The 72,089-nt window shown below is 38.7% G+C and overlaps 1 protein-coding gene and 1 pseudogene across 2 annotated transcripts; both read left to right on the forward strand.

Annotated features, from left to right (window-relative positions):
• Positions 1 to 1,210: 1,210 nt before the first annotated feature.
• On the forward strand, positions 1,211 to 1,657 carry LOC116560977 (annotated as a pseudogene). Its single transcript, XR_004273244.1, has one exon. The product of XR_004273244.1 is annotated as a 40S ribosomal protein S12 pseudogene (transcript).
• Positions 1,658 to 11,963: 10,306 nt separating this feature from the next.
• FRZB (frizzled related protein) lies at positions 11,964 to 46,844 on the forward strand. Its single transcript, XM_032292747.1, has 7 exons — positions 11,964 to 12,083; positions 12,816 to 13,571; positions 20,683 to 20,730; positions 37,339 to 37,404; positions 41,360 to 41,564; positions 41,956 to 42,019; positions 45,571 to 46,844. The coding sequence occupies exons 2-7, from the start codon at positions 13,094 to 13,096 to the stop codon at positions 45,685 to 45,687; spliced, it is 978 nt and encodes a 325-aa protein (XP_032148638.1). The 5' UTR covers positions 11,964 to 12,083; positions 12,816 to 13,093; the 3' UTR covers positions 45,688 to 46,844.
• Positions 46,845 to 72,089: the final 25,245 nt, after the last annotated feature.

Below are 72,089 nucleotides of genomic sequence, written 5' to 3' on the forward strand. Positions count from 1 at the left end.
CCAGCACTTTGGGAGGCAGAGGGGGTGGAATACTTGAGGTCACGAGGTTGAGACCAGCCCAGACAACATGGTGAGACTCCATCTCTCCTAAAAATACAAAATTAGCTGAGCGTGGTGGCCCATGCCTGTAATCCCAGTTACTCAGGAGGTTGAGGCAGGAGAATCACTTGAACTCAGGAGGCAGAAGTTGAAGTGAGCTGAGATTATGCCACTGCACTCTAGCCTAGGCAACAAAGTGAGACTCCATATCAAAAAAAAAAAAGAAAAAAGAAAAGAAATTGTATATGGCCTTTAAAGTACAAAAGAAACTGCAAATCAAAAGCACAATGAAATGTCACTTTACACCCACTAGGATGGCTATAATAAAAAAGACTGTATAAATGTTTTATCTGTAAGTGTTGACAAGGATGTAGAGAAGTTGAAACTTTTATATGTTGCTAGTAGGACTACAAAATAGTAGAGTCACTCTGAAAACAGTTTGAGAGTTACTAAAAACGTTAAGACAGAGTACCACATGATCCAGCAATTTTACTCCTGTGTATGCCCAAGAGAAATGAAAGTATGTATTAATGCAAAAACTTGTACACAAATGTTCATGCCAGCATTATTCATAATAGCAATAAAAGTAGAAACAATCCAAATGTCTATCAATTAATACATGGATAAGCAAAATGAGAAATATCCATTCAGTAGAATGTATTTAGCAATAAAAAGAAATTAAGACTGACACATGCTACAACACAGATGAACTTAAAAGTACTCTGTAAAGTGAAAGAAGCTGGTTACAAAGACCACAAATTATATGAGTCTGTTTATATAAGTAGGCATATGTGTGTCCAGAAGAGGCAAATCCATAGAGATAGATTAATGGCGATCTAGGGCTGGAGGAACTGGGGAGAAATCGGAGTGACTGTTAATGAGTATGAGGTTTCATTTTGGGGATGATAAAAATGTTCTAAAATTGTTTGTGGTGATGGGTGCACAAGTACGTGAATAAACTAAGAACCACTGAATCATATACTTTAAAAGATTAAACTTTATGGAAATCAAATTGTGTCTCAATACAGCTGTTATTAAAAAAGATATCTGAGGGATTGGAAGCAATTTAGTAGGTGAGGTATTTATATTAAAACATGCCAGACGCTCTTTCCCTGCCGCCGCCGAGTCCTGTGGAGGCAGAGGCTTGGGTGCGTTCAAGATGCCGCTTCACCCGTAGCCCACCGCCATGGCCGAGGTAGGCATTGCTGTGTAATGGACGTTAATACTGCTTTACAAGAGGTGCTGAAGACCGCCCTCATCCACGATGGCCTAGCACGTGGAATTCGCGAAGCTGCCAAAGCCTTAGACAAGGGCCAAGCCCATCTTTGCATGCTTGCATCCAACTGTGATGAGCCTATGTATGTCAAGTTGGTGGAGGCCCTTTGTGCTGAACACCGGATCAACCTAATTAAGGTTGATGACAAGAAGAAACTAGGGGAATGGGTAGGCCTCTGTAAAATTGACAGAGAGGGGAAGCACCATAAAGTGATTGGTTGCAGTTGTGTAGTAGTTAAGGACTATGGCAAGGAGTCTCAGGCCAAGGATGTCATGGAAGAGTATTTCAAATGGAAGAAATGAAGAAATAAATTATTTGGCTCACAAAAAAAAAAAAAAAAAAGCCAGTTTTTTTTTTTTTCCTTCCTTTTTTTTTTTTTTTTTTTAGTAGAGATGGGATTTCATCGTGTTAGCCAGGATGGTCTCGATCCCCTGACCTCATGATCCGCCTGCCTTGGCCTCCCAAAGTGCTGGGATTACAGGCATGAGCCACCGCGCCCAGCCAAAATATGCCAGACTTTTTCTAGTGGGCCCTGGGTCAAGACTGGAGGAGTAAATTTCCATGCAGAGGCAATGCAGTGCTGTGATGGAGAGCACAGAATTTGCAGAGAGATTGTATGAATTTTAATCCTGACATGACCTCTTATTAAGTCAGGGATTGTGGGAAAATTATTCTGTGGCCTACTGTCCTCATTCACCAAATGGGAATAATGATAATGGTACTATGTTTTAGAGTTGTGGTGATTAAATATAAGCTTTAACAGGGCCTGGTACATAATAAATTATAGTAAATGCTATTAAATTGGTGCAAAAATAATTGCGGGTTTTTTCCATTACTTTTACTGCAATTACTTTTGCACCAACCTAAATATATAAGTATTTTCTATTATTATAGGCTACCAAATTTAAAGCATAACCCTCTGGAGCTGACTGAATTTCAACTCTTTCTGTTTCCAAATGAGTGAGTAATTACATGAAAAAAGGAGCCAAAATATTAGTAAGAAAAAAAAATGGATATCTAAGGAGTAGATTACAGAGAGACAATAAAATACAGAGGAATAAAATATTTGTATTTGCCTTCTCATGCAGCTACATTTTAAGAATTAGTATCTTGTATCTGTGAAATGTGATTCAATATACCCCAAGAAAAAGGCAAGACGTCAGCACTCACCTTTTGAGACTTATAATTAGGAAACTCTCTAGCTACTAAATTAACTACTGAGTTACTAAGGTTGTTAGCATTGAGTGTATCCCACCCTTCTGGCCTGACTTATGTTACAATAAGTCAGTTCTCTGTGATGGAAGAATGGACAGAAAGATTGAAAGAGCATTCGCCAGAGGTGGAGTTACTAGCTAGTGATGGGAAGAGTGAGATAGCTGAGAGCCACCTTGAGGGTCAGGGTCTTAGTCTGGAAAATATCTTGGAGGAAAAATTGCACAGGATGGTTAATGTTCTTGGGTTAGCAAAAGGAGGAGCAGGTGGGGATTCCCAGGTGAGGCCAATTACTGATTGGTGATTTACTGGTACTAAACCTATTCCCAGGGAAGGTTTGTGAGCACCGGGAGGATCCATCTTAAGATGTAGGTCTTTTACTTTAGCTGATTTATTTTGAAATGCCTCACTTTGCCCCTAAAAATCTTTCAATAGGCATTTATGACATTGTGATTAGCATTTATTCTTCAAAACCAAGGACAAAATTTTAGACTTAAAAGAATGCATTGGATTTAGTACTTTACGTGGTTGTCAAGCTGGCAGCTTAGTTTTCTCATTATTTTTATATCAATAAAAAAGACTGATTCTCCTTCCAGGTTAAACATAAGGTGTATGACTCACATTTAACAAATCATAGATGTATGAGGATTAACCTGGTTATTGCTTCTTTTTGTTTTGTTTTTGGGTTTTTTTTTTTTGAGATGGAGGCTTGCTCTGTCACCCAGGCTGGAGTGCAGTGGCGTAGTCTTGGCTCACTGCAACATCTGCCTCCTGGGTTCAAGTGATTCTCCTGCCTCAATTTCCCAGGCAGCTGGGATTACATGTGCACGCCACCATGCCCGGCTAACTTTTGTATTTTTATAGAGACGGGCTTCACCATGTTGGCCCGGCTGGTCTCCAACTCCTGACCTCAAGCAGTCCGCCTGCCTTGGTCTCCCAAATTGCTGGGATTACAGGCGTGAGCCACCATGCCCAGCCTTCTGTTTTGTTGAGTTTATAGTCTTGTGAGGGATCATTTTAAGACCAGTTTCTAATTTGGCCTTGGTCACAATTAGTTGTTTATGTGTCTACATTATAACTGAGGCATAAAACTCATTTGGAATGACCTGAAAGCTACTTGGTCGCTCCTCTGTTACCATAAGAAGAAATTAGCAATAACGTAAGTCTTTAAAAATTATGACAATACAAAAGATGTGGCAAAACATACAGGTCTATTCTAGAGTAAGATGGTAGCAAGAGTGTTTTAGAAATTATCTGTAATTATGTCTTGTCAAAGGGAGATTAGAAACAAATTCAGAATCATCTGGGTTTCAACTGATATGGGGAGAGCCTACAGTGTGGGGTTCTTTTGGATGTGCCCCCACTTCCCCTTCCAGACCCTGAAAACCTTTTGGATTGCCTGAAGTGTCTAGATGATTGTAAGGCATTACATAAACTGAATGCCATTATGTTAATTATCATATATATTTATAAAGGCATTTTGTTTCCAGGTATATAAGAAAAGCATATACAAACATGTGAAAAAACATATTTTGTTCTGCTTTTTCACTATTGAGCTAATGATATGTGGAAAGGAATATAGATGGTATTTAATTGTAAACAGGAAAAGATGTTCAATATTGTTAGTCATTAGAAATTTGCAAATTAAGACCACAATGACTTATCAATACATGTATTAATGCATATATATGTATTAATACATATATATCAGAATGGCTAAAATAAAAATAATAAAATATCAAAAAAAAAAAAAAGAAAAGGAAAACACACACTACCAACAGAGGAGAATGGTGTAAATAGAACTCAAACTAGTAAGCACAGTTAACTGCTGTATTAGTCCATTCTCATACTGCTATGAAGAAATACCCAAAGCTAGGTAATTTTCATTTTTTTACTTTTTTTTGTTTCATATGAATTTTTTTAGTAAAGAAATAACTAAAATGTAAGTTTTTTTTATTATACTTTAAGTCTGGGATACATGTGTAGAATGTGCAGGTTTGTTGCACAGGTATACACGTGCCATGGTGGTTTGCTGCACCCATCAGCCCATCATCTACATTAGGTACTTCTCCAAATGCTATCCCTCCCTTTGCCCCCAACTCCCGACAGGCTCTGGTGTGTGATGTTCTCCTCATGGCTTTGGTGTTTTAGTCATGAAGTCTTTGCCCATGCCTATGTCCTGAATGGCATTGCCTAGGTTTTCTTCTAGGGTTGTTTTGGTTTTAGGTCTTACATTTAAGTCTTTAATCCATCTTGAGTTAATTTTTGTATAAGATGTTAATTTTTGTCCATGTGTTCTCATTGTTCAACTGCCACTTATGAGTGAGAACATGGGTTTTCTGTTCCTGTCTTAGTTTGCAGAGAATGATGGTTTCCAGCTTCATCCATGTCCCTGTAAAGGGCATAAACTCATTCTTTTTTATGACTGCATAGTAATCTACGGTGTTTATGTGCCACATTTTCTTTATCTTTATCTTTTCTTGATGGGCATTTGGGTTGGTCCCAAGTCTTTGCTATTGTGAATGGTGCTGCAATCAACATACGTGTGCATGTGTCTTTATAATAGAATGATTTGTAAGCCTTTGGGTATATACCTAGTAATGGGATTACTGGGTCAAATGGTATTTCTAGTTCTAGATCCTTGAGGAATTGCCACATTGTCTTCCACAATGATTGAACTAATTTACACTCCCACTGACAGTGTAAAATTGTTCCTATTTCTCTACATCTTCTCCAACATCTGTTGTTTCCTTACATTTTAATAATCACCATTCTAACTGAGGTGAGATGATATCTCATTTTGGTTTTGATTTGCATTTCTCTAATGACCAGTGGTGATGAGCTTTTTTTCATATGTTTGTTGGGCACATAAATGTCTTCTTTTGAGAAGTGTCTGTTCATATCCTTTGCCCATTTTTTGATGGGGTTGTTTTTTTCTTGTAAATTTGTTTAAGTTCCTTTTAGATTCTGGATGTTAGCCTTTTGTCAGATAAATACATTGCAAAAATGTTCTCCCATTCTATAGGTTTCCTGTTCATTCCGATGATCATTTCTTTTGCTGTACAGAAGCTCTTTAGTTTAATTAGATCCCATTTGTCTATTTTGACTTTTGTTGCCATTGCTTTTGGTGTCTTAGTCATGAAGTCTTTACCCATGCCTATGTCCTGAATGGTATTGCCTAGGTTTTCTTCTAGGGTTTTTGGTCTTACATTTAAATCTTTAATCCATCTAGAGTTAGTTTTTGTATAAGATGTAAGGAAGGGATACAGTTTCAGTTTTCTGTATATGGCCAGCCAATTTTCCCAACACCATTTATGAAATAGGGAATCCTTTCCCCATTGCTTTTGTCAGGTTTGTCAAAGATCAGTTGGTTGTAGACATGTGGCATTATTTCTGAGGCCTCTGTTCTGTTCGATTGGTCTACATCTCTGTTTTGGTACCAGTACCATGCTGTTTTGGTTACTGTATTCTTGTACAGTTCAAAGTCAAGTAGCATAATGCCTCCAGCTTTGTTCTTTTTGCTTAGTATTGTCTTGGCTGTATGGGCTTTTTGGTTCCATATGAAATTTAAAGCAGTTTTTTCTAATTCTGTGAAGAAAGTAAATGGTAGCTTGATGAGAATAGCAGTGAATCTATATTTTGGGCAATATGGCCATTTTCATATTGATTCTTTCTATCCATGAGCATGGCATTTTTTCCATTTGTTTGTGTCCTCTCTTATTTCCTTGAGCAGTGGTTTGTAGTTCTCCTTGAAGAGTTCTTCACATCCCTTGTAAGTTCTATTCCTAGGTATTTTATCCTCTTTGTAGCAATTGTGAATGGGAGGTCACTCTTGATTTGGCTCTCTGTTTGTCTGTCATTGGTGTATAGGAGTGCTTGTGATCTTTGGACATTGATTTTGTATCCTCAGACTTTGCTGAAGTTGTTTATCAGCTTAAATCTATTTGGGGCTGCATATGTTTATTGCAACACAATTCACAATTCCAAAGATATGGAACCAAACTAAGTGCCCATCAACCAAAGACGTGGAACTAAACTAAGTATTTATGTCCATCAACTGATAAGTGGATAAAGAAAATGTGATATACAGCCGAATTCTACCAGACATACAAAGAGGAGCTGGTACCATTCCTTCTGAAACTATTCCAAACAATACAAAAAGAGGGAATTCTTCCCAAATCATTTTATGAGACCAACATCATCCTGATTCCAAAACCCGGCAGAGACTCAACAAGAAAAGAAAACTTCAGGCCAATATCCATGATGAACATAGATGCAAAAATCTTCAATAAAATACTGACCAGCCGATTGCAACAGCACATCAAAAAGCTTATCCACCATGATCAAGTAGGCTTCATCCCGGGGATGCAAGGCTGGTTCAACATACGCAAGTCAATAAACATAATTCACCACATAAACAGAACCGAAGACAAAAACCACATGATTATCTCAATTGATGCAGAGAAGGCCTTTGACAAAATTCAACAGCCCTTTATGCTAAAAACCCTCAAAAACCTAGGTATTAACAGAACGTATCTCAAAATAATAAAAGCTATTTATGACAAACCAACAGCCAATATCATACTGAATGGGCAAAAACTGGAAGCATTCCCCTTGAAATCTGGCACTAGACAAGGATGCTGTCTCTCACCACTCCTATTCAATATAGTACTAGAAGTTCTAGCCAGAGCAATCAGGCAAGAAAAAGAAATAAAGGGTATTCAAATAGGAAAGGAGGAAGTCAAATTGTCTCTATTTGCAGATGACATGATTGTATATCTAGAAGACCCCATTGTCTCAGCCCAAAAGCTCCTGAAACTGATAAGCAACTTCAGCAAAGTCTCAGGATACAAAATCAATGTGCAAAAATCACATGCATTCCTATACACCAATAACAGACTTAAAGAGAGCCAAATCAAGAACGAACTTCCATTCACAATTGCCACAAAGAGAATAAAATACCTAGGAATACAACTAACAAGGAACGTAAAGGACCTCTTCAGGGAGAACTACAAGCCACTGCTCAACGAAATAAGAGAGGACACAAACAGATGGAGAAACATTCCATGTTCATGGTTAGGAAGAATCAATATTGTGAAAATGGCCATACTGCCCAAAGTAATTTACAGATTCAACGCTATCCCCATCAAGCTACCAATGACCTTTTTCACAGAACTGGAAAAAACCACCTTAAACTTCATATGGAACCAAAAGAGATCCCGCATAGCCAAGTCAATTCTAAGCAAAAAGAACAAAGCACACTACCGGACATCAAACTATACTACAAGGCTACAGTAATCAAAACAGCATGGTACTGGTACCAAAATAGAGATATAGACCAATGGAACAGAACAGAGGTCTTGGAGGCAACACAACATATCTACAACCATCTGATCTTGGCAAACCAGACAATAACAAGCAATGGGGAAAGGACTCCCTGTTTAATAAATGGTGTTGGGAAAGCTGGCTAGCCATGTGCAGAAAGCAGAAACTGGACCCCTTCCTGACACCTTACACTAAAATTAACTCCAGATGGATTAAAGACTTAAACATAAGACCTAACACCATAAAAACCCTAGAAGAAAATCTAGGCAAAACCATTCAGGACATAGGTGTAGGCAAGGACTTCGTGACCAAAACACCAAAAGCATTGACTACAAAAGCCAAAATAGACAAATGGGACCTAATCAAACTCCACAGCTTCTGCACAGCAAAAGAAACAGTCATTAGAGTGAATCGACAACCAACAGAATGGGAAAAAATTTTTGCGGTTTACCCATCTGACAAAGGGCCGATATCCAGAATTTACAAAGAACTAAAACAGATTTACAAGAAAAAAACAAACAAGCCCATTCAAAAGTGGGCAAATGATATGAAAAGATACTTTACAAAAGAAGACATACATGAGGCCAACAAACATATGAAAAAATGCTCATCATCACTAGTCTTCAGAGAAATGCAAATCAAAACAACATTGAGATACCATCTCACGCCAGTTAGAATGGCAATCATTAAAAAATCTGGAGACAACAGATGCTGGAGAGGATGTGGAGAAATAGGAACACCTTTACACTGTTGGTGGGAGTGTAAATTAGTTCAACCATTGTGGAAGACAGTGTGGCGATTCCTCAAGGACCTAGAAATAGAAATTCCATTTGACCCAGCAATCCCATTACTGTGTGTATATCCAAAGGATTACAAATTGTTCTACTATAAGGACACGTGCACATGAATGTTCATTGTGGCACTGTTTACAATAGCAAAGTCCTGGAACCAACCCAAATGCCCATCGATGATAGACTGGACAGGGAAAATGTGGCACATATACACCATGGAATATTATGCAGCCATCAAAAACGATGAGTTTGTGTCCTTTGTAGGGACGTGGATGAACCTGGAAACCATCATTCTCAGCAAACTGACAGAAGAACAGAAGATCAAACAACGCATGTTCTCACTCATAGGTGGGTGTTGAACAATGAGAACACATGGACACAGGGAGGGGAGCACTACACACTGGGGTCAGTTGGGGGGAAATAAGGGAGGGAAGGTGGGGGGTGGGGAGTTAGGGGGAGATAGCAAGGGGAGAGATGCCAGATGTAGGTGATGGGGAGGAAGGCAGCAAATCACACTGCCACGTGTGTACCTATGCAACAATCTTGCATGTTCTTCACATGTACCCCAAAACCTAAAATGCAATAAAATAAATGGGAAAAAAAAGAAAATGTGATATATATATATACACACACACACACACACACACACACACACACACACACCATGGAATACTACTCAGCCATAAACAAGAATGAAGTAATGTCTTTTGCAGCTGTTTGGATGGAGCTGGAGACCATTATATTAGATGATGTATCTCAGGAATGAAAAACAAAATACCGGGCTGGGCGCGGTGGCTCAAGCCTGTAATCCCAGCACTTTGGGAGGCCGAGGCGGGTGGATCACGAGGTCAAGAGATCGAGACCATCCTGGTCAACATGGTGAAACCCCGTCTCTACTAAAAATACAAAAAAATTAGCTGGGCATGGTGGTGCGTGCCTGTAATCCCAGCTACTCAGGAGGCTGAGGCAGGAGAATTGCCTGAACCCAGGAGGCGGAGGTTGCGGTGAGCCGAGATCGCGCCATTGCACTCCAGCCTGGGTAACAAGAGCGAAACTCGGTCTCAAAAAAAAAAAAAGAAAAACAAAATACCATATATTCTCACTTATAAATGAAAGCAAAGCAATGGGTACACAAAGGCATACCTTTGAGTGGTATAATGGACTTTGGAGACTCACAAGTGGGGACCTTGGGAAAAGGATGAAGGATAGCAAGCTACATATTGGGTACAATGTACACTACTTGGGTGACAGGTGCATTAAAATCTCAGGCTTCAACACTATACAATTTATTCATGTAACCAAAAACCACTTGTACCCCCCAAAACTATTTATATTAAAAGGAATATATATATTGCATTCCAAATTCCATCAGCTAACATTTCTCAAATCTTATTTCAAAAGAAACTAAAGATGAATTCTCTTCTTTCAAAAATCATACATGATATTTAGGAAAGCAGAGCACACTCAGACGAAAAAATAAAATTTTTTGAAGTAATTGGCAGGTGCCAAAGAATAGTTTGTAGACCAGGCATGGTGGCTCACGCTTGTAATCCCAGCACTTTGGGAGGCTAAGCCGGGTGGATCACTTAAGGTCGGGAATTCCAGACCAGCCTGGACAACATGGTGAAAACTTGTCTCTACTAAAAATACCAAAAAAAAAAAAAAAAAGAAAAAAAATTTAGCCGGGTGTGGTGGTGGGTGCTCGTAATCCCAGCTACTAGGGAGGCTGAGGCAGCAGAATCCCTTAAACTTGGGAGGCGGAGGTTGCAGTGAGCAGAGATCACACCACTGCACTGCAGCCTGGGCGACAAGAGCAAAACTCCATCTCAAAGAAAAAGAAAAAAAAAAAAAGAATAGTTTGTAAAAACAAACACTGTTCAAGGGTAACTAACCAGAAAAATGAACACAACTAGACAAGGTACTCAAAAGGGCTTCCTCAAGACAGTGACATTTATTTTCGGTTTTTATAAAAACAAATTTAAAGTTGTGAGGGGACCTATTAGACAGAGGATAGCTGACTTTTGTGCAGAGGAAGGAAAACAGAGCTTTGTTTCAGCTAGTTGTAGAACCATTAAAACTATCAGCACATTTCTTCCCACACTGTAAGACTTAAGATAAACAGAAAAATGTATTTAGCAAACAATCTATTGCATCTACTCCTGATTTTTTTAATTTATTGAAAATCTCAGCTATATTTTTCTTATACAGAATAGCCCCAAAATGTTCTAATATTGACTGTGTTTAAAGTTGTTTTTCCTCTAAATTTTATTTGATAAAGCATTTTTTAACTTCGTTTGTACAGTTTTTGACTTTGTTCTCTTACATGACACTGGGTAATTGTAGACCAGGCAAAGCTTGTATACTAACAGACTCCCTGTCTACCCTCTGGTGGTTTCCCCCTCCTAAGTGGAACAAACTTCCTTCCAAAGAAATTTACTGCAGTCACAAACTGCTCTTTATTGTCATTTTAGAGACAAAATTCCCTAACTCAAGTTAGCATTGACATTTTATCAGTGCTGTCAAGCCACTCTAGGGAATGGAAACGAGCATCTCACTGAGTGCTCTGAGTGGGGACATATTTTCTCTGCTTATTAGGGACGGTGAGAGATGGCTGAATTAAAGCAGAGAAATATTTCAGTGATGCAGAGCAAAAGTGACTTCCTGTTTGGTTTCAGGTTTTGTTTCCTTCTCCTCTCAATGAAGGCTGTGTCTTCTGACATTAGGCAATCCTTTTGCTCAGTGATTTCCCATTGAGAGGGCACAGTGCAAGGGTCTCTGCAGGTCATGCCATTTACAATATAAGCTGAAAGGGAAGGGTGGGTGGGGGTGGGGGGAAGAGGGGGCTCATTAGTGAAAGGAGCAGACCAGGAGGGGATCTGTTTTCCATTTTCTCTTCAGATTGAACTCATCTGGATGGAAAGGGTTTGATTGTTGTTATAATCACTATTACCTGCGTGATGCCGTTTTCCTACACTTTTTTTTTTCTCAAATGTTGGGCAAAATTGTTGCTGAGAAGTTATTAGCAGATAGTATCTGCTATTTTATTCGTGAGCAAAAAAAAAAAAAAAAAAAAAAAATGTCCAAGCGCATTAGAACTGTTAGTTTCCACTTAAAGCTTAAGGAGCAAAATTCAAAAGTTCTGATTCCAATGCGGAGAAAAACAGAAGGAAGAAAACCTGTTCCTTGCTTCTTCTGGTGTTGTATTTGTAATCTTGCACAGCATCTTCCTTTCCTTTTTTTTTTAATGAAAGGCAATCCTTCCTCCACCTTCTCCCCCGCAGTTACTGAAAAAGCAGACCTCTGTAGTCACTAGCTCTGGGTTGATAAGGCTCCGCCGCTGCTCGGAGGGGTCTGTGCTTTTCGACACTTGGACAAAGTGACATTGCTTAAGCCTTTCCTCCGACTAGATCTGACATCCTGCAGAGCCAGTGATCGCAGAGGTAAAGCTGGAGTTTGCTTAAACGAAATATCTCCAGGAAGGAGTGTCTCGGGTGGGTTCCCGAGTAGGGAAGTAGGGGGACGTTTCCGTAGGGAATTGGAGCGGGCTTTTTAGTGAGGGGCTAGGGGCTCTTCTCTGGGACTAAAGCTGGGTTCCCCAGTGTGAGGGCGGAGCTCGACACGGCGCTGTCTTGGGGTCTCGCACTCTCACCGCTTCGCATGGCTTCGCGCCCCCACCGCCTGCGACCCCCCAAGCCTTCTCTCCCCCGGGCGCCCGCTCCATTCTCCGGAAGAGCAGCAGGCGTGGGAGGGCAGAAACTGCCCCGGGGGCGGAGCTCCCTCTCGGGCCAGAGGTAGGAAAGTTCGGAGCCGCGGGGGCCGAGACACAGACCTCCCGGAGAGGCTCCTCCCGCGCGTCTCTCCTGCCAGCCCGGGTGGCAGCCTCAGTGGCCGCTGCAGCTCACACGGAGAATTAGATCTTCCTAGCCCACAGGACTTGCAAACTCTTACTGCACCCTTCTCTCCCGTTAGGAGCTTCTCCTCCCTCCTTCCCCTCAACCCCTCTGTCCTCCTGACTTTGAAGAATTTAGTGCTTTCTTTAGGATCTTTTTGTGTCCGTGATCTAGGGGACGTGACACCCCAGAGCTCCGACTATTTCTCAGCTGAATTCTACTTTTGTTTTTCTGTCTTCCTCGCCTCCTCTCATATCCCTCTTATCTGATTGATCTGCGAAGTCTGATGCTTCTGCCAGAGGGAGAGGAATAAATAGATGTTGCCGTCTCCGAAGGCTTAGACTTTGGGAAAGAGCAGCCTGGGCTGCAGGGGCGGCGGCTGGAGCTCGGTAAAGCTCGTGGGACCCCATTGGGGGAATTTGATCCAAGGAAGCGGTGATTGCTCGGGGAGGAGAGGCTCCCAGATCCCTGTGTCCACTTGCAGCGGGGAGGCGGAGACGGCGGAGCGGGCCTCTGGGCGTCCACTGCGCGGCTGCACCCTGCTCCATCCCGCCGGGATCATGCTCTGCGGCAGCCCGGGAAGGATGCTGCTGCTGCGGGCCGGGCTGCTCGCCCTGGCTGCGCTCTGCCTGCTTCGGGTGCCCGGGGCTCGGGCTGCAGCCTGTGAGCCCGTCCGCATCCCCCTGTGCAAGTCCCTGCCCTGGAACATGACCAAGATGCCCAACCACCTGCACCACAGCACTCAGGCCAACGCCATCCTGGCCATCGAGCAGTTCGAAGGTTTGCTGGGCACCCACTGCAGCCCCGACCTGCTGTTCTTCCTCTGTGCCATGTACGCGCCCATCTGCACCATTGACTTCCAGCACGAGCCTATCAAGCCCTGTAAGTCTGTGTGCGAGCGGGCCCGGCAGGGCTGCGAACCCATCCTCATCAAGTACCGCCACTCGTGGCCGGAGAACCTGGCCTGCGAGGAGCTGCCCGTGTACGACCGGGGCGTGTGCATCTCTCCCGAGGCCATCGTCACTGCGGACGGAGCTGGTGAGTTTTGCCACGGCCCACTCTCCCCTTACCTTCCAGCCCCCTCACTTCTTGGAGTCCTCGTTACTCGCCTTTACTCACTAATTCTCTCTTCGGATGACTTATCTTAAACTCTCCCTTAACTGCTCCTCTATCAAACACTCTTCTTCTGTCTTCTTTCTTCAAAAACAAAACAAAAGAAAACTCACCTCATCACCTTTCAAACTGATGCATTCTTGCTCTCTGTTCCAATAGATGATCTTTCTAAAGCACTCCATGCATTCCACACCAATCCCACTTAGACTCTACAGGAATCCTTCACTTCAACTCTATACGCGTGGAAGTAGCCACATTTTGCAAAGTGATGCTCTTTTCTTTTACAATTGGTTTATAGTCATTGGGTTTTCTTTCCTGATTCTCAGGCAGTCTCAGTCATCAGGCTTCTATATCTTTAGTGTTTTAGCTGCTTGTTAAGATTGTATGGAGGAAACAGAAAACTGAAGCCCCATTTTCTTCTAATTAAAAATGCCGAGATAATTTTAATAACCTTACTCCAACCCACAGATGTTAGGGGTATGTGTTTGCTCAAGATTCAATTTGAGCAATTACCTTCACCTTAAATTTCCCCTTCCTTTCAATGAGATAAATTGTTCTTCCATTCCGGAATGAAACAGCTGTGAAACATTGCTATGCACTGTTAATTAGCTCCTGTGGCTTGCTCCAGCCATAGAGCTGGCAAACTGAAATTACTGGGTTCTTTTCACATGTCTTCAAGTCATTTTGTAAGGGGCATACAGATGAAAGGAGTTATATTTAAGGCGTGTTATCATCATTCACTCACATAATGTTATTTTAAATCTCACCCCTTATTCCACTCTCATATTTTGCACACAAAAAAATTGTCTTTAATACCTTATTTCATGCTCCTTTTCCATGTGTTCACCAACCACACAGCTATTTCAGTCTTTCCCTATCATAAAACTTTATTGCAGTTCTAAATTTAATGGAATCAATCACAAGTTGTTTTCTCACTAGTGTTTAGTCTAATTATGACATTCATAACTCTAAGACCCCAAATAAACCTACTTCATTATGGTCCATTTAATTCTAACTCAGTATTGCTTCTACTAACTAACCCAAACCTCAAGTTTTACCCTTCATATATTTTACAATAAGGCAATTTTTTTCACTAGTGTTCCTCTTTCATACCCCGCCCTCCAGATCAACTCTGTTCTTAGATGTGTTGATTTGGTTGCCTTCATCTGTTTATATCTTGGGCATCAACTTTCCTTCCTCGTTCAACTTGCACAGTCTAGGCTCATGTCCCCAGTCCATTTCTAGGTAGCAATTCTTAGTTATCAGGGAACTGGTTTGAAAAAATTACTTCCTGTGCACATTGACTATTGACTCATTTAACAAAGTGAGAGAAATAGAAGTAATTGTAAAAACAGTTGAAGGAAAAAAAAAAAAGATTTCAAAAACTTTTTGATGGTGGCCTTACCTAATTTATCACTTTTTGAATATACCTATTGTCTTCTTGATTTTAATCAAGAACCAAAAGCTGGTTGTGTAGAATCATCACAGAAATGTATTCCTTATTACTGTTTGCTAAAAGAGCATGCTTGAACCTGAGTACTCACTAAAGTCACAGACTGCAGAGTCTGGAAGAGTCTGGCACAGTTGCCCCTCTGGTTTGCCAGGCACTTTGAATCAGTTAAATGCAGGTGCTTCTTCCAGGCCAAGTGCTAGGAATCGGGTAGCAGTGCTTCAGGCTAAAATGCATCCCACCCACTTAAAGGACAAAACTTGCTCTTTTTTTTTTTTTTTTTTTTTTTTTTTTTGAGACGGAGTTTCGCTCTTGTTACCCAGGCTGGAGTGCAATGGCGCGATCTCGGCTCACTGCAACCTCCGCCTCCTGGGTTCAGGCAATTCTCCTGCCTCAGCCTCCTGAGTAGCTGGGATTACAGGCACACGCCACCATGCAAAACTTGCTCTTAAACCTCCGTTAGAGGTGTACCTAGAGTGAGTGAGGTTTGGCAACGTTAATGGCTCTCAAAAAGCCATAGTCAGTAAAGATGGGAAGCAGTTTCATTAAATGTCCCTGAGTTACCAATTACTGAAACAAACATGGAACAGCTGCCTCACTGAACCACTCAAATAGGACATGCATGGAAACAGTCAATTCGTGAGACCTGATTTCTGAGCTTCTTTAAAGTGCCAGAATATTTGCTTTACTGACAGCATCCTTGCTAGAAAATAGGTGATAGTTGGAATCATATTTAGTGATGGTATCCCTGTCCCCTTCCATAAGCTTCAGTGTGAACCAGAGGCTGTGGTGGCTGGGGGAGCTGAAGGATGGGGGGAGGTGGAAATTGGGAATGAAACGGGTAGATTGTAACCTGAAGGGTCTCCTGGCTTCCAGGGCCAGCTTATCGAAAATTACATTCCCTATGCTGGGTCAAACTATCAGACACCTGGAATTATTTAGGAACTACCACATGTGGCCAGTATAATTTACTATGCAATTTCCAATATACTCTTTGGTTCAGTGGGATGTGATAGTTCACAAAGCAGCGGTGTTTCTCCTTCCTTATTTGGGTATAAAGAGAATCCCTGTGTCTTTTGACTAGTATCAGTGCAGCTAGATATAAAAATGAGTTCTCCCTGAAAATGGGACGATCTTTCACATTCTTTCAATGCCAGGAAGATTTTCAAATTCTACCATTTGTGGGGATCTGTTCTCTTATAGTGTATCGTGACTCCACGAACAAGCTTAGGACGTTTTACAAAGCAGTCTTATAGAAATGGAGTAATGCTTGAAATGACATTTTGCTTTCGAAATACTAAGGGTAAACATATTTTTATAAAGAATAGGTTGCATCCTGGCCATTATTATTATTATAATTACACATTTTATTTTTGCTATAGTGTGACTACATATTATTTGAAAACCCAGCTCAATTTAGTCATTCAGCAAGTTAGTGATGATATTCAGTCAAATCTTTAATATTGTATGGTGAGTAAAGAGGATAGGCTTGGAGTGGGCAGACAAGGTGTTGAATGACTGCCACCACATCAACTGTTGCAGGAAAATTATATGACCTCTTTAATTCAAGGTTTTCTTATCTATAAAATCAGGACAAAACTATCTACATCCCAAGGGCATGGTAAAGATGAAATTAAGGCGGGTGCAGTGGTTCACTCCTGTAATCTCAGCACGTTGGGAGGCCGAGGTGGGTGGATCACTTGAGGTCAGGAGTTGGAGACCAGCCTGGCCAACACGGTGAAACCCTGTCTCTACTAAAAATGCAAAAAATTAGCCAGGCATGGTGGCTAATTTGTAATCCCACACGATTAATCCCAGCTACTCAGGAGGCTGAGGCAGGAGAATCGCTTGAACTCGGGAGGCAGAGGTTGCCGTGACCTGAGATGGCGCCACTGCACTCCTGCCTGGGCTACAGAGCCAGACTGTCTCAAAAAAAAAAAAAGAAAAGAAAAGAAAAATTAAACTGCATATAAAGCATTGCGTTTAGTACCTAGCAAGCACTGAAAAAATTGCTGCTGCTATTTTACTGTTATCACTGTTAAAACAAATTGACTAACATTTTCTATTTTGTTTTTTGAAATGATTATGTTGGTAAATACAGATGCAGCCTAGAACTTTTATTAGTTCATCTCCTGGGGAAAAAAAAAATCAAAAAAAAAGCTTTACACTGGAACTTAACTGGAAAAACAGATCTTATTTCTTCTAAATACATAAAGTTAATATTTCATTTTACACAAATTGACCTAGACCTCAGGCTCAAGAGCAGATCCCTTGGGAGCAACAGAAAAAAGAGTAAGTCTGGTGGATAAGTTAATTACAAATAATTTATCTCAGAAACCCAGGAATCAAGCAGTTAGGAAAATTTACGGTATGATATTTCACAGCTACTTCTACAACACCTACAGTTTGCTGTGCCAAGGGCTTTATAATCACTCCTCAGTCAGTGCTGGCTTCCGTGGCACAGCTAACTTTTCTCCCCAGCTCTTGCTTGACACGTTTCTGCAGGCCTTCTCTCTCCTGGCAGAGCTGTGCCAACTTTCACATGCAGGAGCTGCCATTTAATCGTTTCTCCACTCTCAGAGAAACAGGCAGTCTTTTCTTTAGCCCTGGTCTACAAATATTTGAGAGGCCAAGTACCAAGAAGGAAGAATTATTTAGTGTGATATGAGGAGGAAAATGGAAAGGAGAAATGGAAATTTTAGATTAGGATAAAAGAGAAAACATGCTTCTGAGGATCCGTCATGGTGTAAAACATGGAAAGGCACTCTGGATGGGTTAGGGAAGAGTATCTCAGTGTTATATTAATAGTGTTTAACTTTATTTAGAGCAACCCCCATTATCAGGGGTAATGTAATCTTACGTAGTCTCCAAACCTTATTTTAATAATTTACTTTTTATTTCATACTCACTAAACCTTCATATAGTTGTTGCTACAAATTGCACAACTAGCTAGGTTATATTTGGCTCTTGTAGTTCTACTTGGTGTCTAGAATGAGCAGACCAAGACCCAACAGATGGACATAGTTTTGAATAATTAAGAATTGGCTATGTCTCCTCAATTTAAAGAAAACCACAGTTTTAGAGTTACAGGTCCTTAGTTGGAATTCCAGATTTGCCATGAATTTTGTACATTGAAGTAGTTGACTGGGGAGTGTGAAGAACAAAAGAAATACTAATATGAAGTTACTGATAAATGGGAAAGCACAATATAAATGTTTAACAACAACATCACTGGGGAGAGGACATGTCATCCTCAGGACAGGAACCATTGGCAACACAATAAAACCTACCAACCCTTCCGTTCTAGGTGTTGTCCTGAGTGCATTATGCACGTTCACTTAATCCTCATGAGTGCATGGTAGGTGCTGTTATTCCCATTTTGGAGAAAAGGAAGCCAAGGCATATGGAAAAGCTAGGTGACTGTCCAAGTCAGAAGAGCTAGTAAGAAAAAGAGAATTCAAAGCAGAACCTGTTCTACACTACACTTCCTCCCTTGAGAAATCTAATTCCAAACTTTCTAGAGAATCTGTTATTCTTTGCCTAGCAGATTGCAGTTAAAGGAACAATGGTTTTTTAAATTTATTTTGAAGCCTATTTATATATGGCTTAAGAGAATAAAAAGTGGCATCTAGACAATGGATTCAAAGAGATAAGAGATTCTGACTTCACGGCAATTTTGAGATAGTAGAGATTACACATGCCAGATGCTCACGTCTAGTCCCTAGTCCGTCAGTCTCAGCATGCCCCAGAGTGAACTCATCATTTCCCCACTGGCATACACTTCTTTCTAGTATTTTCTATATTATTGTTGAGAGGGAGGCAGTTCTTTTCTTTTTTTTTTGAGATGGAGTCTCACTCTATTGCCCAGGCTGGAGTGTGGTGGCAGGATCTTGGCTCACTGCAACCTCCGCCTCCTGGGTTCAAGCAGTTCTCCTTGCCTCAGCCTCCCGAGTAGCTGGGATTACAGATGTACCACCATGCCAGGCTAATTTTTGTATTTTTGTTAGAGATAGGTTTTCGCCATGTTGGCCATGCTGGTCTCAAACTGCTGACCTCAGGTGATCTGCCCAACCTTGCCCTCCCAGTGCTGATATTACAGGCCTGAGCCACCACACCTGGCTGTGGGAGGCAGTCTTGATTCTATCCTGTTCCTCATTCCCCTCACTCAATAGGTATCGCATGCTGTTGGGTCTACTCTGACTTAAATTCCCTTCCCTCCCTCTCTAATCCTACTTTCTAAGTTTGGACCTCACCATTTCTCACCCGGATTATGGCCATAGAATGGTAATGGTCTCTCTTATCTCCAATGTTTCCCCTCCATATTCCAATGTATATTTTTTTTCTGAAATGCAAATCTCTTGCTTAAAATCCTTTGGTATCTGCCTCTGGCCCGAGTGATCTCACCCTTCCGACTTCTCTAGCTTGTTTCTCTCTGTTTACACTTGCTGTCTGTTTCAGCCACACTTGCAGGCGTCTCACCTCAGTATGTTTTCAGTGCTATTCTCTATCTGGAAAACTCCCCCTACATTTCCTAACTCCTTAGGACTCATCTGAAAACCTCTGTGATCTCCACTAAAAATCCTGGGGCATGAAACTTACTAAGAATACCTTCTATTTTAGTTTACGATAATTTGTTGGTAGAATTCCTAAGTTTAACTTTCTGACAATAATAATTTTTGATTATTAGAAAATTTCTGTTTTCTGTCTTACAGTTCTAACAATTGACTACTAAGCATTTGTGAAAGTGTAGAAACATTTTCCTGTAAATAAAAATGAAAGAAGTAAAACACTCCTTGGCTTAGCTATTTTGAAGTGATTCTCTTTTACCAAGCAAAGCTTTATTTTTCACTCTTATTTCAACCTTTAAACAATAAACATTTCAAATGTGGGCCAACATAATATCTTCCTTTATAAAGACATTATTTTTGTATGCATTTTTATCACTTGATTATTCAGAAATACAAAAACCACTCGCATGTTACTCTAAGAATACTTGGGTACATTTGTCATGAATAAATGTTTGAATATAATGAAAGTATTAGTAATTAATAGTTTATGCCCAAGTTGAGCCAAATGTTTTAGAATTAGTGTTTGTTACTGCTTATCTGTTTGTTTGCTAACTGCTATCTTTTCTTGGATATTGCCTTTTAAATATTTGCTGATGATTACTAAACCTGGGAAAGTAATACATTAATTGTAATTGTGGGTGTTATTGTCCGAAAACAGTATTAACCCTCATTTAATTTATTACTGATATGACCTATAAACAAAAAGGACAAAGGAAGAATACTATTTTCTCTTAGAATAAAAAGAGGCATTAAACTATCTTAGCATAAAGTTTTACTACAAATGTAAAACTCTTACATAAAAGTACTGAATTGGAGTCATGAAAAAATAGATCTCATCCATATTCAACCCACAAATGATAAGAATGCCAACCTCATGATGCTAATAAGAATCTACTTCCTTGAGACAATTGGATTCTTACCCAAACCAAACTTGTGATTGAGTTAGATTTTTATCTTTAGGAATTCTTGAAATAAACCAAATATGTTATGGGTTCTTTGTTCTATCACCTCCTTTCAGATTTTCCTATGGATTCTAGTAATGGAAACTGTAGAGGGGCAAGCAGTGGTGAGTATATCATTATCTTCCTGGTTTTCGTGTGTGATCAGATTAGCCATTGTTGTAACCTAGATACTCAAGTCATTCTTGGGGAAGTTTGTACCCTACATTTTATTAGAAAATTTTAAAATTTTCCTGATTCATATTAATTTTATTTTAAAATTAGCATGTAGTAAAATTGATGTTTTCTTTTGATATACAGTTTGGTACACATAAATTTTAATATTATGTATAGATTCATGTAACCACCACCATATCAGGATACAGAACAATTCCATCATCTCCCAAAACTCCTTCGTGCTATATCCCTTTATAATTACAAGTTTCCTCCACCTTCATCCACTGGCAATCACTCATCTTTTCTTTATCACTGTAATTTTGTCTATTTGAGATTGGGTTGTCCATATAAACAGACTGACAGTATGCCTTTGAGACTCATCCAATTGTTGCATATATCAATGGTGCATTCATTTTTATTACTTAATATTTTATTACTTGGATGTATGACCATTTGTTTACCACTTCACTCCTTCAGGGAAATTTGGGTTGTTTCCAGTTTGGAGCAATCGTAAATAGAGCTACTATAGACCAATCATACCTAGAGCTACTATAAACATTCAAGTACAGGTTTATGTAGGAATGTAAGTTTTTGTTTCTCTAGGCTCAATATGTAGCAATAGGATTGCTGGGTTATATGGTAAGTATATGTTTAACTTCGTAAAAAAGTACCAAACTGTCTCAAAGATGGCTGTTCAGTTTTGTGCTAGTAATGTTCCATATCCTTGCTAGCCCTTGGTATTATCAATATTTTTTGTTAGCCATTTTAATAGATATGTAGTAATAACTCAGCATGGCTTTAATTTGCATTTCCCTAATGGCTAAAGACACTGAATATATTTTCATGTGTTTATTTGCTATCCACATGTATCCTTTTTGGTAAAGTGTTCAATTCTTTTGCCCATTTTAAGTTAGGTTGTTTTCTTAATGAGTTCTGAGAGTTCTTTACATATTCTAGATACAAAGAACATCATTTGGTTTTATTCATTTTCTTTATTGTTTTACTGTTTTCAGTTTTATTGATTCTTTCCTTCTGCTTGCTTGCTTTAGAGATTTTGCTTTTTCTTTTGTTTCTCAGAGTAGAAGCTTATACTGTGTTTTGAGACCCCCCCCTTTTTTTTTTTGAGATGGAGGCTTGCTCTCTTGCCCAGACTGAAGTGCAATGATGTGATCTCAGCTCATGCACCTACCAGGTTCAAGCAATTCTCCTGCCACAGCCTCCCAAGTAGCTAGGATTACAGGTGCCCACCACCACTCCCAGCTAATTTTTGTATTTTCATAGAGACAAGGTTTCACTATGTTGGCCAGGCTGGTCTCAAACTCCTGATCTCAGGTGATCTACCCACCTTGGCCTCCCAGAGTGCTGTAATTACAGGCGTGAGCCACCTTGCCTGGCCAAGATCTTTCTTCTAATATAATATAATGCTATAAATACTCATCTAAGAATGACTTTGGTTGCATCTCACAAACTTTGATAGTTTCATTTTTCTTCAGTTCAAAATATTTTATATTTTCTCTTGATATTTCCTTTGACTTGTGCATCATTTGGGATTGTGCTGTTTAATTTACTGCTTTTTTAGGATTTTCCCCATTATCTGTGCCATTTTTCTAATTCTACTGTTGAGTAATACACATTGTATGATTTCAGTTCTTTTAAATTTATTAAAGTTTATTCTCTAATCAGGATATAATCTATTTTGGTGAATGTTCCATGTGCACTTAGAAAAAAGTGTATTTTGCTGTTGGACGGAATGTCCTTTAAATGTCAATTCAATTTAGTTGAACAATACTGTTACTTAGTTCTTTCATATTCTTGCTGATTTTCTGTCTACCAGATCTGTTAATTACTAAGAGAGGGGTGATTAGGTTTCCAAATATTATGGATTTTTCTATTTCTTTTTTCGCTCTGTCAGTTTTGCTTCATGTATTTTGAAGTTCTGTTTGGTACATACTTGTTTAATATATTTTATGTCCTATTGGTGAATTGATGTTTTCATTATGTAGTGTCCTTTTATCTTTGGTAATTTTCTCTGCTCTAAAGTCTATTTTTTCTGATATTGCTGTAGCTATTCCAGCTGTCATTTGATTAGTGTTTGCAGGGTGTATCTCTTTCTATCCTACTTTTAACACACTTAAGTCATTGTGTTTTAAATACATTTTTTTGTAGACATCACATAGTTAGGTCTTTTTTTAAAAATTGATACTATTGATCTTTGTCTTTTGATTGGTATGTTTTGACCATTTGCAGCTAACGTAATGATATTTGTATTTAGAGCTACTATTTTACTTTCTGTTTGTGCCCTCCCCTTTTTATTCACATTCCCTTCTTTCTTTTGGATTGAGTCTCAGATCTCTCTCTCTCTCTCTCTCTCTCTCTCTGTCTCTCATACACACATGCATGTATGTGAGATATATATCCTCAAGATAATTTTATATTTTTCCTTTCAACCATTAAATATATTTGAAATGTGAAAACAGTAGCCTACTGTATTTATACAAATGTTTTAATTTCTCTTGTTCTTTCTTCTTTTCCAACATTCCACGCTTCCTTCTGGTATTCTTTCTCTTCTGTTCGTCAGACAGAACTTCTGTCTGAAGTATTTTTTACTTAAAAAATTCATAAGTATTTTTTGCACTTGTTTTACAGCAGTTCTGCTGGCAAAAATGTCTTTTTTCTTTTACCTGAAAATATCCTCATTTCACCTTCATTTCTAAAGGATATTTTCTCTGCATACCAAATTCTAGGTTTGCAGTAGATTTCGCACATAAAAAATATTCCACTTCCTTCTGGCTTCCATGTTTCTTATGGGAAATTGGCAGTCTTGCAAATAAATTGTTTCCCTGTAAGTAATACATCAGTTTTCTTTGGTTGCATTGGATGTTTTTTTCTTTGTCTTTGCTTTTTAGTGGTTTGATTATGACATGTCTGGATATTGATTCTTTTGAGTTTACCCAGTTTAGGATTAACGAAGCTTCTTAAATCTATAAATTTATAACTTTAGCCAAATTTGAGGGGTGCTTAGGAATTATTTCTTCACGGGCAGCCCCCTGGCACCAAGCAGCCTGAAGTGCCCTAGCCCAGAAGCTAGGAATTATTTCTTCAAATACTTGCTTTTTACGCAATAGTCTCTTCTATGATGATCTGAATGTTAGATCTTCTGATATTGTCCCACAGGCCCCAGAGGCTCTGTTAATTTTTTCTTCTAATCTTTTTTCTCTCTTATTTAGATTTAGTAATTTTCTATTGACCTAGCTACAAGTTCATTGACTCTTTCATTGGTCATGTTCAATCTCCTGCTCTCTAAAGCACATACATATAGTTTTTTATTTGTTAGTATATTTTTCAAAGTTAAAAGTTCCATTTGATTCTTCATCATATTTTGTATTTCTTTGGTAAGACTTTTTGTCTTTCCATTTATTTCAACAGTCTTCACCCTTAATTTGTGAGGCGTTTTAATGATAACCACCAAAAAATCATTGTTGCATAATTTCATCATCTGTGCCATCTGACAGTCTTGTTCCACTCAAGTTGAAATTTTTTTTTCCTAATTCTTCAAGTGTAGAGTAGTTTTGGGTTGAATCCTGGACATTTTGAATACATGCAATAAAGCTTTGGGTATTGTTTATTTAAAGTTATATGGAAAATGTTTATTTTTTTTTTAATTTTAGCAGCAGTCAACTAGTTAGGATTAGGCTGCAAATTCTGCCTAGTCTTCTGTGGGTTATGATTTCAATGTCAGTTCCATTTCCAAAGCCTTTGACGTACCTTCCATATCTATCCTATGTGTGTGTCACTCAGTGGTCAGCATGAGGTCAGGGCAATAATTTATCCCATAGTACAGTTTTTGAAATCTATGATATACTGTTTTATGTCAGAGTCACACATACCCAGGGGTGAGTTCAGTCATTCATAAACAACTTTACAAAATCCTTTCCCAAGCTCCTTCCTCTCTGTGATCTCCCTAGCACTTTTCATTTCCTTGGAACTCCCTGTTTTGGTACTTTGGCCAGAAAGCTGAAGCTTTATCCCACTCTGTGATTCACTTTTTGTGACTGCTCCTTCAGATGGGGCCAAGAGATGGGAGGACACAGAGAGAGAGAGACAAAGTAATGATACTTTGCCCCTGCCTTTTGGAACTACAAGTCCTCTAATCAGAGAGTAAGGTTCTCTCCTTCATCAGAGTTTTGGGTTCCTGAGGGTCTCTGTTGTTGCAACTGTTGCTGTTACCACAGTCCCAGGAGGCATTGAGGAAGGGAGTGCAAGAGGCTGATATGTTAGAGATCCTTTCCATTTCTTGAGCTAGAACTAGAGGGCTTCTCCTGGAGTATACTCTATCTGCACAATGCTCACCTCTAGGATACAGGCTGTGTTGACACCAGACTGGTGGATAGCAGAGGGGAAAAATGATGAGCCCACAATCAGTTTTATGGTATTGTTTTTTTTTCCCCCAGTCTTCCTACTCTGCTTGTATTACCTTTTAGAGTTCTTATGTAGCTGCTCCAGGCACTCAGTTCAGGTTTCAGCTCTGCTTTCGGTGGGAGAAACAAGATGGAGTCCATAAAATAAACCATTAAATTATAACATGCATGCAGAAAAGTACACAAGTCATGTCATAAATGTGCATTTTCACAAAGTCACCAGTCTCTGTAACCAAGATATGTAACATTACCAGCACTCGAGGAGCCTCCAAGTCACTACCCCAACCCTTCTTTTCAAAGGTAACTGCTACTAGAAATTCTAGTACTATAGATTAATTTTGCCTGATCTTCAACTTTATATGAATGGAATTCTACAGTATGTATTTTTGTGTGTGCATGTGACTTCCTTTGCTTTTTATTACACTGTGTATAGCAGTAGTTTTTTTTACTTTAATTGCTATATAGTATTCTATTATTGAATGTAGTACACTTTGTTTATTCTAATGTTCCTGGATATTTGGGTTGTTTTCAGTTTTTGTTACTATGACTAATGCTGCGTTTGTTTCTACAATATGATAGCTGCAATGAGCACCATATATTCCATTTCACTTTCGTCTAGTATTTTGCACTAACTTTGGTCAGTATATCCTGCCTCATAAGGTGTCTTATCTGTGGAAATGAAACATTTATTAAGTTGTAAATAAGTTTGAAATATCAATTTTTATTACATTGGGACAATTTTCTCTATTGACTTCCACTGGATCTTATCAGGGTGACATGTATTTGATCTGAGGGAATGTCTACTAAAGGTGTCCCCAACAAATATTTATCTTATTAAAAACATAAGTAAATTAAAATTATTTTAGAATGATTTTGTTATGTAATTGCAAATGTCTTTCAATGTCATAAAATCAGTTGGAAATCATTGGTGTCTAGCAATGTTGCTATTTTAAGGATCACTCCTTCTATTATGTTTTCTCAACCCGAACTGAAAAGCTCATTTGTATAAAACTGTAATTGTTGAGTCAGAATTTCTGGCCAAGGACATGTATATGTTACCAGTTTGTTATAAAGTTATGGTTAGAGCAATATGGCACTTCAATGTGTGAAAGAGAGCAAACACGTCAACGACACTATCAACCATATACAAAAAACAGTTCGACATGTAAAACTACCTAGAACAAATGTCGTGTTCTGAGAGTCAGTGTTTACTGTTTCTCTTTTAAAAATGTTTTCCATTAAGTTACTGCTATCAGGTACGTTTAGCCAAAAAAATACCAAAAAAACAAATGTTTTCCAATTCTCTGGTATAATGAGAGTGATGAAAACAAATAGGCAAAACCAAAGCTCATTCTATTTGTGAAAAAACACTAACATATTCACGTGTTCTGAAGAGAAAATATAATTTGTTCACACTCAAAAAATTATCCCTTAGAGAACTGTAACAGCTGAGGTTGATCATGATAAAACAGGAAATGAGGAAGGCACGAAAACACTGTAACCCACAGAAGAACCTCTTTCCAAAGTGTCAAGCTGTTTCTGTCTGGAATATGGAAAAGAAATTCTTTCACTCTAGTTAATTTATTCTTTGCCTCAAAAGCTTAACAATTTTTTCTTTCTTTTTTTTTTTTTGAGATAATGACTCTGAACAGCATCCAATTGTATGTTTTGCTGTTGCAAATCCACTATTGTAATAAGGAATAGATGCTCTTTATTTCCATAACATGGAATATGGAGAAAAACAATTTTGTTCTATTGTTTAAGTGACCTAGTCACTTGATCTATCAGATCAGCACACAGAAAATTAAGGCAGATATTCAAGTGGTCCAAGGTTTTTTTTTTAATTAAAATCATTCCAAAAAAATTCTCCCCATTTTCTGCTTTGTGATGGTGACCAATTTATGAACTTTTATGCTTGAAAAACGCAGATGTCTCCAGAGCAGAGATAGAGTTGGTAAATTCTGACACTAAATATATAAGTGTGACCAAATTATTTCTTGGGGCCCATTTCCTAATTTAAAATCAGATTGTATTGATCTCTGAGTTCCCTTCTGATTTATCTTTAAATTAGGGAAACATTAGCGTAGGTCAGATGTTCTTCCAGAGATTTCACTAACTTCTTCTTGGCCCTATTCTAAAGGTGCTCCAGAGAAGCTCCTCTGGGTAGCTGCCTGGTTGCTGCTGAGCAACTGGAGATTCCTGGTGTCTGCGGCTGCCAGGCCTGCCAGGCCACTCCCTCTTTTGCTGACATAATTTATGCTTAGCTTGAGTAGTATAGACCCATTCATTCCCTCTCTTTCCTTCTCTTAAAATTCTTTCCTCCCTTTTGGCTTACTACCAATTTTGAGAATGAATTCAGTTTTTTTCTTGGGCACAAATGTTTACTGACTATAGAGGCAGCTTCTACACCTTATTGGAAAATAATAGAATAGATAAATAATATTTTTGTAATTACACAGTAGCTTAAAACTATAGGATTCTTTCCATTACTTTGCAACAATTGATAGTTTTGACCAGTTCTCTTTCCTAAGCATTCCTCTTCTTGAGCAGTTACCCAAATTGTCCTAGTTCTTCTCCGCCTGTCCCTCAGCTGTAGACAGTCACTGAGGCTCTGTGCTTAGCCTCTGTTTCTCTCTCCTCATAGGGATTCATCCTATTGGAGTCCATCAAACTACATAGGCTGAATTATCAATTTTATGACTCTAGTTCTGATCACTCTCTGAGACAGAGTACCATGTTTCCCTCCAGTAACACTTCTACCTGGGTACTCTTTGGGTACTTCAAAAATAATGTATTTAATTACTGAAGTAATTATTTTTAAGATAGTCTTGCTCTGTTGCCCAGGCTATAGTGCAGCGGCACAATCTCAGCTCACTGCAACCTCTGCTTCCTGGGTTCAAGCAATTCTCCTGTCTCAGCCTCTCAAGTAGCTGGGATTACAGGCACCCACCACCACGCCTGGCTAATTTTTGTAATTTTAGTAGAGAAGGGTTTTTGCCATGTTGGCCAGGCTGGTCTTGAACTCCTGACCTCAAGTGATGCACCTGCCTCAGCCTCCCAAAGTGCTCAGATTACAGGCATGGGCCACTACACCCAGCCTTGAAGCAATCTTTTAATTAAAACTTTCTCTTTTGAAACTTTCTCGTTTAAGTATGTGGCACCATTGTTTTTCTAGGTCCCTAATACCGAAACTTTATTTGGTTTTAGTCCATCTATCCCACCATTCATTAGAAATGTAATGAATCGTCAAGCTAAAAAGCTTCTGCACATCAAAGGGAACAATCAACAAAGTGAAGAGACAATCCGTAGAATGAGGGAAAATATTTGCAAACTATCTGGCAAGAGCTTAATAACCAGAATATATAAGCAACTCAGACAACTCAGTAGCAAAAACAAAACAAGAAACAACAAATAATCTAACTAAAAATGGGCAAAATATATGAATAGACATTTCTCAAAAGACATACAAATGCCCAACAGGTAAATGAAAATATTTTTAACATCACTAATTAGATAAATGCAAATCAAAACCACAATGAGATCTCTCATCCCAGTTTGAATGGCTTTTATCAAAAAGATAGAATAATGGATGCTAGTGAGGATGTGGAAAAAAGGGGAACTCTAGTACACTGTTGGTGGGAATGTAAATTAGTACAGCCAATATGGAAACCAATAGGAAGTTCTTCAAAAAACTAAAAATAGAACTACCATATGATCCAGCAGTTTCACTACTGGGTGTATATTCAAAAGAAAGGGAATTAATACATTGAAGAATATCTGGACTCCAATGTTTAGTGCAGCACAATTGCCAAAATGTGGAATCACCTGAAGTGCTTATTAGTGGATGAATGAAAAAAGAAAGTGTGGTATATATACACAATGACATATTGTTCCACTGTAAAAAGAGTGAAATTCTGTCATTTGAAGCAACATGGAACTGGAGGTTATTATGTTAAATGAAATAAGCCAAGCACAGAAAGACAAATATCACACGTTCTCATTCATATGTGGGAGCTAAAAAAAAAAATGAATCTAATTGAGTTAAAGAGGCTGGGAAGGGTAACAGGGAGGAGGAAATGAAGAGAGGATGATTAATGAGTACAAATATACAGTTAGTTAGAAGGAAGACCTAGTGTTTGATAGATCAGTAAGGCAACTAAAGTTAACAATAATTTATTGTTAGAGGCTAATTCACATGTTTATAGCATAAAGAGGAATGTTTAAGGCAATAGATATTACTGTAACTTGATCTTTACACATTATGTGAAAGGTGAAAATATCAATGTGCCTGAAAATATGTACATCTATTATGTATTAATAAAAAATGTAACGGACACTGGTATCAGGCACACTATGTGCCAAGGACATGGAATGAAAGAGCAAATAGGTGACTGGCACTCCCTTTTTTTCACCTCTTTTCAATGTACTTGACATTGAGTGGACACATGATCTTCTAAAGGCTGTGAAGCCCCCTTTTTTGTTTGTTAATTGATTTCTTTAGAGTCTGTCACAAAACAGCACTTCAGAAGTCATGAGGGAAAACAGGCATAATTGTATTGACTCTTTCTATATTTTGGATATTCTGAGTAACTCTTGAATCTAGAAAACTTGTGAAAGGCAGTTTATTTGAAATTTTCCAAAGATATAAAGGAATAAACTGCATTTCCTTTTCTTACTAATATAGTGTTAGTTCTCTCAGTCTTAAGCAATTCCTTTTACTAAGTGCAAATTACTGTGAATTGAGTCCTTTATTACAATATTTGAGGTTTGTTTTCACAGCTAAGTTGAGAAAATGTTACTTTTACTTTTTAAAGCCTTATTATATCACCTAGGTTCGCCAGTCAACTTCATCACATTTTCCATATACTGGTCTAATCCAAAATAAAATTTAGTATGATATTCTTTGCCCTATATATAGGTTTAGGAAATAAATATTGTTTTAAATACATAATGAATGACTGCTAAGTAAAGAAAACACTTCATTTTATGACAAAAATGAAAGAAATATCTTATTTTTATGTTAATATAACTTTCTTAAGCTATAATTTATTTGTAGTAAAATACTACAAATCTTAAGTGTATGCTGCATTTAAATTTTGACAAATGTATATACTTATGTAACCACCATCCAGGTCAAGATAAAGAACAATTCTCTAAATTATCAGGTGTCCAGTCACCCATCTTGCCCTCAGAACAAGGCAAGCACAGTTCTGATTTTTATTGCCATAGATTGGTGTTGATATTCAGCTTCACGTAAAGGGAAGCATACACTCAGGACTGGCTGCTTTGGCATACCATGGTGTTTTTGAGACTTTGAGTTCTGTGCATCATTTTATTTTTTAGTGTGTAAAAATACACCCTCTTATGAACATAATATCAATTTGACTTCTAAATTCAAACCTCTTATTAATATGGTTCCTAGTTTAATATAGTTAATTTCTGAATCTGCAGAAGTTGTTGTTGTTTTCTTCTTTCATCATTGATGCCAGAACTCTAGGGTTCTGGTGTTTCTGTTTGTTCGTTAATGCCCTAGGAACAATAAGACCCTGTCAATTTTTTCATTAAGTGCCCGTTTGATGACTTGCAATTTTGGGAAGAGGGAATGTGTTCCACGGGATGGAATCTAGCGATGTTTTACCATCGCCTTGTTTCTAGAATAGTGGAATTGACCTCCTGAATGGCCAAGTGGTATATTGCCCAGCTTATGTTTAAGGGCTATCTGAACAAGCTCCGCAATGGCAACCATTCCTGTTGCTGTTGATGGCTGTGATGGTAAGGCAGATGATCCACCTACTGCGTTGATCTTTTCACTTTACTAATATGCTAGTCTATTCTACCTCAGCCACTCACTTCCATGAGCAGTTCTGGGCCTTGCCATCTAGCAGTGGTGCTAGCGTTGTAATGTTAATTCTAACAATCCCACTATTTGCTTACCACTTCTTTTCATTTGAGATGACTTGTTGCAGTACTTTCATCACTGCTTCCTTTTTTTTTTAACCATGTTGAGAATACCTATTCATCAGCTACCACCTCCTATCTGCTGAGGCTCTGGCCTCCTTGTCTGCATGAGATATCATGGTCTATTGCAATTCTCATTCCCTTGAAAATACTCTCAATTTCTTTGCTTTCTCTTCTTCTGCCATATTCATCTGGCAAATTCCAACTCCAGTTATTTGAGAAAATTACTCAACTGAGGTGACTAGTTTCACTTTAAATTCAAGACAGAAATATCAGATAGAAAATCAAGATTGCCCATCATTCCTACTCACTACAGTTTGCCTTTCTACTTGATGAAATAACCACTTTATACTTTCTTAACTTACATGCCCCCATCCTGCTTTTCGTAGTCCCTCATTCCCCATAGCTGGTGACTTCACTTCATGCTTCAATTGGAAAGTAAAAGCCATTGGAAAGAACTCCCTCATTACTCCACCAACCCATTTATAAACTTGTCAGTATCAGCACCCTTCTCTCCTTTTTTTTCTTGTGTAGTGGATGAAGTCTTCTGCCTTTCAAAGTCCTATTCTCTCTTTTGCTCAGGGTTCAGTCATCACCTTGCAAGTTGAATTTACTGGACCCTTTTCTCTCGGAACTCATTTTAGCTCTGAGGGTCATTTGACACAGGACTACCCTGCTTTTATTTTGGAATACAGTTTTTAAACTCCACACTCTCCTGTATTTCTTTCCACAACACTGGCTGCTTCTTCTCAGTCTCCTTTATGGACTTCATATTCGTTATCTTATATATAAAGATGTAGTTCCTGCCTAGAGGACTATGATTCACCTTTCAGGTTTCAAGCTTTAAATATCATTTTCTCACAGTATATTGGAGGCCATACTAGTTTAGGTCATTAAGTGATATGTTCTTATTATACATATACATTGTGTTTTAATTTCCTAACATTTATTACATATGACAAATTATTTTGTGTGTAATTTTTTTTTTGTTCAATGTCTTTGTCTTCTTCTGGATTGTCTATAGAGCCCATTATGTGTCCTACATGTTTATTACAGAGCCTGGAATGTAGCAGATGCCCAATATTTGCAGAATGAATGAATTTATATATAAGTGACTGAAAGGGCTCAACAAATGTTAGTTCTGTTTCCCTTTCCCATCTCATGTTTACAGAAGCATAGATATACCAGAGTTGTGGAGTCAGAGGACACTACTATCATTTCTATAGAAGAAAGACAAATTCATGGTGTGATGAATGTTACCAGATGTTAAAAATTATGGAACTCCTCACAAACCCCTCTTACAGGCAGTTGGAAATATCGATCTAGATCTCAGTAAAGAAGTCATGGTGAAGGACATGGATCTTCAAATTATAACATTTTATTTTTTATATTTTTAAAAATGTGTTATGTTTTGCTCCTGTGTGTTTTAAAATGGAGGAAAAGAGGATGAGTGTGTTTCAGGGGTCAAATGCCAGGGTATGAGACATACAGTGCATCTGGTAAAAATTAAAATGATTTAAATTCTGATCTGATTATAAAGGGTCAGTCTTGAAAAACTTATAAAGGAAATTGTAACACAAATATGATTATATGTTCTTCTCTCCTTCTCCCTGCTTTTTGACAATAAATCCTGAGCACAGATCTAAGGATATTTTTTTCCTAGAAAAAATAGAAAAATATCCACTCAAACATAGTCTTCCAAAGTCATGCTACATGAAAGGTTATGGGAGTTTGAGGATCTGATGAAGTTAATTATAGTCTTACAGCTCTGGATAAGACCCAAAAGCATTCAATTTCAAACAAAGGTCAGGGATAGTTAGAAAGTTTTATCACACTTAAGCTTGAACTCAAACAAGGTTGCATTAAATAGGGACAGTCCAGTGAGTATCATATTTCATAACTGGATCATGTACTTAGATTTCTTTAGATCTTCTGAAATCATATCAAAATGAGTAGTATCCTTATGTTTTTTAAAAATAAGTGAGCATATTTGTATGAGCAAATCTTTGAATAAAGAAGGTTAAGATTCTTGTCTTCTTTGAACTATTTTTATTTTTATAAGAAGCCACTGTGAGACAGCAAGGCTGTTCACTGCAAGGGCACGATGTGTATCATGGGGCATTTCCCCTGAGTTACAGACCAAGCTCTGCAAAGTACTGGGCATGTTAACTTTGCAAATTCAGGTTTCTACTACAGTGATAAACTCACGTTTGTACTAGGATAATAAACAGTCTCCAGGTTCATTAGCAGATATGTAGGAGATCATTAATATTAACAGAGTAGCTAGAAGCAGCAAGCAAGAGGAGTGGAGGGAATATGAGAAAGAACTGAGCTGAAAACAGTTTCCTGTCCTTTCCATGGCTGCTCGCAAGATGCAGCACTGCACTGTGTCCCGCATTTGAAGGTGCTGTATTAATTCCAGGCTTTGAGGTAGATGAATTGTTAATGTTAAAACTGCCCATATTTGAAGATCTCGTCATTTCTTAGCCTACTCTGTCAAAACCAACTCCTTTAACTTTTAAAATATTTTTTTTCCTCAGATAAAGCACCAAGACAGACTAATTCATTTGTAAGCTTTTCTCCTCAACAGTGGAATAAAGAAAAATCAATATCTGATGGTTTTTGTGTAAAGCTCAGTAAATAATAGATTTCATTTTTCTACTCTAAAAGCCAAAACTTAAAAAGATTGTGCCTTTAGGAAGTTGGGAGAGGAAGACTATTAGCAATTAAACTAGAAATGATTGATAGTAATGCTACAGGCCCCCCCCAAAAAGCCTGAGTATCAAGAAATCAACTATTGGTAATAAAAATAAACTGTTACATCTGATTTAGGGTAGCAGGCTTAAAAACAGGTGACAACTGGGCTGGGCGCGGTGGCTCACGCCTGTAATCCCAGCACTTTGGGAGTCCGAGGCAGGTGGATCACGAGGTCAAGAGATCGAGACCATCCTGGTCAACAAGGTGAAACCCCGTCTCTACTAAAAATACAAAAATTAGCTGGGCATGGTGGCACGTGCCTGTAGTCCCAGCTACTCGGGAGGCTGAGGCAGGAGAATTGCTTGAACCCAGGAGGCGGAGGTTGCGGTGAGCCGAGCTCGTGCCATTGCACTCCAGTCTGGGCAACAACAGCGAAACTCCGTCTCAAAAAAAAAAAAAACAAAAACGGGTGACAACTAATGCATGCAATGAATTTCTCTGTGATTCTTCACAATTTCGCAGTTTTTGGGCTTTTGAGGATGTATGTGTCGATGTGTGTAAATATAGTTTACATGTGGAGTAATGTTTCAGATCTATTGATCTAAGATACACTTTTCATGAATAACCTAAGATATGAATGTTTGGGTTGAATAAGCATAAATAAGTGAGACAAGGTTCTTTCATATTTGAGCTTTGTGGGTATAAAACTCAAATTCTCATTACTCTGTTATTTTATCAAGCTACTTGAACTAGACAGATAATTTGCTTATGGCAAGAGTTAGGGATTGAGACATTGTCCCATATAATTACTATGGCATTGTCACCTTGGAGACCAGAAGAAATACGAATTATATTGCAGATGAGCAAAATTTAGTTCCAAGAATATTTGCTTAGCTCATTACCTATTAGGTAATAGTCTAGCTATGTATATGTAGGTGTATGCATAGCTTTGTAAATACCTACTTGAAATATTACTAAATCACTTTATAATATAATTTTTAAAAATCCCTGCCTAGAAAATTTTATGGAATCCATTTGTTTATGCTCCAAGAAGATATGTAAGTAAAAACATCCAATTAGACTCAATTCAGTGACAGTTGCTATAGTTTTTGCCTAAATTTTTTATTTGTAAGCAAATTTCTGAAGAATTACAAATGTGTAGATAATTTATTTACATGCATTATTTTTGGGAGATATCTATTTTTTTTTTCTTTTTTTTTTTTTTGAGACGGAGTTTCGCTCTTGTTACCCAGGCTGGAGTTCAATGGCGCGATCTCGGCTCACCGCAACCTCCGCCTCCTGGGTTCAGACAATTCTCCTGCCTCAGCCTCCTGAGGAGCTGGGATTACAGGCACGCGCCACCATGCCCAGCTAATTTTTTGTATTTTTAGTAGAGACGGGGTTTCACCATGTTGACCAGGATGGTCTCGATCTCTTGACCTCGTGATCCACCCGCCTCGGCCTCCCAAAGTGCTGGGATTACAGGCGTGAGCCACCGCGCCCGGCGAGATATCTATTTTTAAGTAGAAAAATCACAATTCTATATATATATGGATGAAGATAATTTATAAATCTAATACCATAGTAACAGAAATATTCTCATCTCAAGAATATCTCTTTAAAAATACATATAACTTTTTAATACAAAGTAAAATACTGTAAAAAAGCCAAAAACTAGGTAACTTTTCATTCTCTTTTAAATGAGAATACAATCAGTATGCTAATAAAGTTATTTTTGGAGTCGTTTTTTTTCAAAATAGCAATGAGCACTAATATTACTCATTGTTTATTGGGCTGAGATCTTCACAGAAATTGTGTGATAAAAATGATGAGCAGAACAAGGGAAGGAGCTGTGCGTATCATTGAGGAATTCTCATTTCTGTCATGGGTGAGAGCAACAGTTGCTGCTGCTACCATCCCCAGTAGAGATACTTATTTCTCTGGCAGGAGGGGCGATACTCATTTTGGGACTGCTACTTTAAAGTGTGTTATTGACAAGTTCAACTGGAAGTAAAATTTGTTTTCATTAGAAAATACAAGTGGTCAAGAAAAGCTTCTGCCTTTTACTTTCCATGTTAACATAAAACAAATTTTTTTTTTGAGACAGGGTCTCACTGTGTCACCCAGGCTGAAGTGCAATGGCGTGATCTTGGCTCACTGCAGCCTTGACCTCCAGGGCTCAAGTGATCCTCCCAAATCAGCCTCCCAAATAGCTGAAACTATAGGCACACGCCACCACAGCAGCTGATTTTTTTTTTTTTCTTTTTTTTGTAAAGATGGGTTTTTGCCACATTGCCCAGACTGGTCTTGAACTCCTGGGCTCAATTTTTTTTCCTCACCTATCGCCTCACTCTGTTGGCCTCCCAAATTAGGTGCTGGGATTCAGGCATGAGCCCTTGTGTCCAGCCAAAAAACACCTTTGAAGCAAAAATTTTTTTGTTGATGTTCTTTCTCTGATTTATGTGTTCTTATTTCCTTTTTCTGTGTCAAAAGAGAAGCACATACTATTTGATTTTTAATGAAGCTTTCTCAGGGGCATTATTTAAAGAAATCTTTACATATAATTAAATATTTTTAAGATAATTGTGTATTTTTTCTACTTTTATATTGACATTAATTCCTGACAATTTACCATGCTTATGATGTATATTTCTTAGCTATGTAATCTCAGCTGTCTAGCTCTTCTATAAAACGTATCTACTCTCCAAGATGTCAAGTGAATCTATCCTTAGAGAAAACACTTTGAGATAATTAGAATTGTTATTATTATGATGGCAAAAACCACAATTACTTCTGCACTAACCTAATATATACATAAAATGTGCATTTTGGTCACTACTCACCAAATACTTTTAAAACATGAAATTTCTCTCTTCAAAATATGTAGATAATAATTTACTCCAACAAGCACAATAATACCATTAAGTTGAATGGTGGCTATTATACCCTACAGAAGGGGCTCACTGCCTCCCTTAAGAACCTCACCAAGTTCACTGGGTTGTAATAACACTTGCTTATCTCCTTAAGTTGCTTTGAGATCTCGGAACTAATATTAGGAGGAGTGCTGTGACGTCTATTAAAAGTCTATGAACATGAGGTGATAGTCCACAGGGTAAACCAGCGACCTGAGCATAGGCAGAAAATTGCCTCCCAGTTGGCATTCATGATGTAAATATTTCCATAATCATGAAGCACACCTCTTTCAGGATTAAGGGGTCATGCTCTTCTCATGCATGGGGGTGAACAGCATTTCCTCAAGATTTGGGTGGTTTGTTGAGAATAGAAACGATGCACATACTGACATTGAATAAGAGGCCATGTGGATAGAATACACATGAATGTAATTCCAGGAGAAAAAGATCAGACAGACAGAATTGACAAGAGCCTTCTCACCACCAAACTGAGATCTAGTCTCAGCAAAAAATGTGAGTAAACAAAAGAAAGCTAATATTGGAAATATGCTTATAACTAAACTGTGTTTTTCAGAACGCTGTAAATGTAAGCCTATTAGAGCTACACAGAAGACCTATTTCAGGAACAATTACAACTATGGTAAGGAAAACTTCATGGTTGATTTATAAACTACTGTGTTAAGGTGTGTGGATGCACCCATGAATATGTGCACATGTAAATAAGTAGAGCCATTTAAGAATAAGGCTTAAAAACCAAAAGACAACTTTTAGGAGCGTAATCCCTCTGCCCCAACCAATTAACATGTCTCCCATGGGCAAAATGCTTAACACATGGTTGATGTTCAAGCATACCAAGCAGACACGGTTGATGTTGAAGCACACCAGGCAGTATTGTCCTCCTAGAGCCATGCACGTAAGTACACAGAGGTAAGTGTAAGTATCGAGTTACATGGGACTCTTCCCTACCTGGAGGCTGAAGGAGGATTAGAGCTCAAGTTGGGTTGCACAGGCCATCAGTTGTGCTTAACTGGGTGAACAGAAGAGCACTTTGATGCATAAGGAACTGTTAAAAAGCTCAAACTTGGTTTTGTCAGTCAGCCTATCCCATGAAAAACACAGATAGATTTGGAAAGCAACACTTGTAGAAGTTGTTGATATTCAGCTAAAGAAATGTGTTGTATCTAGCTTGACTTAAAATCTGACATTCTAATAAACTAAATATTAATTGAAGAGCCACCAATCCAAATGTAGCTGACAACTGAAGGATTAAAAAGCCTGCCATTTTTGCCCTGTATGCTAAGTGATTTCTATGCATTATCTTTAATTTTCTCAGCTGCCCTATGAGATATATTACCATCCTGATTTTATCAATGATTATTGAATCTAAGCTGTCCCTTCTTTGATTGTTCACAATGTGCTTTTGGATGCTGGTATATATTTTAGAGTCATAAATTTATTTATACAGTCGTTATATTTAGAAATGGCAATTAACAGAGTTTTCCAGTTGAAACATAAGGAACTAACTGATATTTACTGTATTCCATAGGCATTTTTATTTTTTCTAATATCTATGGTATTAGTAAAAGGTATGTTACTGTCTCTGCATACAACTATTGATGTTGAGTCAATGAGTAAACATAGCGATTAAACAGACTTTTAAAGTGAACCTTATTAAAATAAGAGTTTTATTATTGCTTTTATGTGCACTATTTAAAAGTATATATGATATATAGAGCAGTTTTATTTCTTCTATACTTTTGGGAGTTGGAAGGAGAGAAAAGAATAAGACTGTAAGAGTTATCTTCAATATCTTTCAAAATGCAGTGTATTAAAAAATATAAAGTCAAAAATTTTTGGTTTAGTTAAATCTCTTTAAAACAGATCCACCTTGTTTCCCAAGTTTTTCTTCAATGGAATTTTATGTTTTGCTTGCCACTCATCTTAAGAGGAATGTAGCTTTTCTTAGCAGTGATGGATGCTTAGAGGTTTGTAAGGTTATGTTTATCTACGAAGTCAAATGCCTGGCGGCTTTATCTAGGAACCCATTTCTTTACAGATTGATGTGAAGAATCCTAGGGAAAAAAGAGGCCTTAATTTCTAGGAGATTAGCTTCTTAAGACTGAAAAATGCTATATAAACTTTTAAATACTGTAATGCTAAGAATAAAAACATATAAATTTTATATCAGGGAAATGTAACGATTTATTTCACTTATCCTATGTTCAACTTTTATTTTATCTGAGCTTCTTTAGTGCTGCAATAGTTGTTGCTGTTATTTTTGTTAAAAGTTGAAAGACAAGTCATGGAAAGTGAAGGTCTTAGAGAAGATAGCTGAATGAATATCATAAAATAAAATGGGATATGTATCATAATTAGTGAAAAGGAGCAGATAATTTCTTTTTTGTAGCCAAGTAATAGCTAAGTTGATCATAGTTTCAAGATTGTCATTTATCTGGGATTTACTTACAATTTCTTTGGGAAAGGGAGGCACTCCAATGATTAAATAGAAGAAAGCATTCTGAAAAGGAAATCTATTTTACTTGCAAAATATTTGTATTTTTCATCTTCTATATCTGCATGTGTCTACCGAGACAACAAAGTCAAGGTGGGAGCAATTAGAAATTCAGACAAAACTTCTACTTCATTCGGATTAATTCTGTGAGAAACTCCTTAAGTGTTAACAAAATTACTTGAGTGAAAAAGTAGGTCTTGTAGAAAGATATTTATTTTGGAGTGGGTGCATGTGCTAAAAAATTCAAATGAAAATAGTAGACACTGGGTAAATAAATCATTAGTTTGAGAACATTTGCACAGTTCACTAATCTCTAATAGTTGACGGATGCTATGAAGCACGTACACTTAAGCCAGGTCACACAAAAATGCCTGTTAGTTGGGGTTGAGAATTTCTCATCTGATTCTCCCAAATGGCATTTCAAAAAGGACAATCTTATCTTTTGTTAAATACAGAATAGGGAGAACATGAATAGACAGGGACTCCACTTGCCAGTTGAACCACGTGAGGACAGTTGGGTACACCTTTTGTTTGCTACAAGTTCTCATACTTGAGGCAACTAATTCTCTGAAGGCTAAAATGTGAAGTTTTTAGAATTCATTAGTAACTTAATTTCTGTCATGTGTGTTGTACTGATAGAATATTAAGTTTGTGTGATGAAATTGGAGCATTAATGGGGTGAATGGTTGATTAGCTGGTTTTATATTTTTCACAGATTACTTTCTTCTAATCCTTTATAGTCCAAAACCTCTAAAATATGTGGGAAGGTACTCAGATTAAAGTGGTTTGCAATTACATGTCTAAAAAGTTTTTGAAACATTGATTCATTTGGGTAAACTGTGTTTTCCTCTATATAATGTCCATGGATATTGAACTGGAGCAATGAGGGTACTGCGAGAAATGCCATTGGCTTTTTACTAATTGACTTTTTACTTCTTTCTTGATGTTTTAAAACTGCTCTTTTAAAAGCTCATTTACTAGAAGCAGGAATCTAAACAATTTGGCTCTTTTAAAGGGGAGACATACAGAAAAGAAGCAGAACTATAGTTTCTAGATTCTGAGTCAAATACTTTAACTTTGCAACCAAAGGCCATTTGTTGTTACATTGAGAAGTAAAGCGACTCTTGTGACATAAATTGGGTGCCAATATATCCATCGAGACAGGTAGAATGATGCAATTGACCTTTGATAATGTATTCTGTAGCACATGAGGGGAAGGAGTGTTGGAGTGTCTGACTTCAAGGCAGATGGAGGAAATAAGGTCTAGTGGTGACAATTTTTATTCAAGAAGAAAATGTAGTCCACCAAGAGGAGAATATAAAAGATAATCTGCACTGAACACAAAGGAAGAAAGGACCTGATATCCGAACAAAGAAGAAAATGTAGCCCACATAAAGGAGAATATAAAAGACAATCTGTACTGAACACAGAGAAAGAAAGGGGCTAATAACCAAACAGGAACCCAAGATAAGGCAGGTGAAAAGACTGCAGAACCAGTGTGGAAACGCTATTGAGCAGGATAATTTTATAACACGAAAGAGGCCCACCACTTGAGAAAACCTATTAATAGACCTGATTTAAAAAATGATTAAAAAAAACAATAAAAATAAAAATAGACCTGATAAAGGAATGCCGAGAAGGAAAGAAAGCATATTTAAGTACTAGGTCTTTTCATAACATGAAATTAACACAGTTTAAATTCCTGTTGGCAGCAATTGGAACTGCGCATGCATATATACACATCCAAAATGGAATTTTAGAGCAAAATCGTATCCGATTATTGACTCAATCTTTGATTCTCTAAATGGATTTCTCAAAAGCACATGCATACACACGCATATATACACACGAATATATGCATAGCCAAATTGTAAAGGGAGCAGGGTGGAGCATTAGGAGGTCATGTGTTGTTGTATGTCACACACTGCAGTCTAAGGCGAGGATATCTGGCTGACTTTTCTGTTCCATTCGTTGAATATCAAGTGGATAAGAATTAACTGAAGAGAAGCATACTTTGGCTTTTTTGAATGGGGTACCTATTATGTGTCATGTTATTATCAGCTTTTCTTGTCTTTTATCCCAGTCATTCGGGCTAAAGTTAAAGAGATAAAGACGAAGTGCCATGATGTGACTGCAGTAGTGGAGGTGAAGGAGATTCTAAAGTCTTCTCTGGTGAACATTCCACGGGACACTGTCAACCTCCACACCAGCTCTGGCTGCCTCTGTCCTCCGCTTAATGTTAATGAGGAATACGTCATCATGGGCTATGAAGATGAGGAACGTTCCAGGTAATTCACTCATTAAGGATACAGAATAACTGCTTTGCTTATCCTACTCTTATTGCACTTCTGTCTAGAGATCTTACCCTCACATTCTTACCTTGGAATCTGTCCACCTTCTTGGGGATTACAGGTAAGTTTTAGTTGGGATCCTTGATTTCATATATGGAATGGGTGTATGTGTGTAGTTTATGGTTTGCATTTTTCCGGGGAGAGGGACCATAACCTCATTTGTTTCTTAAAGGGGCCTGTGACTCACAAATAGTTAATAATTATGGTTCTAAATCTTGGCTGTCCTATTCAAGAATAAACATATAAGTCTTTCTTGGCACTGATTACTTACACTTTTCAGTAACAGGTTTTAGTTTTTCAAAAATGGTTGCTTCTTTTAAAAACACAGATTACTCTTGGTGGAAGGCTCTATAGCTGAGAAATGGAAGGATCGTCTTGGTAAAAAAGTTAAGGTAAGCCTGTACTTTATGTTTGAAGTAATACGCAGAAAATAAAAGTAGAAAACCAGCCATCTGTCATTAAAATGAAAGAGCTTCCTTCAACTATATGAGAAATACTAAAATTTAGTATGCATGTATTTATATATTCCAAGAGCTGAATTTATCTTTGATGTCTATTTTATTTAAGGAATGAATTTCCTGTATGTGTATCAAAGATCTAACTATAGTTGCCCTAATTTCTCTTCACAAGGAGTCTAGCTGTAGTCCAGTCCTGGCAGGGTGGTTCCACATTGTCAGGCTTCTTCTAGCTTATTGCTGTACCTTTTTTTTCTGAGAAGGAGTTTCACTCTTGTTGCCCAGGCTGGAGTGCAACCTCCGCCTCCCGGGTTCAAGTGATTCTCCTGCCTCAGCCTCCTGAGTAGCTGGGATTACAGGCATGTGCCACTACACCTGGCTTAGTTTGTATTTTTAGTAGAGACCAGGTTTCTCCATGTTGGTCAGGCTGAGCTCAAACTCCTGACCTTAGGTGATCTGCCTGCCTTAGCCTCCCAAAGTGCTGGGATTATAGGCATGAGCCACCGCGACCAGCTCTTCTGCCATTTTTAAAGGCATTGCTTCCATACTTATGCTCACCTGGAGGTCACAATATGGCTGCTCTACCTCTACTATCACGTCTACATTTCAGGCAGAAAAAGAGGAGGTAAAAGGGATTTCCAAGAGTCTCATCAAGCAACTTTTACTTAGCTGCAAAACAGCCTAGGAAATGTAGTCTATTTAAATCTAGGGATATTGCTTCCCTGAACAAATTGCAGTTTGTGAGAAGGGGAGAATAAATTATGGGTAAGAAAACAAACAGTGATGCCCAATGAATAAACACTAATTCCTATGTACAAAGGTAGCTACATTCATCTATATGTAAGAGAACTGAACAAATTAGGTCCTCAGAGCAGTAATTTAGCCTTATTTTTAAGTCAATAGCTCTCAGATTGTGGAATTGATACATGTTTAAAAATCACATAGTACATGACTGTATTATAGAAAGTTTTGTTTCTTCTTACTGCACTAGGCAAATCTGTTTCAAAGAATGGGGTGGGGGAATGTACAGGGGGACAAAAAAATCTCAAAGGATGTATGGGTGGGTGGGGGGAATGGGAACTGTACCAAACATAATACATCCTTTTCCATCTGCAAGTTTGAAGGCTTGGGAAACATTTACATGGTAAGTTAAACACCCCTGGGCGGTTTATCTTATACATCTGGCACTTGACACAGCAGACACATTTGGGTTTAAATGACCTACAAAAATGTAGAGGGCATTATTTTGTAAGGAGACACTATCCTCCAGTAAGTTCTGCCCCCTTTCAGTAGATATGTCAAAAGTGAGATGCATTTCAAGTTTAGACTTGTGGGCATTCTCTCTGCATCTCTTTTCAATTAGTTTGTTGTTTAGTAAAGAAAAAAGTGGCTCTTGTTCAGTATGTTGGAATCTCTTACTGTCTTTTTAATTTGGTTTTCTGCTTGCTAATGCAGAACAGGAATTTGTCCTAAATTCCTGTACCAGTTGGAAGAGCTTTCAATATCCCTACTGCAAAGCACGTAACAAGGCTTACTGCTCCTCTTTTGGTACCAAAATAATATCATTGTGTTGTTGACAGGACATGTGGCTTGTTTGTCCTGTTTTCCGTTGCTTTCTCAGTATTTCCCATTCCTTTATGCAGGGGACTTGCAGAGTTATTGTGAGGTCATTTATATTCTCAGTCTGGATTTAAATACTCTAAAGGGAAAGAAAACAATAATTTGAACAATTTTAAATTCATTTGCAGATATTGAGGGCTAAAGAGTTTGAGTAGCTCCTTTGGCCAGAATTATTGAGATCCCTGTTTTAGTTTTCTTTGAAGATGTGTAAAAAAAGTTTTATGGAGGATGTTGGTTTTTAATCAGATTTTCTCTTAACTGAGTTTTGTTCTCAGTGGATCAATAAGAATTGTATAAGAAACCTTATTATTGGCCGGGCGCGGTGGCTCAAGCCTGTATTCCCAGCACTGTGGGAGGCCGAGGCGGGTGAATCACGAGGTCAAGAGATCGAGACCATCCTGGCCAACATGGTGAAACCCCGTCTCTACTAAAAATACAAAAAATTAGCTGGGCATGGTGGCGCGTGCCTGTAATCCCAGCGACTCAGGAGGCTGGGGCAGGAGAATTGCCTGAACCCGGGAGGCGGAGGTTGCGGTGAGCCGAGATCGTGCCATTGCACTCCAGCCTGGGCAACAAGAGCAAAACTCAGTCTCAAAAAATTAAAAAAAAATGATTATATTATTTTATTATTATTTTTTTTTCATGGAAATTGTTGTTTACCTAAGTCTCATAGCAAACTATTCAAGATGTTTGGACCTCCTTGGGAAGTTGAGAATCAGACTGTTTATAAAATAGGAAAACAAGATTGTGGAGTAAAGCATACTAAAATGAAGAATGACTTTCAGTAATAGAAAAACAATGACTAATTTACTATATGCTAAGCATTTTGTATATATTTTTATCAATCTTCAGATGAATCTACTTCTTATAAGTAGATTCTATTATCAGTTCCAACATATAAATGATGAAAATGAAGTCTAGTAAATTCAAGAAACTTCACACGGTAAGTGGGGGAGTTAGAATTTGAACTTGGGCCACCTTACCCAAGATCTGATGATCCTTGCTATTTAAAATGTGGTCCCTGGACCAGCAACACAGGAATGACGTGGGAGCTTGTTAGTAATGAAAATCTTGGGCCCTGTCTCAGACCTACTGAATGAAAATTGGCAATTTTAACAAATTCCCCACGTGATATCCATGTTTGAAGTTTGGGAAGTACAGCTGTAGTTCATATTCCCTACCTATCCTCATGTAATATAACTTCCATTTAACTTAAATTATGTGTAAATATTGACATTATCAATATGAACTATTACTAAACTTGATTGTGGCTAACAAAAACATTGCTAACGCCTGCTTTGTAAAACTTAGAATGAAGGCAGGACCTTGTCTGCTTTTTTGGTTGTACTTGGTAGATATTACTTAGAAAATATTTTTGAGATCCCCCATCCCTCAAAAAAATTTTTACTTTTTTTCCGTGCTCAAATCACATATATTTTAAAAGGCTTATGTGTCTTAAGAAAGGATGTTGAAAGATAGCCTTTCCTTCAAATTCTGTTTGTAAATCTTCCATTTGTTGAGTATCTGTGAAGCACTAGCTTCCTGTGTGTTACCTCAGGAAATACCCAGAGGTATAGGGAGATACTTCCATCATCATTTACAGACATGGAAATTTTAAGTACAAGGTTTGATAAGAAAGCATTACTAAATATAATATAGATGGGCAACTTTGTGCTTGTTAAAATCAGAGAAAAATGTTCATATTGCAACAGTTTTCTTGTTACCCTGGGAAATGGATTTGTACTTTTGGAAAAGTAGTAAAATGCTTTAGAGATCTGACCTTGTGGTCTGACATAGTTGTTAGAATCATGGAAATGATGACTCTAGTGATATGTGCTTGTGACTATTTTCTATTTTAAATTTCACAGCGTTGGGATATGAAGCTTCGTCATCTTGAACTCAGTAAAAGTGATTCCAGCAATAGTGATTCCACTCAGAGTCAGAAGTCTGGCAGGAACTCGAACCCCCAGCAAGCACGCAACTAAATCCCGAAATAGAAAAAGTAACATCGGTGGATTTCCTATTAAGACTTACCTGCATTGCTGGACTAGCAAAGGAAAATTGCACTATTGCACATCATATTCTATTGTTTACTACAAAAATCATGTGATAACTGATCATTACTTCTGTTTCTCTTTTGTTTTCTGCTTTTCTCTTCCCCCAACCCCTGTAATGGTTTGGGGGCAGACTCTTAAATATATTGGGAGTTTTCTGTTTCACTAATCATAAGAAAAACTGTTCTTTTGCAATTAAACATGTTGATACCAGAGCTTCTTTGCTGAAGTCCCCAGATGATAATTTACTTTCTGCATCCCAATTGGGAATGCAATATTGGATGCAAAGAGAGGTTTCTGGAATACACAGAAAGCTAGATATGCTGTAAAACATACTCTGCCGATCTAGTAAGAGCCTTATTTTTGTATGCCTTTTGGGCATTCTCCTCATGCTTAGAAAGTTCCAAATGTTAATAAAGGTAAAACGGCAGTTTGAAATCAAATGCCACATAGGCAAAGCAATCAAGCACCAGGGAGCGTTTATGAGGAAACACACAAGATGAATTATTTTCGAGATTGGCAGGAAGCAAAATAAATAGTATTAGGAGCTAAAGAAAGAGCATTTTGCCTGATTGAGAAGCACAACTGAAACCAGTAGCCACTGGGGTGTTAATGGTAGCATTCTTCTTTTGGCAATACATTTGATTTGTTCATAAATATATTAATCAGCATTAGGGAAATGAATTGTAACTAGACATCTGCTGTTATCACCATAGTTTTGTTTAATTTGCTTCCTTTTAAATAAACCCATTTGTGAAAGTCTTTTTCTTTTCCTCTTCTTTTAAAATAAATCTGAATTTCTGTATTGACCAGGAAAAGATTATGTGTGCACGTGCAGCAGGGGGTTAGTTTTTAAAAGTACATAGCTCTCTAAAATGACGTAGATTACAGAATAATGAAATGTGCAAGGTTTTTTTTTTTTTTCTGGTGTGTGTGTATCTGTATTTGTGTACATGTATATCCGTGCACTCACAGGCAAGGTGGATTAAAACACAGGCCTGCAAACTGGCCTGCACTTTACCATTTGGATTTTTACTGTTTAATGCTCAGTAAAAAATGTCTAATAAAACGAATTATGGTTGTCAGGAGAGAGGTATTTTGACTTTTGAACCAAATACATGTTTCTCATTACCCAAGCTGCAGTGAGATCCCAGGGGCTGTGGTGAACAAATGATGCTTTTATAGATGGTCCCTAGCTCACAATGATTCAATTTATAATGGTTCAATTTAACAATTTTTTGACTTAAAATGGGTTTATCAGGATGTAACCCAATTCATTTCAACTTATGATATTTTCAATTTAGAATGGGTTTATCCAGCTGTAGCCCCATGGTAAATGAAGGAGCATCTGTACTTCCTTCCTCCAGCAGAGTTCCTTAGAGCCTGTGCCAATTACTTGAAAGTTTCATTCTCTGCCATTTACATGTGTGCTATTAGTAAAACCAAATTTCTAAGCTGTTGTGTGCTGAAAATAAAACACTTATGAGACAAAAATGGTGCTGTGTTTCCTTCTACAAGGATAATCATGCAAGGATGAAATTCATTCCTGAACAAAAGTTCCCTAAAATGGTAAATAATCATCTATCCAAATGGTCTTTCTTAAAAGTGTGAGCTGGGTATGGTGGGTGCACCTATAATCCCCACAACTTGAGACGCTAAGGAAAGAAGATGGGTAGAGCCCATGAGATTGAAGCTGCAGTGAGCTATGATTGTGTCCACTGCACTCCAGCCTAGGCGATAGAGCATGACCCTCTCTCTGTAACAACAAAAGTGTGAAAGTTGATTCTACAGACTGAAGTCATGCATGTCATACCCAACCAAAATGCAGTCAGGGAGCCAAGGGGAGGGGCACCCAGGTCCCTGTTCAAGGAACTGTTTTTTCAGTTCAGAAAAAACACAAAGACCTAACTCTAAGTTAGAGTAGTAGTTGCTGTCACTCATTAATCAGAACTTGCTAGATCCTACAAGATGCTCCTGGCTCCAGTAAACTTCCTTTTGAAACAATTTAGATCACCTTCCTCTCTTCCCCAGTAAAGACTGAGCCTTTCTCTTTGTTCTTTGAACACACCTAGAGGCTGCACTGGTTTGTGTGCCCAGAATTACAATTCTAATTCTTGCATTCTCAAATAATCCCTTTACTTGGTGATTTCTCTTCCTAAATTTAAAGGTGACAGAGTAAGGGAACATTCCTGCCTTCTGATTGACTCTCCAAGGCCAACAATTTCCCCAGCCCCAGAAGAAAACATTCCTACCTTTGCCTATAGGACTGTATAGTCTTTTGGGCTCCAAAGACCACCTCCCAGGGGCTTGCCATCCACCCATTGTTGCTATATTCCCAGATGGCAAGGACATCTCTTTTGAGGTGCTGCTGTCATAGCCTTAAAACATGAGTTCGGTGTCACTGGGGAGTAATGAAGTGCCACCGTGGAGGGACTGTCCCTCAGAATCTCTCTTCCTGGTATGGAAACCTCACTTTGAGCCTGAGGACAGCGGGGTGGAAAGTAGTGCTGGTGCCTCAGCCTGTTTTCCTCAGGCCTTCTCCCGTTAACTCTGAAAAGAAGAAGTATTGAGTACAGGAGAGGCTTAAAAGAACTGTTATCTCAAATCCACAAATGTCAACTCTCTCAAAGCGCTGTAAGCAATTTTAAGTGAGGAACTCTTTTGATGTATAATAAAAACTACAGATGTTTCCAGCCTCTGCAGTTTTTTGGGGGGAGGGGGGTGGTAGATGGGGTATGATCAGTTTCTGTGTTGGAATTTGACACACTTTATGCTTAATATAAACAAAAGATGGCTAGATTCTTAGATTCAGCAGTTGTTTTTTTAACCCCCTTCCATTTGGTACCATTTTACAACCTACTGTTTTACCGCTACCATCTAGAGTGGCAATGTTTGGTTTTGCTCATCTGTATGAGGCTTCTGTCAGTCTTTCAAATATTTCTAATGGTATAAAGTTATTGAATAAAGTACATTTGGTTTTTCAGCTTGATAACTACAATACCTTCATTAGTAAACTATGTGCAGACCTCTTTTGGGAGGATGGCATGATTTATCATGATGGTCACGTCTCTAATCAGACTGCAAAACCATTTCTACTCTAGTTGCCTTAGTACAAAGACATCGGTCATGCCTCTCTATAGGGTTTTCTTGCAGATACGAACTTTTAAAGCCACTAAAAATTTAACATACATGCATTCTTGTCAGTAACCTTGAGATGGATAAAATTCATATTTCTTTAGAAAATTTTATTCACCTTCAGGATTTTAATTTTCTTAGCCAAATAAAAGTCAGATGCATGCTGAATAAAGTAGCAAGTATTTAAATAACAGCAAACGTGGACTCTCTTTCCATGGGTATGTATTTTACTGTGTCACATACAATGTAATCTGATTCAGTGCCATATGTTACACCCAGCATTCAGAGATGGAGTGAGGCAAACTCTGTCTTTCCACATCTGTTATACATTAAGAAGGCAAATACAAAATTTATAATCACTGTGAGCAAAGGGCACTACCTATTACCTTCTGCAAGAAGTTATTTGCTAATACATTTCAACAAGTAAAATGACTTTAAAAGGTATTTCAAGATTGATATTTAGCACTATGAGTTTTAACATTTTAATACACAAGAATTCAAGAAGATGGTAAAAATAAAGCAGAGACTTTTAATATGGTGTTACTGAAATCCAGCCCGTAAAATTTAAAAATATGGTTCCCAGATGTATTAATGTTAACAAAAACAGTATAGTTGTATCTTTCATGATTATCTGTTTGGGGTAGTAACATCTTACAGTGGCTAGAACTCTATACGAAACACACATATGTTACTTCATTTATTCCTTAAAGTTGGTGAAGTAGATGTTTTATTTTCATTTAACAGATTTTTTTTTTTTAATGAGGATTTAGAACTTCAGAGTTCTGTCAGTAGCAGAGCTGGGCCTTAGATCCTCTTAATCTTATTTCCCAAATTATATGTTTTCCACCATTGCAATTTCTGATAAAAAGGTAATGCATCCTAGCATTGTAAAAAAAGAAAACGCACAGTGTCATGCATACGGTGGCGCTAATATTTCTTAAACTGCGGTCTATCAACTATATCAGAAAGCTTATATAATATAATCCCAACTCTAACCCAAGATACTGTCACTTCACCCCTTCAGATGTCCCCCCTTACAAAATCAGAATTTCAGTAGAATTATTTCCATACAAGATGGGTAGGTGATGAAGTAATTTTTGGGGCATCAATTGTTTAAAAATATGTAACTCTCAGTTAAAAAGGCATTTTTCAGGCCGGTCATGGTGGATCATGTCTGTAATCACAGCACTTTAGGAGGCCGAGGCTGGGTGGATCACGAGGTCAGGAGTTCAAAGCCAGCCTGGCCAAGATGGTGAAACCCCATCTCTACTAAAAATTAAAAAAAAATTAGCTGGTCATGGTGGTGGGCAGCTGTAATCCCAGCTACCTGGGAGGCTGAGGCAGAGAATTGCTTGAACCCAGGAGGCGGAGATTGCAGTGAGCAGAGATTGCTCCACTGTACTCCAGTCTGGGTGACAGAGCAAGACTCTGTCTCAAAAAATAAAATTTAAAAAAAAGGCATTTTTTAAAGTTTCTGTTTTCTTTTGAATTTGGAGAAAAGTATACAGTTACTTGTATTCAACAACACCTGAAAGAAAGTTGAAATTAAAAGTTGATAATTATTACAAATAAAACCAAAATGACTACTTCCACTGGGAGCTCTCATTTCTCCTTTTTAGATGATGCCCTCTATTTTTCGTACCACCAGAGTCCTCCATAATCTAGAAAAACTATTCTACTTTACCTAATTCTCCCTGCTTTTCATTTGTTAAGTATTTTCACTATGATAGGGATTCAACATGTTTCTTTTTTTTTTTTTTTTTCTTGTGGTGGTCTCGGGTTTGTCTCCTAGTCTGGAGTGCAATGGCGCGATCTCGGCTCACCGCAACCTTCGTCTCCTGGGTTCAGGCAATTCTCCTGCCTCAGCCTCCTGAGTCGCTGGGATTACAGGCACGCGCCACCATGCCCAGCTAATTTTTTGTATTTTTAGTAGAGACGGGGTTTCACCATGTTGACCAGGATGGTCTTGATCTCTTGACCTCGTGATCCACCCGCCTCAGCCTCCCACAGTGCTGGGATTACAGGCTTGAGCCACCGCGCCCGGCGGGATTCAACATGTTAATACAAGACAACTAAATATGTTTTTCTTCGGATGAAATGCAAACGTTTGTCATGTTTCTACTTAGGTGGTTGTTGAGAACTCAAGGAGTTGTCCTATGAAGAAGGAAAAGATGTGCTCAGGGAAGTGTGTCCAAAAGAAAAAAAGGATTTGTGGGCTGTTGAGGAAAATGACACAGAAATGAAAGAAATTGCAGGAAAAAAAATTTCCTACTAACCACAGGGATGTGGAGGGGAATGACCCCACTCATTACACAGTGGTACTGTGGCCACTCTTGCAAACAGCCACCACCTCCCTCCCCACACACTTAGCATCATGATGTGGGATTGATGTTATGATTGCAGGGTTGGAGTTAGGATAGTCTGGGGCCTCAGTAAGGGTTGATGGGGCGATGTCTGAAACACAGGATAGCTCTGAAATGTTAAAAAGTCAATGAAACAGAGAACCAAGGATTTTTTGTTTATACTGGATGGCAAATCTAATAAATAAAGCAGATCCAGTTCACTCTAATGTCTTTATTTCTACATTATTTTGGTGTTTCAGAGGGGATCATGGTTTCTTAGAGGTCCTATATCTGTCCTAGCACTGAAAAGCAGAATTTGAGTTGAACTGTGAGAGAATTTGGCAGAAGAGATCGATATGAACAAAATTCCTATTGGAAAACTTTCTCTAGGGCCTAAAACTCAAGTAATATTTCAAAGCTTTAAAAGATGCATGATGCTCCAGGTGAAGTCTTCTGCCAAAAAAAACAACAAATGTGTTTAAATTTGCCCTTTTCTTTCCTTCTCTTTATTTACTGGAATTGCCATGAGTCCACTGCTCTGTGAAGGATTCTCTTTCTTTGAAAATTCAGGATATGGTGTTTTGTAAGTGATCTAGCAGCCTGCTATTTCTTTTCTTTTTGAGACGGAGTTTCGCTCTTGTTACCCAGGTTGGAGTGCAATGGCGCGATCTCGGCTCACTGCAACCTCCGCCTCCTGGGTTCAGGCAATTCTCCTGCCTCAGCCTCCTGAGTAGCTGGGATTACAGGCACGAGCCACCATGCCCAGCTGATTTTTTGTAGTTTTAGTAGAGACGGGGGTTTCACCATGTTGACCAGGATGGTCTCGATCTCTTGACCTCGTGATCCACCCGCCTCGGCCTCCGAAAGTGCTGGGATTACAGGCGTGAGCCACCACGCCCGGCCCCAGCCTGCTATTTCTAATAAAACGTGGCCTAAGAGAAGAAAAGCAAACAAAACAAAACAAAAACAGAAAAAAAAAAAACCAAAAACACATGATGCTCAGAAAATATGCCCACAAAGACTGAATTGTCCTGTCTGCACACATTATCTTTCCCTTCTGGTCATTCTCACCTATTCTGCTTTCTCTCATATTGCTTGGCTAATTAAATCAAACACATACCTGCAGGAATATTTTCAGAATTGCTAGAAGATAAGGCATGATGCAAATAGAACTGTTTGATATTCTTTAAATCCATTGATCAATATCCATGAAGCTCATTTTGATTTCTTTCACGTCATTAGCTCAGGCACTCTTGTCCTGAGCTTTTCTCGCCACATGATGCCTGGAACTACGGCTGCTCACACTCCTTCCTTAGACACAACATTTGGAGACACTCACTCATTCAAAATGGCCCCCTCACCACACCTTGAGAAGAGCTTTGGAGTTAGGACAGTTGGATTCAAATTCTCACTTTGCAACTCATTGACTGGTTAGCCTTATTTCCAAGTTTCAAGATTAGGAGAGAAGAGCTGGGCAGACTATGTGGGCAGAGCCTGGAGCATGGTGGGTGCTTAATAGGAATCAAAATCATTCCACCTTTAACTCCCTGTGTACTTCATCCTCTCTATGAGGTACACAGTTCTCTAGTGAGTGCTCACCAAGCCCAGAAGAAAAGTGGCTTTCAAGAGGTCACCTTTCCTGCCTGTTCTCTCTTCTCCATCTTTAAGATGCCAGACTCAAAAAACTCTCAAATCTTCCTGAAATGGAAGATTGAAGTTCTTTTCCTTTCCTTCCAGTGAGGCAGGTGTGCTTAAAATGCAGCCTGATTAAGAGACTGGACAAAAGATTCTGGAAAAACCATGTAAGTACTAAAATCTACAAATATATCACTAATACAAATTTATATTTCATTCCAAATATTATGATTTATTTTGGCAACCAAAGAACCAAAAGACTTCTGCAACTATGTTTTATTTATTATTATTATTTTTTAAGGCTAGTCAAGCAGTGCGGGTAAAGAAGGAAGAAAAAATCTGTAACTGGTTGTGATCAATGAGTTGTAAACACCAAGGCGGTAGGACCAGCCTCCAACCACTTTTAAATAGAGAGAATAATAAACCTATAAGAATTTTAATGTCTTCATGTTGGTTGTTTCCATGGGGATGTTAACTTCCAGATTGATTCATTTATTCTTTGAACTTTCAAGTGGAATCACATTTTTATACTTTATTATTATCCATTGTAAGTAATAGGTTACTTTATATGAAAGAGCAAAGAAAAGAAAACGATTTTCACTGAATGTTATTTATAAAAGTTTGGCTTCCCAAAAAGGTTATTAACTTTAGGTCAGCAAGGAGAGACCACTTGAAAAGATATGTGTTCTCAATAAGAGCTGAATTTTTGTCAGAGGATCTTCATAGTGTTTTTCATTTCCTAGGGAGTTCCAGAAGTACTAAAATTATATCGAGACAAAGTGTTTATGTTTCAAAAGTGCAGGCTCTGCATTCCAGGCTACACACTGAGGGTTCTCAAAACAGACGCAGCTTTTACTCCAAAGGGAAGTAAGGACAACTCATAAAGGACTTGGACTAGTCCATATTGGGAAAACAGATGATAACCAAAAACCTAGCTGAAAAAGGAAGAAACTAATCCAGAGGGTGACAAACTTTTCTGTAAAGGGTCCCATAGTAAATATTTAAGATTTTGCAGGCCATATTATTTCTGTTGCAACTACTCAGCTCTGTCACTGAGGCTCAAAAACAGACATAGACCAATACATGAACGGGCATGGCTGTGTTCCAATAAAACTTTATTTACAAAAGCAGGCAGTGGGCTGAATTTGGCTGTTGGGCTGTGGTTTGCCTACTCTTGTGTGTGCCTAATAAAATCCTTCCTAACTAGTTTGAATTATTTTAATCATTCTTTGAACTTAATGAAATTGGTGGTTTCATGGTAGCAGAAACTTAACTACTAACAAAGGTTACCTAAAATCTTACTACTGAAGATTCAGTCTTTTGGGTCAATCATTGTTGTCTTCATGAATTCACTTAAAATGCACGGGCATATGAAATACATCAGTCCCTATTCCTCAGTAACAATTAGTTTATTAAGTAACTGGGGCTGAAAAGGGCTCTAGGAGCTGCCTGAGAGAACAGAGTCCCTAGAGCAGGGAAATGGGGACTGAAAAGGGAAAAAGAGACACGCGAGAGAGATTTTAGCCTTCCCCAACCCTCCCAACTGAAACAATTATTCAGAGGACCCAATGGGCTCCCAGTAATATTATTTTGTTTCTGCAATGGCTCATTCTTTAGGAATAAACTCCTGCATAAATGAGTGTTCATGTCCAGACAGAGAGTACCCACTTGGTTCTTGCAGACCCATTCAAAGAACATCTATTTTGCTGCAAGACTCACTGCTAGGAATTGAAAGTAGGAAGGTAAATAAGATAATCCAGCAGGGAAATATCTGCATGTAATACAAGATGGTAGATAGTCTGCAAAAGAAAGAAGAACAAAGGGCCATTCCTTTTAGAAAAAGTTCCTCAAACTGCTGGTCTCATTTCTCTCTTGCCCACCCTCCCATTCATTCTAGTATGATGTATTGAAATGTTGTCCTAGTGCTAATTAACACATTTTTAAGGCTAGCATGCCAGACAGTGAAAAATAATAAATATGGTTGGTAGTTGTTAATTTTGAAAATCTTATTTAGTCTTCGCTGTTTTCTCAAACATTTTCCTTTTAGTTGCTAAAACTAAAAGATCTTAGGAAGTGTGGCTGTAGCACTAAAACTCTCTTGTATGTTTAACCTATTCACCAAAAGCTTGATTTACAACTGCTTTCTTTGCTTGATGAATCCCACATGCCCCATAATTTAAACATCTTAATGTGCCTCTCACTGAAGTGCCTTTTTATTTGAATGCAAATTGGTTCTGAAACTGCTTCCAATCAGAAGTTTGTGTTTAAAATACTGTAGCTTAGAGTTGAATATCATCATATTAAGGTCAATCTGCAAAGAATAGGATTGAGAGTCAGTTGCTACCATAATTAACCTAGCTCAGGTTCATGTAACCATAAAATATACATTCTGACTGACTGTTTAACCTGTCCCAAATAAATGAATGGTACAGAGCCACTCAGCAAATGAAATGCAGCTTTTCATATAAATACAAAAGAAACTTGAGCTCATTTCTAAATTTGTGTAGCTTTTTTTTTTTTTTCAGGATTTTAAGGGCTTTTCAGTGGAAGGCAAACGGGATTTTTGTAGCATTCTCGATCTGATAACCAACAAGTCTTACCTACTCCGGGTAAAAATAAATACAAACCACCTAAGATAGTGGCTTATTCATTCTGCTCTGCCTCCCAGGTTCAAGCGATTCTTCAGCCTCAGCCTCTTGAGTAGCTGAGACTACAGGTCGTGCAACACCACGCCTGGCTAATTTTTGAATTTTTAGTAGAGATGGGGTTTCACTACGTTGGCCAGACTGATCTTGAACTACTGGTCTCAAGTGGCCCGCCCACCCTGGCCTCCCAACCATCCTATTTTTGAAAAGTGCACTGGAAGACACTTATAATCTCCATTTGTTGATAATTCTAGAATTTAATCATTTCTGCTATTGGCAATTTACAGTACAGATTTTAGCACATGATGTCAAATTGTGTAAAATATTTAGCTACAATTATGGATGTTATAATTTTCCCTAAGTATTTGTTCAGCCCTTTAACTTAAAAAGCCAAGTTTGAAAGTACTTCAAATTTAAATTGGATATCATCCTAGCAATTCTTAGTATCATCCCAGTTTTCTCCTTCAGGTTCAGGGAGAAAGGAATTAGCTTCAAATAACACCTCTACCTGTCCACGTGCAAGCGTTAGCCCTCCTTGGGGGGGTTAGATAAACTACAGGTCCCTTGCCTGACCCTCTTTTCAAAGCCACAGCCCAGAAAGTGGGGAAACATCTTGCAGTGATGAGAACAGGCTAACAAGGTGCACCAATGCATCTGGAGAGGGTAGGCCTGAGAGCCCAGGAAGCATCTAGGGCTCCAGAGCGGATGCTGGCACCCTGGCCCCAGTCTGGCGTCACCACAGCCAGAAGCCATGTTGAAGCAGAGTTCTTCCTCTAAACACGGAGCATGGTGATTTTGACCAGGTAACTAGGCTGAACCCTCATGAACAACTGCTTATTTGTCTCTGAAATTAGGCTGTGGCTTAAAAAATTCCTGAGGCATGGAGTAGATCGGGTGTAACAATAGTTTCCTCTGCACCAGAAATTGTGTCACGCTGTCCCCTTCTTACCATAGAAAGGGAAGGAGAAACGGTGGCTTTAATGACATGGAAACTTTAAAATGTTAAATAGTTCTTTGCATTTATCTAGCACAATTAATTTCAAAGGACATGTTGTTATTCATTCATTCAATGACAAGTCTTAACTGAATACTACTGTGTCAAATGCCAGGTATGGCAGTGGGTGGACTTGCAGTACATACCCTGCTGCAATGCACACAGAGGCAGAGGCGAACAGCACACAGGTGACAAATGCAAGAGGCAGATGGCACACAACGGACAAATAAGTGCTAAGAAAGATAAATATATTGGGTTGATGCAAAAGCAATTGTGGTTTTTGCCACTACTTTTAACAAGATGCAATAATAGAGAATATCAGCGATGGAGGTGGGAGGAGGAGAAAACTTGCTTAATAAGGGTAGTTGTAGAGTTAGAATCATTGTAAAGTTCCTGAAGCAAAGCTTAAGGGTCCTTCACTTGTACTGGCCTCTTCTAACGCCCTGAGTATTTCCATGGTCATGTGTTTTTGCAAAATGTGCACATTTAAGGCTTTAATATGTTATCTTTCTATAAAAAACTTTCTACCAAATTGTATAAGCTTCAGGGTTCACAAAATCTGGATTCACACTTAATAGTTAGGGAAGACTTCTTGGAGGATGAGAGATTTCAGCTGATTTTCACAGGATAAGAAAGAGCCTGCCATGCTTGATGTGGGGACAGCAGTTCAGGTGGGTTGAAGGACCATTCGAAAATTCTGAAGCTGGAAATTGCCTTGCCAATCAGAGGAGTTGAGGATGGAGTAGATGGGGAATGGAGAAAGAGGTAGAAGGTAAAGTTGGAGAAATTAGCATGGACAAATTACATAGAGGGCGTGTAGCCAAATCAGGGAGTTGGTTTGTAGCAAAGTGATATGTAAAACCATTGGAGTGTTCTAAGCAGGAGAGTGATATGCTCAGATTTATGCTATTAAAAGATTACTCAGACGCCACAGGAAGAATTGATCAGAGGTTAAGGCATAATTAGAGCAAGGAGGCTCTTGCAGCATTTCAGGTGAGAGAAGATGGTGGTTTGGACCAGGCTGGGGGCAGTGTGTTACAGAGCAAAGCGGACAGATTTAAGATACCTATTAGACTTTGAAATCATTGGACTAGCTGATGCGTTGAATGTAGGGAGCTGGGAAAAGATTCAAAGATGACTTGAGCAACTTTCAGGCTTGAGCCACTGGGTTGATGGTAGTACCACTACCATCTAGGGTGAGGACAGCCTAGAAAAAGGGAAAAGTTGGCTGGGGAGTGGGTAAGGAATTCTAGTTTGGTTTTGGTAAGTTTGAGATACTTATTAGTTACTCAGCAGGAAAGTGTTGAGTAGACAGTCAGACATACGAGTCTGTAACTTAGGGGAGAGCTATATGTAAAAATTTGAGGGTCACCAACATGTATTTGGTAAATATAATATTTTTCTAAACTATATAAAGTTCCTAATTTTGTTCTTACTACTGGTTTCATTCCATAAGTTAATTGAGACAGGACACAGCCTTTAAATTGGATTAAGTAGAAATGATAAATTGAAAACTTACTTTCAGGTGGAACTACAGGATTCTTAGTAAAAAATATATTGAGGGCTGGGTAGAAGTGTCTCCAGGGGGTTGCAATCATCATAAGAAGTTCTATTAGGAATATGTAGAAGGGCATTCAATAATATAATGGATATGGCTTTATATATATGTAAATATGTCCACGTTGACCTCTGTGTGAAGGTGACATAAAAGGAAGATTACGAATTTAGCCATGATTTTGCATCATTTAATCCCACTCAAGTGTGCAGGAATGAGCCAGGTATGTGAAATATGTATACCATCCTAAGAAATCAGACTTTACCTTTGTTATCTGAGTTCGTTTACCATCTTAATAAATCAGACTTAAACTTCGTTATCTGAGTTTGTTTACATTTCTCAGTGGCCTGGGAGAAATAATTAAATGACTGCCACTGAATCATTCTAATTGATGAAGACGCCAGACTTTGAAAGCATATATGAAATATGGCCAACATTGTGTTTGTCTGTGGATTAAGACCTTGACTTTAGGAGGTTTCAGTTAGGAGATGTTTTCCCAGAGTTAAAAATATACTTTTGCAAATATGCAAGTAAGAGAAGTCTTGGCTAATCTGGTGTTTTAATTTCTTTCAGGCATAACGAATTTCTAAGTGTCAGCTATAATTAAGCATGATCGGGGGATATGGGATCCTGACAAATCCATATGTGTGTATGATGTAAGCACTAGAGACGATTTTTGAAAAGCTGTAAAATAGAGATTACATACCATAAGAGAGAAGTCATTTGTTTTGGTGGTATTCCAAAAAATTCTTACCTTTTCCTTAGGGAATATACAGATCAGTATATGTAGTGAATAGATAAAAAACACAGGAAAAGTTGCATTATTCTAAAATGAAGTTTTCATTACGCTTTTAGAGAATACACGGTATATAAATAATGAAATTAAGAAGGAGATCATGAGGCTGCAAAGCTTCTTAGGAGATGCTATCTGTCACTTCGCAATGTGAAGGCCAGTCATCTCAACATTCAACTCTGTATGAAGTTTTCCATGAGCGGATTTTGTATAAATGAGTTTCCATTTTATTTCAGAACTTGTTTCTTCCAATTAGTCTCTATTTTTTAAAATGAGAGCTGGTAATCTAAAAGTTTGGGGAATCTCATCTTTGTATGGGACTTATGTCCTCTACCCCCTCATACGCAAAATTCCTGAAAATTTTATTTTCAAGCCTGGTAGCATTTGACCAGAAGTCTAATCCAGAAAAACAACAAAATAAAAGGTTTTGCAGAAAATAATAAAAATACAAGCCCAACAGGCAAGTCAACTTAATAAATTTAGGGGTGAAAATAACAATTTTGGGGTTGCTTAGCACTAGAATATTAAACCCTAAAGAAGTACCAATTAACAGTAAGGTAAAAACGTTTAGAGAAAGATTGGAAAAGGGGCAAGGATGATGATGAAACTTCCTTTGCAAAAATTAGCACTCAGAAAATTATGACAGTGAAAGAGCTCTGAGCTAACCAACTCTATTTGCTTCTAACCTCCAAGCTGTCCTTGTTCATTCCTGGGTCTAGGAGGAACGAATTATCTTTAGGAGAAGCTTAGTTTATAGTTTAACTTTCAAACAAAGATGATAACAGCGTTTTTCCAAAACAATCCCCCTTTCTGCTTGGAGGCTACATTGCCTTTGCAGGACTAACAAATTAGCCACAAGGTTAGAAATTAGAATTTAGGAGCCATGCAGCTAGAGGCTGCAAGGTACTAAACTCCCCCAGATTGCTCTTGAGGATAAATCTCACTACTGTAAGTATTAAGATAAGTGCTTGATGTATTTTGGAGACCGTGTACTCGACAGATCAGCTGGCACCATTTAGATGGATAAACTGGCTCATCTGGCCGGGCGTGGTGGCTCAAGCCTGTAATCCCAGCACTTTGGGAGGCCGAGGCGGGTGGATCACGAGGTCAAGAGATCGAGACCATCCTGGTCAACATGGTGAAACCCCGTCTCTACTAAAACTACAAAAAATCAGCTGGGCATGGTGGTGCGTGCCTGTAATCCCAGCTCCTCAGGAGGCTGAGGCAGGAGAATTTCCTGAACCCAGGAGGCGGAGGTTGCGGTGAGCCGAGATCGCGCCATTGCACTCCAGCCTGGGTAACGTGAGTGAAACTCCGTTTCAAAAAAAAAAAAAAAAAAAAACTGGCTCATCTGGTCTTATGGTCCCTACCCAGGAACTGACTCAGCACAGGAACACAGCTTCAACTCCCTATGATTTCATCTCTGACCTGACCACTCAGCACTCCTCACTTTCCAATCCCCTACCCACAAAATTATTCTTTAAAACCCTGATCCCCAATTTTGGGGGGAGATTGATTTGGGTAATAATAAAACTCCATCTCCCATACAGCCAGCTCTGTATGAATTAAACTCTTTCTCTATTGCAATTCCCCTCTTTTAATTGATTGGCTCTGTCTAGGCAGCAGGCAAGGTGAACCTGTTAGGTGGTTACAATGAAGGGATGAAAATAAAATGATTCAGGAAACTTTGAATAGTGCTGCAATAGAAAAATAAAGCAGCTTTCAAATTCTCCCTATTTGTAGAATTTTAGGTATGAAAATTGAATAGGTCAGGTAGATAGCTACCTCAAGCTATTTCCTTGTGAGGTTACATCCTTTATCATCTCTACCTTCAACTCAGACTTTCTATAGCCATCAGCCAAAGATGATGTCCAAAGTCTAACCTAAGTTATTAAAAAGGAAGTGTTGGGCCTGGTTTGGAGTCTCATGCCTCTAATCTTAGCATTTTGGGAGGCAGAGGTGAGAGGATCACTTGAGGCCAGGGGTTTGAGACCAGCATGGGTAACATAGTGAGATCCCATTTCTACAAAAATTAAAAAACAAAAAAACAGGCATGATGGTGCATAACTGGAGTCCCAGCTACTCAGGAAGCTGAGGTGGGAGGATGGCTTGACCCGGGAGGTCGGGGCTACAATGAGCCATGATTACATCACTGCACTCCAGCCTGGGTGACAGAGTAAGACCCTGTCTCACAAAAAATTAAATGTTAGCACCTGAGAAGTCAACAGTGTTAAACATGGACTCAGGGCATCCCTACTTCTGGCTGGGACACATAGGGTCCAGTCATCACACATGCTGCTGTGGCCAATCTCCTGGCTGAACCCTTAGAGAAGCAGCAGTCACCTCTGAGCTCTAACACCCACCCTCACCACACACACACACAGTGGCACGTGGATCCAGAGCATGGCTGCACCCGCAGAACATGGAGCACCTGCTTGAGAGCTGCCCCAAAATCACCTACAGAGCCAGATTCCGCCCGAAGGAGCTTCTCCCATCTGGCCCTTGAGTCCCTTCAGGTTACCCACATGTCACTGCACCATGGGCTGTCTCTTACCAGTTACATTTGAACTACCAGGAACAACTAAATCATTCAGTATGCTTGTCGTTACCCAAAATATCATTGTTGATTGCATTATTCATAAAATACCCTTATATGAGCCTTATTTTGTTTGGCTTTCTTTGATTAAGAAATACACTGTTAGGTCAGGCACAGTGGTACACGCCTGTAATCCCAGCCTTTTGGGAGGTAAAGGCGGCGGATGGCTTGAGGCCAGGAATTCGAGACCAGCCTGGCCAACATGATGAAACTCTGTCTCTACCAAAACATACAAAAATTAGCCCAGCATGATAGCTTGCACCTGTAGTCTAGCTACTGGGAAAGCTACAGCAGGAGAATTACCCGACCTGGGAGGCGGAGGTTGCAGTGAGCCGAGATTGAGCCACTATACCCAGCCTGCGTGACAGAGCAAGACTCCATCTCAAAAAAAAAAAAAAAAAAAAAAAAAACTTTTCACTAAACTAAAACCTCTCAAGGATATGAGGTCTTTATCTCATTGTTGCCAAGTGTGGCTTTTATTAAGGCTTGAAGAGTGAGAAAATGAATAGCTTTTCATCAGCTGCTAAAGGAACAAAAATGGCTTACATGTGTGACTTTCCACAAGATTAAATTGGGGAGAACTGGCTAGATTTCTCCTGTCTGTTGTGTTCTTTAGCAAATGCATAAGATAAATGCAGCACAGCTAATTTTGCCCCTCTGTTAATAAAATTAGTTTCTGTGCCGTCGGGTTGACCCTGCTTGCTACAGCACACAGCTGCTTTGGCATGCTAATTGAATTGTCAACAATAAACAAAGGAAAGGAGGCACTTTCAGCTACCATTTTGGGCCACAAAACCTTTGCTTAAAGGTTGCCTGCTGTTTCTCCCAACTATGCATGAAAAGCAATTAAGAAAACTCTTGTATAACCGTAGTCTGCTAAGTCAAGGATAAGCTGTATATTGGAACTAACAAAAGACACACAAAATGCTTGCAAATCTTCTCAGGACCAAACTGTGTGCACTGGTGCTTGTAAGAATGTGTGGCCCAATTAATGGAAAAACACTTAACTAAAAGTTAAATTGCCCTGTTACCTTTTGCCCTATTAACTGGTGTCTAGCCTTAAGCATGAGAACCCTAGCTGAATGCTTATTTTACCAAGGCAGAAGCAAAATGAACCAGATATGAACCAGTCTAATAACTTTACCAGTCCTGGGCCAACTATTAATGCTAAGAATTTATACTGAATGAATACATACCTCTTTGTTATGTCTAATTGTCATGGTGAAAAGGTTACTGCATTCCCACACGTGATGGCACAAAAGACACTTTGCCTACACAACAGCTCCATTTGACACCGTGGAAGGAAAGGACTGGAAGCATTTAGGCTGAGTTAAAAAAAATAAAATAAAGACTGCATTTGTTGGCAATTAGATGTGCCATGGTAACATAAACTTAAGTTACTTGTTTTTAAAATTGTGTAGAGTTCTTTTGCTGCTAATAGCTTACAATTTTGACATGTACTTTGCCACTTAAAAATTATTTATAAACTGTTCTAAGCTCCAAATGGCATCGTGGTTCTAGCTGTCATGGAAATAATTTGTGGGATAATATTCCTATGGGACAGCTGATACCCCTAAAGCTGATCTCTGGTGGCACAGTGTGTGTACCAGTTAATGTCTGTGTTAGCCCAGGAAAGGCCATGGAAAACGGTCCCTAGAAACTGGAGGCATAAAGTTGCTGGTCAGTGTTTTCTTTAAAGTAAGATTTTGAAAATACTGAAAGTGAAAGCCTGAAGGCTGCTAAAAATAGAATAATTTAATTTAAAAAAATTGTTCCCCATGAAAAGACATTTAAAGTCTACACCTTAAAATTGAAAATAAATAATTGATAGTCATTTTTATGTTGTTGTACATAGTTAAAATGTATACAAACTTTAAAATGTTGATCAAAGTTTTAAAATGTTGTAGAAGGCCAGAGCTTATAGGAAGTGTACATATACATACTCACAGCTATTTATTAGAAGTGAAAACTTTGTTCCAGCTGATTATAATTGATCCTTAATTATATTTTTAAGATTGGAGTATGACTATTGTAGTTATTTAATTTTTTAAGGATTATTTTTTGTTATTTCAAGTGTTGACCTTAAAGTGCTTTTCGTGTAGACAGCAGCATTCTTTGTTCTGTCAAGTAAAATGCAGCTGTAATAAGATTGGATTCTTTGCTTCAGTGTTTCTATTTTTAGTAAGTCAAGGACAATCCTAGAAAATACTTCTCTGACCATTTTTTCTCCCCTTTTCTAACAGTATTAAATGAAAATTAAACATTTTAGGAAAATTAAAGTCTAAATCACACATATTGATTCAAATTTTGTGAACGATTTTACATCTCTTTCAAATATCAAAACTATTGCAACTACGCAGTGACATTCCTGCAGAATGGATAAACAAGATTCTGATGAACGTGCGTCTCACATGATCACATATTCATAGAGTACTTTGGTGTTTAATCGATTGCTTTGGGTAAAATGTGATTGTCAGTAAGAGGTTGTAAACCTAAGTGGCAGGAAAAGTTTTTATTTCTCTTTTGCTCTTCTCATTTTTATTTCATCCTTGCTTATAAAAATCCTGTGGCAAGAATGACTGGTATTCAGAACATGTTCTCTAAAGTTACTGTCACTGCTTATCGATTTGAAACAGCTGTGAAATTGAGGGGATCAAGTGAGTTTCAAAACATTGCTGAGTAGAAATGTCTATGTCAGATCCTACATGTTTAGGAGGTTATTATTTTTTCATTCTTGGAACAAAGCTTGCTGGGCTCCTGGGTTTTCCCTGGGCCTCCATGAAAGCTATGTAACTCCTGTGAGTACTCCTAAAAATATTCAGACACAAAATGAAAGGTTAGCAAAGAAGAGAAAATCAATCAGCACAAGACATCACCCTTAAATGCTTGCAGTCAATTAAAGCCCTGTTCAAGGTTAGGCTGGAATTCTTCCAGATGTGGTGTTCCATGTAAAATAAAATACCGCCAGCTGTGGTCAATTATTTGATTTCCTTGTGAAACTTGAGAAACGTGTGATCACTGTTAATATGGTAAAAAAATTGATCAAGTGTGACATGCTATGTAATTTACAGATTGCAATAGGCTTTTAGGTACTAACTCTGAGAGTGGTATTTGCTGATTAGTTTCTAGACCTCAAGGACTAAAGTAAGGTTCACTTTTATACTTCAAATTTAGCGTCATGTCACATGACAGAGAATTGGTTAAGAGACCTGTGATTTAGCCACTTGATAGAATAGTATCAACTAAAAATATTTTTATAAAGAGTGTTTAAAGATGTAAAAAAAAAGCCTACAATACAATATAAATGAATAAAGCAGGACTCAAAGTTGTTTATACAGTAGTCACAATTGCATTAAAAAATCTGAGGTTAAAAATGCTAAAGGATCAAAATATCTGTTTTGGAACCAACTGTTTCGGAAAGTACATTTGGTTGTCTGCATATGATTTGGGAAGGATTTGAGAAGGAGAAAATGTATTAAGAGAATAAAATAGAATAAAAAGAGAATAAAAAATGCCAGGTGCTCATACCTCTACTCCCAGCACTTTGAGAGGCCAAGGTGGGCAGATTGCTTGAGCCCAGAACTTCAACATCAGCCTGGGTAATATGGTGAAATCCCATCTCTACAAAAAAATTAGTCAGGTGTGGTGGCACACACCTGTAGTCACAGCTAGCTGGGGAGGCTGAGGTGGGAGGATTGATTGAGCCCAGGAGGACAGAGCTGCAGTGAGCTGTGCACTCCAGCCTGGGTGACAGAGCGAGGCCCTGCCTCAAAAATGAAAAAGAATCAAAAATTGTAAGAACGACAACAACAACAACCACCCAACCGAACAAACAACAAACAAACAGCAAAAAATAGAGGGATCTGAGAACCCAGCATCCACTTTCACAGCTTGTGACAATAAATTAACTCCTATACTACATACGTGAATGTCCCATAAACGTTCTTGGGGACCTAAATATGCTTGTTATCTTTGGAAGAGGTTACAAAGATGAGGACATATAATTACTTTATGGTGGTGGGGAGACCAACTTCAGGTGCTAGTCATAAATCCAGCATCAAACATGTCAGATCTCAGCTTTCTCATCTTTAAGGGGGAGTAATGACATTACCTGCCTAACAGGACCACTACAGTCAAGCGAGAGCATGGAACATACAGCTTGGCCACCGCTAACAGTTCCCTCAGAGGTTCCTGTTTGTATGAGTTTTACTATGCCTATATTTTTATCTTTTAAGTTATCGACTACAATCCGTAGGTTTTATTTTTATAATAGAATAGATAATATTTCTAAGATTTTTCTGTGGGCACACAATATTTTTGATTGTCTATGATAAAATTACAGGGCATTCTCTTTAGCTGCCCATCAGAATCAAGCAATGCTGCCCTTTCTTAAACTGGCTGGTTTACATGTAGCTTTTAAGATGGACTCAAGCATGGTCTCCTCTGGATTCTGCTTTTTGCACTTAAATTCCACTAAAATTGACACCATCATTTCCCTGTGAACCTTCATGTTATGGGTTTTTCTTTTTTTAATGTAATTTTGAAGCATAAGAAATCTAGTTTTAACTTTGGCTTAATATATCTGACTAATCCATAGCCTAATCAGACAATGGTGAAGGGCTGAGGCTGAAGTTCATGTTTCACATTCTGTGAGTGTTATTACCATCTATCATCAAGAGAGAATCTTTAAAAACCCATTATATTTTAAACCTCGAATTTTACTACCTCATGGCTCCTCCTAGTTGTAATTTCATTAGTGATACTGGCCCAAAAGGGGAGCCTTTTCCCTGTGGACATTTGGTCCGTTTGAGAAAACCAAACAAAATATATTGCTTAATAGAGACTCCTTTTTGAAGTCAATTAAGTAGCTCAAGCTCTCAGTTTGTCTATCAAAAAATATGCTTCCATTGCCTGATTGTTTGCTCCAGTCCAAAGAGTCAGTCCAGGTGGCTCTGGATTCACCACATGAGTAGGGCCCAAGGGGCACCTGAACAAGCTGGAATTGCCTCAGTGGGCCCCTGTGTACCCATATCAGAGTTAGAGTGTCCCAGCAGATACGGGTGAAGCTGAAGTGCTTGCTTAGAGTTTGCAGGTCCTTTGGTTATGCCTCAGAAGGTGGTCTACTTGCTAACATCCTGCATGCTTCTTATTAAGCCTAATGAATGCCCCTGCCCTAACAATGGTGGTTCCTGTATGTGTGAGGGCTAAAAATCCCCACCTTGGTCCCATCCTGGCCAAGAAGCCTTCTCACAAGGGTTGCATCTTTGGACAAGGTCAGGGATTGGGGTCTGCCTACCACTATGACCCGGATGCCCCCTTGTGTTTAGTGAGCCTCTGAGGTGCAGAGGCCACATTCCTCTCCTGGCTCTTGTACCACCATGATGTGTGTTTTAATGTCAGGAGCTTTGCCCTTTCCCGCTGCTGCTCCTTCAGTCCAGTCCTCTTGGGTCCTCTGAAAAGTGTCAATCACTGGAAAGCTCAGAAGGGGTTGGGATGTCCTCCTGCAAATTTATCTCCCCAGCTACTTTCAGACTCTGCACATCCGTAGTTTGTGAGGGAAAAGTCCAGGTTCCACCTCCTGCAACACTCCACCACTCCACGTCTAATGACACTGACAACTCAATGACACTTACACGTTAGGAAATACAACATTATGTGTCTGACTTGGACCAGTCCTCAAATTGTCTCTTGCATTTCCTTCAACTTTTATTTTGTCTGAATTTTGCAGATAACTTCAGACAAGATTCAAGATATTGTGGAATTCTTGGTAGGTAGTTTTTTACAGTAAATATCCATTCCCAGCACAATTTAGAATATCATGAGCAAAAGAACAGATGTATCGTTACTTGGAAGAGAACCACAGTGCCTGTCTTACGTCTTTCCTTTATGCTCACTTACCACTCTGCAAGCACAGAATGGATATTCACATTTTATTATTGCTGGGCATAGAGACAAGCTGGCACTCAGGTTTCTTATAAATACCACATGCTTTTGGTAATTTTCGCTGAACTGGAGCTTGGTGATTGTTCCTGGGGTAACCAGATAACACTGGATTTTTGGCTAATTTTATTGTTAGGAGAAAATCAGGGTAATTCATGCAAACAAGATGGAAATATTGAAACTCGAATATATTGGTCAGCCCTTAATTTTCTTAAAAGAGGAAGGTTGTACTACTTACAACCACATGCTATATGATGAGTTAAATGGAAAGAAAATCCCTAAGTCAAATCAGCTGGTGGTAAATGGAGGCAGATGAAGCCATAAAAGAGAGGTTTGTGTGATTGTGCATGTTATTTAAACATAAACTTCACCAGTGAACCCCCAAAGTGATATCTCATTTCCATTTGGAAAATTGTAATTGGTGCATTTTCCATTGTCTATTTTGGTTCTTACGGAAAGAACATGGAAACATGGCCTGATGAGGTGGTGGTGATGCTTAAATCCACACCCGGTCTCTAACTTTTCTCCCCACAGGATTCAGTCGACAGAGTTTCTAACACTTGCTGCTATTAATAAAAGATGAATAAAATGATGCCTTTGTCTGAAGACATTAGCAGAATTGTAGTCATGTTCCAAAGGACTGGGGGCAGAGGGGAGGGTGCGAGAAGGCCAGTTGCCCAGGGCACCAACCTGAAGGGCTGCTAAATTTGTGAAGGGAGAAGGCACCCAGCCAGCCATCAACGAACCACAGGTACCCGGTCGCCAATCTCAGTGTCCACGACGCTTGGAATAGTTCTGCTTACTTTAAGCAGTTCTACCACAAATGTGGCTCTAAAATTCTAAAGACCATTTATATATTTTAATGAACCAAGTTTTAAGAAATTGGACATGCAGTCTTGCTTTATACTCATGGTAATGACAACTTTAGAATTAAGGTTATAAAGATATCTAAATATTCCAAATACATCAGGAAAACCAGGAAACCTGTACCATCTTCTTCTACCCCTCTCCCTAACCTTCACAGTAGGAAAAATGTTCGTTTTATTTAGTTCTTATTTAAGGATAGTGCACTGTTTCAGCACCCTGGCAACATAGCAAAATCACCTAGGGACCTTGGGCCCCACCATAGTCCAATTGAAATGGAGTCCCTGGGTTAGGGCTCAAGAATCTGTAAGGCTAAATGCTCCCCCGGTGATTCTGATAGACAGTGAGTGCTGAATGAGAACCACGTGGCAATAGTTACTATAATACTTGCATCAGGATCACCTGAAGGGCTTGTGAAACCAGCGAGCTGGGCCCCACTCCTAGAGTTTCTGATTCAGGAGGTGTCGGGCAGGGTCCTAGAATATCCAGTGCTGAGTTCTAGTGTTTATGGATGCTGCTCTGCGACCACACTTCCACACTTCAAGAGCCACTGCTGTGATACAAATGGTGAGTCATTTGACACCGCCTAAGGCATTTTCACTCCTAGAAAACTTCTAGAAGTGTTGCTGTTGTTTATGGTTGAGATCTGGAGGAGGGGCATAGAGTCAGTGCTGTGGGGGCAGGAAGTAGCGGAAGGGACTTGAAGAAAAAAGTTAACATGAGAATGTTATAAAGACTGAAGAGACAAAGTTTTGAATTTTAAAAGTACAGGTTGGGTAGAGAAATTGAAAGAAGACTAGAGGGTACGTTAAGAATGTAAGAGAATTTAAAGAAAATTTTAAAGAAATATTGTTGGGAGTTTCTCTATGTCTGCCTCAACGTGTTAAACAAATATAGTTAAAAGATGGTTTGGGCCCAGTGTGGTACCTCATGCCTGTAATCTCAGCACTTTTGGAAACTGAGGTGGGATTGCCTGGGCAGCATAGTGAGACCCAGTCTCTAAAAAAAAAAAAAAAAAAAAAAAATCAGATAATTAGTCTGGTGTGGTGGTTCCTGCCTGTAGTCCCAGCTGCTTGGGAGTCTAGGTGAGAGGACTGCTTGAGCCTGGGGGTTTGAGGCTGCAGTGAGATATGATCACACCACTGCACTCCAGCCTGGGTGACAGAGTGAGACCTGGTCTTTAAATGAATGAATGTAGTTTTTGGTTGTGTCACTCATTATCAGTGTCACACCTTTCTGAATGAACCACAGGCATCATGCTTTTGTAAGCATTCCTCACTTTTTCTTCCTTCATTTTTCTCCTCCCTAGAGAAACCACAACAACCTAACTCAGAAAAGTCACAAAGAAACAAGAGTTAGAAAAAAATGGGTTTTTGACTGGGTGTGGTGGCTCATGCCTGTAATCCCAGCACTCTGGGAGGTTGAGGCAGGCAGATCACCTGAGGTCAGAAGTTCAAGACCAGCCTGGCCAACATGGGGAAACCCCGTTTCTACTAAGAATACAAAAAATTAGCTGGGCATGGGGGCTGGCACCTGTAATCCCAGCTACTTGGGAGGCTGAGGCAGGAGAATCGCTTGAATCCGGGAGGCAGAAGTTACATTAAGCCAAAGTTGTGCCATTGCACTACAGCCTGGGCAACAGGAGAAAACTCCATTTCAAAAAAAGGGAGGGGGGTGAGGGGAGGGGTGGGTTTCAAAGATTCAAAAGACTGAATTCTTGGGGTGGAGGGAAAAAGGGATTTGCCTGAGTCTTGGAGAGTCTGAGTTCAGAGTTATGTTGAAGGTGGAGTGGAACGTGGAAACATTTATCCAATGGCTCCCATCTCTCATTGGTCCAAAGGAATCATGGGTGTGGAAGCTCCTGCACTTCAGTTGTGTTGTGGGGCAGGGAGGGAGGATAGGAGTGAAAAGATGCCCAGCAGGGCCCCCCTTGGCAGGTGTCTCAGGTGGAGGCACAGCAGGCTGGCCCTGCATGGAACTGTCAGCAACCACACTGTGCTGGGACAGGACAGGACACGGTGGGCAATGAGGGCTCGAAGGTGCTGCAGAGAGGAGTGTGATTCGGTCTGGAAGGAGGGGACATGGATGCTGGTGGAGTGGCCAATGGTGTTTACTACAGAACTTTCGATTGCTCGTGACAGGAATTTACCCTTTTTAAGAAAAACTCAGTGGGATGTGGTGACTCACGCCTGTAATCCCAGCACTTTGGGAAGCCAAGGCAGGCAGATCACGAGGTCAGGAGTTTGAGACTGGCCAACATGGTGAAACCTGTCTCTATTAAAAATACAAAAGTTAGCTGGGTGTGGTGGTGGGCACCTGTAATCCCAGCTACTCGGGAGGCTGAGGCAGGAGAATCTTTTGAACCTGGGAGGTGGAGGTTGCAGTGAGCAGAGATAATGCCATTGCACTCCAGCCTGGGTGACAGGGTGAGTCTCAAAGAAAACAAACCAAAACAAAAAAAACCCCAAAAGCCAAAAAAATCCTACCTAAGCCATTTGTTTCAAAGCTGTCTCTAGTTATACCTTTTACTAGCTCTGCAAATTAATAAAGTAGACCAAAGCAAGCATCCCCTTTGGTCATAGTGCCCATTCTCACTGTAGGAGACTTTAATGAGCAATACAAAGGCCCCAAAGTAAAATGAAACATGGGTTCTGGTTATCAGTGGCCACAATAGCTGTCTTCTGAATTAGGAAAAGTGGGTACAATTGAGACAGAGAAGAAGCTAGATTCAAACTTATTTTAGAAGAATCAAATGGGACTCCCCAATTGTTTTGGTCATTAACCACTTAACAGGGTACCCCATGGATACTTTGTCCAGTTTTATTCATGACTAGTGGTGTGTAGTCCAGCCATCCCTATTTCCTGAGCTGCAAATGTCCTCTTATAAAATGATTATCTCTTAGGTCAGATCTGACAAACATCCTAAGAAACAGAGGTGAAGAATCTGATGTTAGATCCTAGTTAGGAACCTAATTTTTGAAGCATAATACTACCTATCTTCAACGAAGATTCAAATTAGGTAAAACTCAAATTTGTTTCCTTGGGTTTGGGGCTGAGGCCAAAATAAGGTCTTAAAAAAGCACAAGGAAATCAGTAGAGCCTTGTCCTCAAGGTCTCAATATAGAAGCATACAGGACAAATGTTATGACAGTTCAATTTTGGTAAACAAGAAATTTGGCAACAGCAGGATAGAGTTTGGCAACAGCAGCAATAGAGTTTAATGACTACTACGTTGTTATTTTTTTTCTTTTTTGGATGTGGAGAGAGATTTACATTCCTCAAAGGACATGGATTAAAATATATTGAACTTAGCCTGGAATCTTTTTTATAACAAACAACAGATCTTATTTCTATTTCTCCTTTCGCCCTCTATTGGTTTTGATACTGACAAACCAGAACCATTTTTTAAAAAAATATGTGATTCAGCCATTTATACTATGTGAAAATTAAGCATATTTCCCCTTATTCTTTGTTTTATTTCTACCTCACCTTCGGAGATAATGTTTTATGGCAAAAGTGGAAAGTTGTTCTGAAAAAATGAAAATTCTGATGGAACAATGACAAATTATAACCAATGAATGGTTATAAGAACTGGGTTTTTAAGGATACAGTCAAAAATATAAAATTGGATATAAACAGCCATTTCATATAATTTCATTATAAAACCAATTAGTCATATGATAGTATCAGAAATAATTTAAATCACCCTTGTAGATCATTTGTGGCTTATGAATGGCATTCAGTCTTACTGAAAGTTAATTTTCATTGAACTATCAATATGAAATTTATTCTTCTACTAGTTCCTGATTCCATCTCCTACCCTCTCACAGAAGT

The sequence above is a fragment of the Sapajus apella genome, unplaced genomic scaffold (assembly GCF_009761245.1).
Source record: "Sapajus apella isolate SASKATOON/1434 unplaced genomic scaffold, GSC_monkey_1.0 scaffold28, whole genome shotgun sequence".
NCBI lineage: Eukaryota > Metazoa > Chordata > Mammalia > Primates > Cebidae > Sapajus > Sapajus apella.

What these genes read in the sequence shown, in the direction of transcription:
- FRZB (XM_032292747.1), top strand. Translation starts at nt 13,094, where the DNA reads ATGCTCTGCGGCAGCCCGGGAAGGATGCTGCTGCTGCGGGCCGGGCTG. An exon ending in CAGGAACAATTACAACTATG is followed by an intron (nt 37,405 to 41,359) that starts GTAAGGAAAACT and finishes CTTTTATCCCAG; the next exon opens with TCATTCGGGCTAAAGTTAAA. An exon ending in GTCTTGGTAAAAAAGTTAAG is followed by an intron (nt 42,020 to 45,570) that starts GTAAGCCTGTAC and finishes TAAATTTCACAG; the next exon opens with CGTTGGGATATGAAGCTTCG.